The sequence below is a fragment of the Ochotona princeps genome, chromosome 13 (assembly GCF_030435755.1).
Source record: "Ochotona princeps isolate mOchPri1 chromosome 13, mOchPri1.hap1, whole genome shotgun sequence".
Taxonomy (NCBI): Eukaryota; Metazoa; Chordata; class Mammalia; order Lagomorpha; family Ochotonidae; genus Ochotona; species Ochotona princeps.
In genome coordinates, this window is record NC_080844.1 from 5,113,622 (window position 1) to 5,184,273 (window position 70,652).

A 70,652-nucleotide genomic window follows, 5' to 3' on the forward strand; every position below is an offset into this window, starting at 1 on the left:
CCAGCCAGATCGGCAGAGAGCCATGTATGCCCTGCTGGGCTTCTTGCAGGGTGGCTCGGGAGATCGGGCTGCCTTGAGCCTGCCAGCCACCACTGCCCCACACCAGATGATCTTCTTCCTCTCTCTCTGTAACTCTGCCTTTCAAAGAAATTAACTTTTGAAAAGAGAGGATGAGGACACAGTCCCGCACAGAGAAAGGGGCTCCGTTTCCCTTCTCCTCCCCCAGCCATTCCTGACCTCTGACCTCTGGCCCATTGTTTGCTTTTGGTTTCCATGGAGATGAACTAAAACCACAAGGTGTTACCTTTGGCACCTAATGGTACCAGGAGTCAAGATTGAAGATGTGGCTCCAAAACAATGGCTCAATTGGCTAATCCTCCTCTTGCAAGTGCTGGGATCACATATGGTTGCTGCTCTGTGTACTGGTTGCTCCATTTGCCATCCAACTCCTATTGTGGCCTGGGAAAACACTAAAGGGTAGCCCAAAGCCTTGGGACTCTGTACCTGTATAGGAGACCCAGAGGAGGCTCCTGGCTTCTGATTTCAGATTGGCTTAGTTCAGGCCGTTGTGGCCATTTGGAAAGTGAACCAGCAAATAGGAGATCTTTCTCTCTGTCTCTCCTTCTCTCTATAAATCTACCTTTCCAATGAAAATAAGACAATCTTTACAAAAATATTATTGAAGATGGAAGCTCAGTTGTCAGCCTCCCTGTCATTAAACTGATCTTTGCTACTCTTCTCACAGGAAGGAACAGCAAAGATGCCACATCTTGGGCCCTACCCAGGAGGTGCCCACTGGGCCTCTGGGCCATTTCCACTCAAGGAAGCCCTACTGTCCCTTGATGGGGAGCACTCCAATGGTTCCTGCCTTGTGGCATCAACCATAGCAGACACTGCCCTACGACAGTGGCACAAACACAGATGCAAAGCAGAGGAGAGCAAGAGGTGGGGGCCCAGTCTGACTAGCAGATCAAGCTCTCACTGGTATTATTGCTGCTGGGGGGAACTGTCTCCATTTGTTTTTGGCCAAGACAGGTGAAAACTGTGGCAACAAGTGGGGAAAGTGGTCATGCCAGGGAAGGAAATAACTGGCTGGACAAGCGTCCAGGAAATCATTGGCTGGACAAGCGCCCAAGGCAAAGCCGATGACCACAGGAGACAACATTAATCCTAGTGCCCTAGGGAGTGGAGATCAGCCACACATGCTCATAATTGACTCAGCATCCACTGGGAAGGTTCTGTCTGCACTTCAACATGCCCCTCCTGGCTGTCAGACCACACATGCTGAGCTGTGTGTGGCTGATGTGTTTGATGCCCAGTTTGCTGACTGACCGAAGGTATTTTAAAATGCACATACTGAAGTCGCCAGCAATGTATGTTGCAAGGATTGGCAGGGACTAAGCGCTATGGGAGGTGGGGCAAGAGTTCAGGGGCCTCTAGTTCTCCTGCTCCCCATGGCACCCACTTCTGAGAGCCAGGTGTGCAGCTGGCTAAGAGCTGTGTCCTTCACTTGACAATCACTGCTATCCTGGGATCCTCAAGGGCCCCCCAGCACACACACGGAATAGTCCTTAAGTGCCAATAAGCTGATACAATCTCACATCCAGGAAGAACTGCCCATGTTCCACAGCAGAAAGACACACATGGTTGACCAATCTGTGCAACTAATGTGAGCACAAGAAGAAACGCTTGGCAAATTGGTTCTGCACTTCATTGGGAAGGACAGCTAAGAGCAGGAGGAAGTGGCGGTGCAGTCTGCAGCAGTGTGGGTGAGCAATCAGGGCTGGAGATGCGGGAGGGAGGGAGGCTGCTCCTAGAGGGCGGGGCCAGGGATGTAAGGGGATGTGAAAGTCAGAGCAGAGCCAGAACAGTGCTCTGCACTTGGAGCCAGGTGGGGAGGAGCAGGAGAGAGGAGGGATTCCGTCACAGCCTCCACTGTCCTCAGAAGCCTTTCCGTCTCTTCTTTCATTTCATCCTCCCACCACATCGGGATGCAGGGCAGGGCTTCCAAGCCCGTATGCGGGTGCATCGCCCAGCCCAGAGACATCATTTGTTCAAGATTATAAAGTCAATACTTCATGAATTGTTAAGCTCAACCCAGCTCTTTTTTTTTGGTAAGCATCTGATTTTTAAAATTTGTATTCTTGTTTATTTGAAAGACAGATTTACAGAGAAGAGAGACTGAAGAAAGACCTTGCATCTGCTGGTTCACTCCCCAAATGGCTGGAAGAGCAGAAGCTGAGCCAGTCTTAAGCCAGGAGCCTCTTCCTGGTCTCCCACATGGATGCAGGGGCCCAAACACTTGAGCCATCCTCCCTGCTTTTTTTGGTCCAGACCACAGTCAGGGAGCTGGATGGGAAGTGGAGCAGCCGGGAGGATACCAGCTGGTGCCCATGTAGGATACCAGCACTGTAGGCGGATAATTAGCCTGGTATGCCACTCTGAAGTCAAGTTTTGAGACTCTAAGACCCAAACCCCTGCCCATCTCAAAGAAGAAGGGACAGTTAAAGAGCCTGAGGACAATTATGGTGTCAACTTCCCCTTGATGTAATCAGTGCCTTACCCGTGCCTAGTTGCCCAGCACATGCATCTTGACTGAATGAATGAATGAGCAGTCCTGGTGAGGCCAACGGCAAGGTTGCTGACGACAGAAAAGTTGGCACATTTGCAGCATGCCAGAGCTCACCTTACTCAGTTTTTGACCATGTTCTTGTCCATGAAACCAATGTTGCAAAGGAGTTTTTGGAATAGCCATAGGCTGCAGTGGTAGCCAATGGGCCTTGCAAAGAGTCACAGAGGGAAGGTAAGAGGGGACACTGGAGCAAGCAATACATGGCACCCCGACTGTGAAATAGGAAGCCAAGCCTGAAACCCCACACCCAGGTCCTCAGCTGACACCCTGACTCCTCAACTATGTGGCCTGAATATTTGGATGTGTTTTCTCCTCTTTGAGGGAGTTGGTGTATAGAGTAAAAGAGCTGAGGGGTGTCACATCACTTGGTAAATAGTTATAAACACAGCTTCCCCACATCATGTACATGACCGTACGCCCTTCTCACTCCGCATGGTGCTCACGGCTGGAACTCTGTTTGATAGTAATATTCCTGTTTTCAAGAAAAAAATGGTAGTTCTCCCTGTGTGTACAGGAGGAGAATGTGGCAAAAAGTTCAACACTGTTACGTTTTAAAACTAAAATAAATCTATAGAAGTGTAAAATGAAATAAGAAAGAGAGAATGCTTTGCCAGTGAGCTCCACAGGAGATGCTGTGAAGGGTTTCTGCTCCCCTGTTCCCTTCTTGGGTCAGGCTGAAGCCAGACGCCTACAATTGCATCCCATCTTCCATGTGACCGTCAGGGGCCCAAAGCCTTGGGTCGTTTTCTACTGCTTCCCCAGGCACATTAGCAGGGAGCTGGGTCAGAAACGAGACTTGAACCAGCACTGCCATATGATGCTGGCATCATTGGCTGTTGCTTAACCCACTGCACGACCATGCCTGTCAGGCCTGAGTTCCTGCACCGGTAGGTCTGAGATGGAGTTGAGAATGCTCGGTGCCTGCAAGCTCTTGGATGAAACTGCTGCCTTGTGTCCAGGCCACACTGGGCGGAGCTCAGCTTCCCCTTTCACCTGCCTGGGTGTGTCTGTCTGGAACACCTGCACCCAACAGCCTATTCTCCCTGCATCCCCAATCTGGCTGGCACCCACAATCTCCAATGCATGTACACACACACACACACACAGAGAGAGAGAGAGAGAGAGAGAGAGCTTCCGGCCACTGATTCACTCCCCCAAATGGCTACAACAGTTGGAGCTGGGCCAGGCTGAAGCCAGGAACCAGGAGCCAGGAATTCTGTTTGGGTTTATCATGCGAGTGCAGATGCCCAAGCATTTGGGGGCATCACCACATCCCAAGCGTTTGGGAGCAGCCAGGACTTGAACCAGTACCTGTGTATGATGCTGGCATTGCAGGCAGTGGCTTAACCCACTAGACTGTAATGCCAGCCTGCCAAGCCTCAACCTAAGTTCCCTTCACTTAGCCTCTCAGAAGCCAGTGAATTCTCAAGAAACCAGTCCCTAGGGTGGATCTGGCGCAGCTCACAGAGAAATCCAATTATGTGCGTCCACTGGAATTTTTATTTGATAAATAACCAAGCTGAGGCTACACTGGTGGTTACACTCTTAAAAAAACAAACAAAAAAAAACATATCCTCATTACCAGGGTGGTGAGTGGTTCTATCTGTCTATAGGAGCTGTCTCAGGAATTTTATGAGTTAGCCTTGAGCGAGTGTGGAGCCCATGGTAATAAAAGGAATGAAAGGGGGCTGTGAACATCCACAAACAGTGAGGTTGCTCTGGGAGGAGTGTTTCTTTAGCAAGGATTGAGACAGAGAGAGAGAGAGACAGAGAGACAGAGAGAGATAGAGAGACAGAGAGAGGTGGGCTGTATCTCCAGGTCATGTTGCCCAGAGGGGTGGAAAGCACATTCATGTTGAGGGCAGGGAGGGGGAGCACAGAGCTGGGAAAGGTGGCCCTCCCAAGCTGCAGGAGGACTGTGGCTTCCTCCAGGCCCCTGCCTGTGAACTTCTTGCAGGAAAGGATGTTTGGGAAACACGGAGACTTCTGGGCAGTCACCAGCACCGCATCTTGCCCTGTTGGAGGCATGGATCTGGCAAGACTGCACAATCCCTTTCCCTACTCACTTCCTCCTTGATGGGGGATCCCAGGGCCTTCCATTCCTAATTCAAGCTCAGCACCTTAACAGAGACCTGGCAAAGATAGAGAAGGGGATAAGGCAAATAGTTGTGAACCATGTCCGGGGGCCACACGGTCTCTCTTGGCCCCTGAGGATAAGCACAAGAGCTACTAGGATGACGTTGGAGATGTTTGCTGGCTCTAAGTTCTCTGGTTTTGAACGTAAGTGTGTGTGGCTCGAAGGAGCTGCCAGTGCCTTGAATGCATAGCACTGTGATTTGGAATGAACTGGACCAATGAAGAGAAACGGACAGATCCTAACAGTGCTTGAAGGACTTCTCTGGGCTTGGTTATGCCTCACAAGCTTTGTGCAGGGCACGACTGGGCAACCTGGGGAGCCATGTTCTGCAGGCGCCCAGTCTGCCACAAGGAGGGGTGAGATTCGGGGGTGCATTAACCGCTGTAGTGCATCCACAGGCAGCCCTGCGTAGGCAGTGACGTGAGCCTCCAGCACTCTGGGGACGATGTGGGGCTGAGAATCCGGGAGGACCCCCGCCAACCCTTGGACCCCTACTCTGCTTGGGAGCAGCCAGATATAGCCTCCCAGCTGGACTTGCCTCATTCTCCTTGCTGCCATCGTGTAAGGAGGCAGATTCCTCCGATGTCAGGAAGCTTGTGGCGATTTGATGAGGAGTAGGTGGCCGTGGAGAAGGGCGGTTAGATGACAGGTTGGTGACAAGGGTGATCCATTGATAATGTGGCCTGGGGATCTTGAATGTCCAGGAGGTTCTCTTTTTCTGACGTATAACAGTCTGCCCCTTTGCAAATTCCACTTTCCAAGGTGTCCATTACTGTGGGTAGATGCGGGTCTGGAAATATCAGGTGGAAATCTGTAAAGTTTTGTCATTTATGCTTTGAATCCAACACCACTCTGAGTGGTATGAAGAAGTATCGCACTGTCCCACCCCCTCCCACCTGGGTTGGGAATCGTTGCTCTGTCCAGCGCATCCACGCCGAATGTGCTGCCGCCGCTGTATCAGCGTGGGTGCCTTCAACTAACCCTCATTTCACCTACATGATGGGCACAGGCTTAGTGATGCTGGTGATTTTGTTCCAGTCTGTTTTGTTCGGGTTGTTCTGTTATTAACTACTCTTGCTCAGCTCTTTGCCTAATTTGGAAATTAAATTTTCTTTCCCAGAGATGCATACGTGGGAAGAAACACATGTTGAGTTGAGCACAATTCTTGGTTCCAGGCCTGTACCAGGGGCTTGGAACGTATACCCCCAGTGGCTGTGGGGGCCCATACATAAAGGCGCCTCTCCAACAGGGGTCTGAGCACCTGCTGTGGGGACAGGCTTAGAGGGAAGGTTAACTTGAACTCTGCCCTCCTGCTGCTGTTCCCTGGAATGTCAAAGTGCCACGTTAAGGGCCAGTGTGCCCTGCGCCCCATCCACTACCTCAGGGCGTAGCTCTCCCTGCATTTAATTTTCTGTGCTTTCCTCCAAGGTAGGGCTTGGAAGTATTAAACTAGTACAGGCTCTTCTGAATATTCTGTGCATTAAGTGGTCCCTGAGGCTCTTTGAGAGAAGAATCTTGTGCCTGTTTTTGTATGGGGAGGAGGCTAGGGAACTCTCAGTGGTTAACAACAATGCCTGTCCTGTACTTTTAAACATTAATCCATGTGCTCTCGCAGTCACATCCACGCTGACCCCTGGTTCTGCCCGGGAGGAGGGTTTCTAACGCAGAGTCACCTGGAACCTGACAGAACACAGCACAGATATGCTTTTGAATTTCAATAAACCAGAGAAAGAGTGAACTGGGTCTCGGGGAGCTACAGGAAGTGGTGGCCTGAGCCCTCTTGGTGTTTTACACTGAATATGGATACTCTTAAGTGAATAATGGGGGCCAAGAAGTCCAGCGTAAAAACAGCAGAGTTGTTGAACTGGGGAGGGGCCATGGTACAAGTGCTTACAAAAGAGCCCAGGTGCCTCGTCCTTCCCTGAGACGCAGAGCGCTGGGGACTTCTTTCCAAGCAAGTCTCGTCTTGGACTCCGATGAGTGACCTCCTCTTTAGTTGATCCTTGAATAGATGCTGGTGGAACACACCAGGTTCGAACAGCTGGGAGAGCCCTGTAGTTTGTGATCCTGACAGTGGATCTCTTCCTGCTCCAAGACCTGGGAAGCTACTATCCTCACCGAAGGGACAAGTGTGCAACACATGGAAACGAGATGGGAAATATTTCCAGAAGAGAGGTCCAATATTCCTATCAGCCCTCAATGCTGGATGGGGTTTGAACATCTTAGGAAATGCCCCCTTGGGTCAGGCAGGGTGGTGCTGTGGGTTAAACCACTGCCTGCTTGAAGGCATCCCATATGAGTGCTGGTTTGAGTCCTAGCTGTTCTACTTCCAATCCAGTTCTCTGTTAACGTTCTTGGGAAAGCAGCAGAGGATGGTCCAAGTGCTTGGGCCCCTGAATCCATGTGGGAGACCTGGGCAGGGCCAGATAACTAACAGGCATTCTGAACTGGCTTAATCCTGGCGAAGTCTCTGCTGCCTGTAAGTGCTGGCTAGTCCCAGGCTAGACAGTCTTTTCCAGTCAGGAAGGCTTTAAGAGATCAAAGCAGCATGATCTATAGATTATGCAAACTGTATACAGTACAGAGTCCACGGGAACAGTGTGCCAAACAGCAGCTGAGATATGTGAGGCCTGGTTCAAGGTGAGGCACCCGACATGGATGCATGCCTACATGCCAAATAACATTGTCAGTGAGAGAAAGATTAGCCAGCAATGTGATGGGTGTGGCCAACATAAAGATCTCGATGCTCTATGACTTATAATGGGACTATAACTCTGATGAAGCCATCATAGCTAGGAATACCAAAGTCCTCACCTTGAATGCTCCAGGATCCCATATGGGCACCGGTTCTAATCCTGGCAGCTCCACTTCCCATCCAGCTCCCTGCTTGTGGCCTGGGATATTTGGGACCCTGCACCCGTGTGGGAGACCTGGGGGAAGTTCCTGGCTCCTGGCTCCGGATTGGCACAGCACCGGCCGTTGCACTCACTTGGGGAGTGAATCATCGGAGGGAAGATCTTCCTCTCTATTTCTCCTCCTCTCTGTATATCTGACTTTGCAATAAAAATAAATACATCTTTAAAAAAAAAAGAAAAAAAGAAAAGTTTTTAAAAAACGCATGTGATCCAGCATGGGAGCTCAATGACATAGCACATTATACAACATTATACAGAATTATACGACATTACACAACAGGGATGTCCCCCTATCTCCATGGGATCCATCATCGCCAGACAGGATCAGAAGTTAAGAGACCACATCAGCTTCTCTCTGCTCCTCTTCCTCTTAATTTCTTTCCTTTCTGGTTTTTTTTTTTTCCTCTCCTTAATCCAGTACCTCCTCTTAGGCCAAGACCCCCAGTTTGGCTGCCTGCGTGTGTGGACAGTGCCACACTCTGCACAGATCACATTTTTCCTCCACAAACAAACCTGTGATAACAGAATTAGGGCAGCACCTAAATGCCTTCTAGGACCTGGTGACACAGATGGATCAAGGCACAGCCCGTGGGCTTACATGTTGGCTGAGTTCCTGCATAAAACAGCAGACGACACAAGTGTTGGAGTATTGGCCAGAGGTGGGGGTGGCGAGACAGCCTCAAGCCCTCTGGGTGCCGGGGCAGGGAAAGGGGGACTTTCAAAGGAGCTTTGGAATTGACACCTGGGGAATGAGGGGCGTCCAAGGGTAGGTACAAGAGCAGCATTGCTAACAAAGGCCACAGGAAGTGTAAATGTCCTGCGGGATGAGCAAGCCTGGAGCAGGGCAGGGTTCACAGCACAAGCGAGTGAACCAGCCAAGTCTGGGGGCAGGAGGGGTTGGAGTGGCAGAATCCTGGGAGTCACCTGATGAAGCCCACTGGACCTCTGGGTTTTTGGATTTCCTCTGGGTTTTATTTTAACATGAAAAAGTCACTGGAGAGCATCCCCTGAGGGAAGGCATGTGATCCAGTTCATGTTTCAAAGGCCCAACTGGCAGACAAGAGCCACGAGGCATGTCGTTGGCCCTTGCACCACAGAGAATGTCAAAGCAACGATGGCTTGGGGCTGGGCCCCATCAGCCATGGCTGCAGAGCGGACCTTGTTGCAGGGCCGTCTCCTCGTGATAACTCAGCTTGGATCTCTCCCTGGGACACCACATGTCTACACTGTTCAAGTGAGCCAGCGCACAGCCCTTGGGATAAGCTTCCCCAGCACTGGGGATCTCTTTCTGTCTCTCTTTGTCTTCTCTCTAAGCCCAGGACATTTGACTATTGGGGTTGGGACAGAGCGAAAGGAGTGGGAAGAAATCTCAGACAACCCACTGCCAGGAGCAGCTGTGGGACTGCAGCTGGGTGTCAGTAGCCCCTCCCGGGCCCAGGAGACGGCAGACTCCCAGGCCCACTGAGGGATGAGCTTTGGGGAGTGTGGGCTATATTCCACTTGCCCTGAGTCCTTTCAAGAGAGGAAAAAGCTGAAAGGAGGCCTTGGGTGGGGATGGTGGGCAGGGCAAACACAGGTACAGTTTCCATTCCTGTAGAAGGCGCTTGCTGCACACACACACACACACACACACACACACACACACACACACACACACAGATCCATTTGCTATTTCATTACCCAAATGGCCTCAATGGCTGGAGCTAGGCTGGTCTGAAGCTAGGAGCCAGGAGCTTCTTTGGGGTCTCCCATGCGGGTGCAGGATGCCAAGGCTTTGGGCCATCCCCTCCTGCTTTTTACAGGCCATTAACAGGGAGCCTGGTCAGAAATGGAACAGCTGGGACTCAAACCTATGCCCGTATGGGTGGCTGACATCACAATTGGTGGCTGTACCTGCTACACACATTGCTTGCCCCAAAGTAAGCGACTTTTCCCCTTTTCATTTACAGGGATTACCTTGTTTGTGGTGCCTCTTAACTGCTGCACCACTGTTCATGAACTTGGCAGCCACTGTAGGGTAAAAATGGGATTCTCAGCCTGGTGTGATGGCTTCATGGCTAAATCCTCACCTTGCAAGCATTGGGATCCCTTATGGGAATGGGCCCGAGTCTCAGCTGCTCCACTTCCCATCCAGCTCCCTTCTTGTGGCCTGGGAAAGCAGCAGAGGATGGCCCAAAGCCTCATGATCCTGCACCTGCTTGGGAGACCCAGAAGCTCCTGGCTCCTGGTTCAGATCAGCTCAGCTCTGACCATTGAACCATTTTGGGGAGTGAATCAGCAAATGGAAGGCCTTTCTCTCTGTCTCTCTTTCTCTCTGTAAATCTCCCTTTCCAATATAAATAAATAAGTTTTTAAAATACATACAAAAGATAAGGCTTCTGCAAGCCCCAGGTACAGCCGAGTCCCGTCTAATCATGGAGGCAGAGACTCAGTGAAGGAGAGGCCGGTAACATACACAGCGTGTATCCGCTGCAAAAGGGGGTGGATGAGTAAGATCTCTAGCAGGATGCAGTAGGTCGGCACAGGATTCCCTCAGGCCACTCGTGATGGCACACTATTTAACACTTAGAAATCATGTCTTTCCGGAATGTTCCATCCAGTGTTTCCAGGCTTCAGTTGATCTCTAGTAACTGGAACCACAGAAAACAACAATGTGTGTGAGGATGAACTATGGCCATCAGACCTGGAAGAAAGACCTGGGGATGAATTCAGACACGCTGGATGCAGAATCCTCATGGTGCCCTTGGCTCACAGTGGGAACAGGGGATGAAGCTGCTGCCTTCCTTGTCAGGTTTAGTAAGTTGGGCTCCGAGCAGAGAGAAGGGGCTGGAACTTGGCCTTGGCCATGTGAAGAGGAACTAAGACTTCTGAAAGGTTGGCCAGCACAAGGGCTAGCTGGCCCCCAGCGTGTCTGCCTCATGCAGATTACTTTGGTGGGAGGCAGACCAGGAGCAACTGGGCAAGGAGGGGGAGGTGGGGGCAGGGACAAGGTTCCAGTCTGCATTGCCTTAGCAGGGAGCAGAGAGCTCTGGGTTGGAGGTGGGGACTAAAAAAGCCTGGACAGAGAGGGGTGGAGGCCACTTCCCTGAACGTGGAGCCTTGTGGCTCTTGAACCCCAGAGTTAAACACCCAGCTGCCTCTAAGTTGCCTTGATAACCTTTTGGGAGGGAAGAATGAGAACCTGATGGGCTCCCGAATTCTAGAATGTTCAATTCGGCCAACGGCCTCCTCCCTCTGCCTAACGATTTAATCCAATTTTGTTAGTGAGTGACCTTGGCAGACCTCATCCAAGGGATCACTCAGGCAGCCTCTGCGATTCTATTTCTGCAGTCCACTTCCTGCCTTGTGCTCAGCCAGTCCCGGGGGAGCATTCCTGAGTCATCTTCCAATGAGCCGACTGTCCCCAAGGCCGGCAGCACCCCCTGGCCCAAGTCAGGGTTTGGATTTGGCCGTGCCCTTGACAACAGGTCTGCTACATCATCATTCCCTGCCTCTAGGCCACACCCAAAGCATCCAAGGATGTGTCTTCAGTTGCAATTGTTTGTGTTGAATTCATGAATTAGTTTGAGAGGTAGAGAGAGAGAGAGAGAGAGAGATCCTATCCAGTGGTTCACTCTCTAACTGCCTGTAGTGGTGGGGGCTGGGACAAGGTTGAAGCCTGGAACCAGGAACTCTCACCATGGCCTCCCAAGGTGCACACTGGCAGGAAGCCAGAGCTCCGATATGAAATGCGGACATGTAGGTGGCTGTACTGAGCGCTTGTCTCACATTGCACCTGTTTGGATGTGGGCTAGGCCCTCTGAAACTTCTGTTAAAAGTTGGATTTGAGGGTGTGACATCTGTGACGATCTTATCATTGTGAGCTATTGCTATCTATGGTTCTTACCAACTTGGGTGGGGATCATGTTGAGGGGTGGATGTGGAGACTCTGATTAGGAGTTTCTGTTTATTGGTCTTACATTCCAGGTGGGGGACTCCGGTTATGCAGAGAAGCCACTGTCTTTGCTACTCTGGCATGAGGAGGCACTGGGACCTCTGGCAGGGCACCAGGTGCAGTGAGCTTGCTGGGGCTGTAATCATCCAGAGTGGAAAATGACTGTTAGGAGTCTGAGGTCCTCAAGACATGCAGGTTCAAACCCTTGCAGGTCTGGAACTTGTGTACCCTCAGGGAAACCAAGGAAAGGTGACATTCAGGGACAGTTGTTCTATGCGCAAGTGAAGGAGCAGAAATGACCTGCAACCATGACCTTGGACCCAGAATCTCCCAGGTCCAACATATATAAGGAGCCCCAGACCAGAGCCCAGAGGCACAGCTGCCCCAGCCCTTACAGTGCTGCCAGTTACAGCAGGTGGCAGTTTACAAATATCCCTGCCTGTTGGTTTCAAGATTCTTGTGTCCTGGAGGCTGTATGTGATTGCAAGAAGTGGGCAGTGAGGAGGGGGTGGAGCCAGGAGCTGGGAAGGTACCCCCTTGCAAGCACATGACTACGAAGAGCCTGGATGACCTCCACCAGCCAGCCCTGAGAGGGGAGCAACCTCAGCACAGAAGGCCAGGTGCACCTGCCATTTCTGGAGACCAGCTTTGATTACAGATGGAATCACTGGCATGCCCTTGGAAGTGAGGCAAGGACCAACGCTTGCAGGATGTGAAAGACACAACCAGGAAGGGGCTCCAGTTGAACCTGCAATCCCCAGCCACGGCAGCCCACATGGCCTCAAACACCTAACGTTCACCCCCACTACCCTCCAACGAATCACACAGAGATGTTAGGAAAAGACACAGTGAATGGTCCAGATGGTCACAGCCCAAGTCCCTGCCTTTCTGTTGGGCGTGACAGATTCAACGGCGCTGTGGGTTCAGTGTCCTGGCCCCACCTCTGACACACAGCTAATTCTCATCGCTGCTACTCTTCCTACTCCCTGTCGGCTCTTGTCCTGTGCCTCCTTTCAAGTGGGTTTGTACTCTAGGTCCAACTCCGTTTCTGGAATGCAGAAACCATTTCTGGAATGCATTGTTGTCAGACATCTTGAATGCTCATGGCTGTTCACGACCCAGGAGGACATGTGGTCTTCCAACAGCCCCTCACCTAGGACGAGCCTGTGTATCCCACAGTCCATGAAGAGTCACCGTCACAGCAACCCTGGGCCCCAGGACAAGCCACAGCCCGCCAGAAGGCCATGAAGAGTCTGAAGGCCTTTCAGCTCAAGAACACTTCCTCCCCTGCTTCCTCTGAGATCTTCATGTAACTGGGAAATGTCTGGTGTAAGAAGGGAGGACTTGCAGGTGAACAGACGCCTCCGGGAACAGTGTGGAGGCTCACCGCTGTGCTATTTTTTATGCATGGCTTAGCAGAGCACTTGACTTGCCTGCAGAAATATTTATTCCTTTGCAGGAAGGGCACATCAGTCGGTTGGTAGCTGTCAGGCAGCTGGCACACAGGTGCCCTGAGCATGAGGCTCCAGCCCGGCCCCAGATTGTCTGAGTGGCAGAGCTCTTGCCTATCAGGCCTAGACTGAGGAACAACAGAGCAGTCAGAGCTCAATCTCAGAGACTCTGGGGGGCTCCAGTATGGTTCATGGGGGTTGGGGACTGACAACCTTCAGAATTTATAGCATCTCTCCCTGGGCTGGCCTCTCTGTCTTGTCTCTGACTCCAGGGGGTTTCAGGAGACTAAGGAAACCTGTGGATTTAGATACACCATGCGAAGCAGCTTCAGGTTGGGGCCCTGAGGATCAAGGCATAGTCAACACCTGTGGCTCACCCAGCCTTCCCTGGAGGAGGAAGAGGGACGGCAATGGACAAGGGCGCTGGGAGTGGGAGGCTCTGCCTTTCCAGGAGCAGGCCCAGCACAACCCACAAGCTTGCCGAGTAACGTGTGTCAGACCAGAACACATACTATCAGACTAGGATGCTCTGAAAGGGAAAGGAGACGCAGCAGGCCTTTATAGTAGAGATTATAGGTGAAAATGGGGCTGTGCCCGACACACCAGGAGGACTTTGCAAGAGCATCTGGGTAGTTTCCCAGGGACCCTTGACTTCCTCTGTAGGAATCCCAAAGCCCCTCTTCTCCTTCTATGATTGCATGCTCCACATCCTATTGCTCCCGACCTCATGGATGCAGAGACAAGGTCCAGGCGCGCGGTGACCAGGCTTGGTCCTGCTCAGTTGACACTGGCCTCTTGCTGTATAGGTTCCCTGCTGGGGTTCCTTCAGCCCCCTGCCTTCCTGCCAGCTGAGAACAGGTAGCAGCTGTAGGGACCCGGCATCTCCTTCCTCACCCTAGAAAAGCAGAATGGGCACTAGAGCTGTCCTGGAGTGGCCTGACCCCCCAGGGAAGGTACAGGATGGACACTTGGATGGGGCCAAGTGGGGAGTGTTGTGTGCCCCCTACGGGACCTGTCTGTGACGTGGTTTCTTCATTCTGTGGCCTCTGTCAGCGGCAGGTTCCTAACATGGATCAGTCTCCAGATTTGGCATCAAGGACTCAGTGAGGCGGGAGGGAGAGGAGCATGACAAGGGAGCTACCTGGTTCTGGTTCTGAGGTGTTACTGGTTTCCTGCAAGACCAACACCTTTGCATGTCACCAGTTTCAGGGCTCTAGGAGTGCTAGGGGCTGAGTGCGCTTTAGGAGAGAGAATCAGGCAGCTACCAGATGCGCACTGTAATCGTAAAAGAGGTTCTAGTCTTTAAAAATAAGAGTGATTTTCTTTTTTCAAAAATTTTTATTTCAGAAAGACAGGCAAAACCCCATCCACTGGTTCACTCCTCACATGCCCTCCATCAGCTGCCAGGACTAGGGCAAGGCCAAGGTTGGGGGCTGCAAACGCAATCCAGGGCTCCCCTCAGGGAGCAGGGACCCATGGAGCCATTACCACTGCCTGCTGGGCAGGTGGGTGTCTCAGCCAAACATGCAGGCACCAAACTAAATGCACCCAGCCTTTTAATGCTTTTTTTTCCTTTAGGATTTATTTGTGGGGAGAGCAAGAGGGGTGGGGAGACCAGAGCTTCCATCCTCTGGCTCACTCCCGAAATGACTTCAGTAGACAGGGCTGGGCCAGGCTGAAGCCATGAACAGGAGCTTCCCCATGAGTGCAGAAACCCAAGGGTTTGGGCTGTCTTCGCTGCTTTCTCAGGTGCGTTAGTAAGGAGCAGGATAAGAAGTGAACAGCCAGGACTCAAACTGGTGCCCACATGGAATGCTGACATGCAGGCAGCAGGTTAACCCAATCCACCGCAGCACCAGATCCCCTATTAAGTGCTTGTGAGGTCAATTAGACCCAATGTGACCCTGTAACATTTTTCCCCCTCTCAAGGAGGTTAGTTGTACTTTACATCAATTCTACCTGCATACAAGCAGTCAAATTTCTGCCTATAATTTAAAAAATGACATTTTCCATCGTAGTACCAGTAGGTACACACACACACACACAGTCTTTCTTCCTCTTCATAGGTGTGACATAGGTTAGAATTTCTTGGGGCCCGGCGGTGTGGCCTAGTGGCTAAAGTCCTCGCCTTGAACGCCCCGGGATCCCATATGGGCGCCGGTTCTAATCCCGGCAGCTCCACTTCCCATCCAGCTCCCTGCTTGTGGCCTGGGAAAGCAGTTGAGGACGGCCCAAAGCCTTGGGACCCTGCACCCATGTGGGAGACCCGGAAGAGGTTCCAGGTTCCCGGCTTCGGATCGGCGCGCATCGGCCCGTTGCGGCTCACTTGGGGAGTGAATCATCGGACGGAAGATCTTCCTCTCTGTCTCTCCTCCTCTCTGTATATCCGGCTTTCCAATAATAATAAATCTTTAAAAAAAAAAAAAGAATTTCTCGTCTAATTCCTATTCTCCATCTTGTCTGTTGTTTGCAGCTGTGGTGTCTGCATGAACGTCACAGCTCGAGCTGTCCCAGCCTTTCTTTTCCACCAGCTCTCTCTTAAACCCTGGAAGTGTCCTTGAGACGTGCTGAGCAGACCCTAGCCCTGAGCCCACAGCCTCTGTTGCCTGGGATACTGTTTTGCAGACCATGGGAAGACCCTGGCATGTGACTCTCCCAGGCTGAGCCCTGCCTTCGCTTGTGCAAGCTCTCAGGGACTCCCTCTCAGAGCCCACCACACGGCCCAGTGCCAGAGGTCTGGTGCGTTTGTTGGGATGATACAAGGCAGTACGTGTGAGTGCCTGGAAGAAAATACCTAACCAAAAATGTTCCTTATCCTGCCTGCTGGGGACACGCACCATGAATGTGTGAGCCTCCTGTCCCCTGGCCTCACATGCAGGAAGAACTGGCATGAGCTGGTCCCCAGCAGGCCTCACGGCACTGGGGCATTCCCATGGTGGCCAGAGGGACAGCAGCTGCCCGTGAGGCTCAGGAATGCCCAGAATGTCTGTTTCCTCACGGCCTGCCCGCCCATGTGACTGGGGCTGGGACTCAAGCTCCAGCAAGGACGTCTGGGAAGAGAGAAGTTCAAGGTTTGTGGGCGGCTGCTCCTGGGGCTCTCCAGGGCTGACCGGCACTGGCTGCCACTTCTGCCCCTGCCCAGTGTCTCTGGCTGGGCTTGATGCGTGGTTGCTACCTAGAGAAGCTGAGTAAAGCTCCAGCTACCGGAGCTGCTGCCCACAGGGTGGTCATCTCTCCAGACCTGGCTGTAAATGCCCAGCAGGAGCCAGGCTGGGCGAAGGCCTCCACCAGGGCAAGGGCACCAGGGCAACGGCACATACAAGGCAAGCGGTTTCAAGCTCACAACCCGAGCCAAACAGCCCCGTCTGAAAGCCAGCTCTGCATGTGGGTGCTGGTGTAAAGACACAGCCTTGACTTCTGGCAGCTGGTTCTGCACAGAGCTCCTTTCCCATGGCTTGCTAATCACTGCTGGGTGTTGTCTGTGCAGTCACGGTCCCCTGGATCCTGTCTGTGTCCTAACTGCTGGCCACACACGCTGCCCTCAGACTGGCCTGTGCTGAAGTCTGGGCCCAGAGCCCCAGCCCTGCAGACTTGCACTGGCTGTGCCTGTCCCCCCGTGATGTGTCTGACCACCAACTACACGGACTAGGCCCCACACTGAGGTGTGCACAAGCAGCAGCAGGCAAAGTGCCCCATTGGAGGAAGGCGCCCTCAGGAGGTGGTGCTCCTGGAAAAAGGGCCACGGCTGTAGTCTTAGGCTGCAGAAAACCAACCAGACTAGCTGGTCCTAGGCTGGGACTCGTCCAGGGGGATTCTGGAGGAGGGACCTTCAGGGCCCGGATTAGCACAATCAGCAATCACTCTCAAGTCACCCAGTGGCTTCTGTGTTCCACAGCACCTATCAGCAGGATAGTGCCATTGCTCCTGGGTACTGGGACATGAAGAAGAGAGGATAAAGGAGGGAGCCTGGCCAGAGAGACAGCAGGAAGAGGCAGGGGATGCTGGTGTGTGTGTGTGGGTACACGCGTGTGTGCGTGTGTTCGATTCTAAGTAGGGGTGATTGATCTGCAAGGGCTTTGCTGATAAGGCCGTGGTGAGGGTGGAGTAACCCATGGGCTTCAGGCAGAGACCACCCAGTTCCAACGACCTCCACAGGGTCCTCCTGTGTGGCTGCAGCAGGAAGGGGCCAGGATGGAGAGGTGGCAGTGCAGCTGGGGTAGACTGGGAAATATATACTGTGAGCTGAGGAGGAAAAGAGGTGACAGCGCTGCTTCGGATGTCTGCGTCCTGGACTGGGGGGCCCTTGTGGAAGGCCCAGCTCTGCTTCTGATTCCAGCTTCCTGTTAGTGCTTGCCCTGAGAGGCAGCAGGTGATGACGGCTCGAGCACCTGGGTCTCTTCCGCCCATGTGGCTCCTGGCTTCAGCCTGACAGAGCCCTGGTTTACTGTGAGCTTTTGGAGAGTGCCCCAGCACATGGGAATGCTCTTTCTCTCTCCTGCCTTGAAAATAAAACACACAAATACAAGTGAGGAGGTGCAGGTGGGGGAGAGGTCTGTTCAGCTTCATCCTGCACCACAGCCATTTCTGAGCAATGGCTGAATACCAGAGGGGAGGTCAGACTGGAGCTGGCCCCTGTGGGGGCTTCATGTTTACTGGGCGTTCACAGCCAAGCAGGTACTTGAGTTCAAGCCCTGGGTGTCTCTGCGTTGGGTGTGGAGCCAGAGGAGGAAGCAGCCAAGAGGAGGAAGGCGTGTCCCTACAGACCTCTGGGAGACAACCAGAAGACACGACCTCGGCAGGTGACTGGGGGGATCCACTGAGGCTGTGGGAGGCACATCACAACTCTGGAGTCCTCAGGGTGGGGTTTGCCAGTGACCTTGGCAGAGAGTGGTTTGAGTGGCATATGTGGCCAGGTTATAATCCAGACCACAAGGGTGCAAAGAAGGTAAGAAATGGGGTACAGATGGGGGTCCAGCGAACCTGGAGTAGGCTTTTGAGGCTGTTTGAGTAATCAGAAGCAGAGATAGGGCAGAGGCTGCAGCAAACATGCGCTTAGAAGGCTTCCTCCTGCTTCTGATGTGATTTGGTTTTGAAGCGGATATTTCAGCACAGGGCAATGCTGATATACAGAGTGAAAGCTGAACGAATGGTGCAGCAGAAACTAAGACCCGAGACACGTCATTGCCCAGTGGGCAGTGCTGGGCTGTAGTTCCTGGGGCCAGGGTGGCTGGGGAGCAGTGACATTGAGGTGGCCAGGAGGTGAAGTCTGTAGAGATGGCCTCCTTCCTGTGCCTTTGTGTTCTGTGAAGGTAGATGGTCAACCAGGAGGGAAGGGGGGGAAAAAGTTGACAGAGAGGGAAAAAAATGCAGAAGAAAAATGCAATAGTGGCTTTCGACCTGGTTGTTGATATTTCAGTCAAGGTGCTTTGCCTCCTACCTTGGAGAAGCTGAGTCCGGCACCCTACTCCAGCTTACCCTAAGAGGAGTTGGGGTCCTGACCGCTGTTGGGGAGACCCAGGCTGAGTTCCCGTGTCTTGGCTCCCAGATCCAGCTCTCACCGGTCTTTGAGGGCATTTGGAGAGTGAGTCGGTGAGTGGAGTCTCTTTCTCTCTCTCAAATTAATAATAGTTATAAAAGCCAGGGGAAGGAAGCAAAGTGGGATTGCCCATAGCTCTGAGCATGCACTGCTGGTTGGGTTCATGAATTTCAAGTTACCAGGCAGGAGGAGTGATGCATTTCTTCCCAAGCTCCAATCAGTTTCAAAGGTGCAGGTACAATACAGGCCAAGTTAGCCTACAGCTGGACCATGTGGGTGGTGATTAACAGTGCCACACGCCCTAGATGCCAGCCCAGGGAACCTCCCATCCAGTTCCTCTGTCCCCCTCGCCCAACAGCCCCTGCCACGTTGAGGGTAGTGACGTTGTAAGGGTGGGGGCACAGAGGGCTGAATGGCGCTGTGTATCTCACACTCCACAGAGCAACATACCGGACATTGACCATTTGACTTCTCCTGGTGCAGCTCAGGGTGGGGTCTGAGCTGTGTGCATGGGCTGAGCGGAGGCGGATGTGAGTTTTGGCCTGGGTCTGAGGGATCCAGGGCACAGGGGCAGAGGGAGGAGCAAAGTGGGCTGCAGTCCCCACACCTTCCAGTCTGCTCCTCACTGCTGGGTGGGCAGTGGCAAAGCTTCATCCTGGAGCCCCAGGGGGTTGAGTGGCTTGTCCCAGATCACACAGTCTGCATAGCAAGAGGCTTCTAGCCTCAGCCCACACAGTCCCATGCTTCCTCACCATCACCTCTCCTGAACCTTCGTCTAACTCTCCCTCCTTCTTCTAGCACACCTGTCAGTTGGCATCCATGTGGTAGCTCCCACAGGGAGGCTCTTGGACTCTCTCCCACCTGGCTGACTGCGGACGGGAGAGGCTGCCATAGGAAATGGCAAAGATAGCCGATGGCCCTGAGGACCACAGCCCGGTCTGTGGACCTCCTGTCCCTGCTGTTTGGTGTGTGGGATAGCGCTGGTGGGCAGCAGGTGTGTGTATGGGCACTGGGCTCCAAGCAGGTAATGAAGGGCAGGAAATACACAGCAATGCCTTCAGAGTTGGACCTCTGCCGCCTCCCTCCAAGACAGACAGGTAAATGCTTGGGACCTTTGTGTGCAAGCAGCCCTCGGGGGGCAGGGGTAAAGGGCAAGTTCACCTGTAGGAAGGGACCCCAGGCACCTCTGGACACTGCAAGCCACAGATCAGTAACCACAAGAGGTCCCCCGCATTCTTACTGTGGCCTCTGTCAGCAGCTGGAATCTCCAACCCCCTCAGTGTTTGCTTTGAAGGAAAAAAACTTGGGGGAGAAAAAAAAAAAAAAGAAATTCCACATGTCACACTAATTTCAACGCAGGCTATGTTTGAATACAGATCTTTATTAAGAAAATTATAAGTGCATATACAACTTTTCATCGATATGTCTTTGAAGTAGCAACTGCTGGTCCTCAGAGAGTTGTTAATTCAGAACAAAACAACAGGAAAGCACACTGCATAGAGGGAGCTGCCTTCTCCTGGGCCATTTTCACATTATCTGGGAGACGCAACTTCAACAATACAAATACAGTATTTATCACATTGAACACTGAATCCATCGCTTCCAGAGACCGAGAGCCCAGCGAGGCTACAGAATCACAGGTCTTCGATGTGATCACCCCTGGTGTGTGCTCTGGTGGGGTGGGGGAGGGTTGCAGGGAACGGAACCCGGTGAGAGTGAGGGGTGGGTGGGCTGCAGAGGCCCTCAGCATAGGCCAGGGAAACCCTTGCAGGTGCAGGTGCCAGGGCCCCCAAGTTCCCCTAAGTCAGGGAAAAGATGCAATGGATTCTCCATGTCAGTGAGAGAATCCCATGGTGGGAGGGTCAAACAGCTTCCAATGGGTAGGCCCAGAGGCTTCTGACCTGCCCCCAGGCTGCAACCTTTGGCTGCCCAGACACTTGGCTAGGGGCCAAACCTGCTCTCAAAGACCTGGGAACAGGCCCACCTCGCTGGCGTCTCGGTGCCCGGGAGGAATGACAAGTGCAAAAACCAACACAAGAGAGGCACAGAATCAGATTCCAACACTCAGCCCGTGTCCCAGTCCAGATGCAAAGGCTGCAGTGGAGGGCTGCCTCGGGGAGGTGAGGGTGGGGGTGGGCAGGAGACACACAAAGCCCCAGGGAGCTTAGGGGAGGCGGCAGCAGGACCTGGGGTGCCCTTGACTTGTGTTTTGGAAGCTAAAAAGGGGAGTTAGGATCCCCGAGAGACTTTTCATTTGCAAACGAAGGGTGATGGACATGTAGATTTGCTGCAGCCAGGCAGTCGCCACTTAGGAGCCAGAGGGCAGCAGGGGAATTGTCATACAACTGATTTCCCTGGCAAGTTTCTAACCTTACCTAGCCCTCCCTGGAGAACCAGAAAGGAGCTTCTCCTAAGCCTAGGAGATTGGGGGCCTCCCCCCCCCATCAAGACTCAGAGGTCCTAGTTGGTAGGTTTTCAGGGAAGACTCTTCCAAACTTGCCGTGAGGAATCAAACTCAGCCGTGTAGGGATAAGTGGTTTCAAAGAGAGAGTTCTGAAAACAGGGCTGGGTCTTTACCACTGATGCCCTGGGTTCTAAAAGCACCTGCACCGCTTTCTGTCTCAACAAAGGAAAAATTGGAGGTTTGCCCTCTGCCATAAAGAGCCCACTGACAGACGTATGGTAAGGAGGACCCTTTAGAGCACGAAAAGGAAAATCACCCACAATCCAAGATGGTCTCACTTTCGGAACTTCCTGCATAGTATTCTTTTGATTGTTAAAGTCTGTTCACTTTCCCTTCCTTCCCCCAGCTTTCTTAATTTTATTGGGGGAGTGGGGAGAGGACAGAGAGTCTTTAAGCAAAAGGAAAAAAAGGAGCAAGTGAGAACAAAAACCAAAATGAATAAAACTCTGACCTGCTAATCTTCTTAAAAAGTCAAACTTTAACACAGCCTTTTAACACAGCCCTATAAGTTGCCCTCCAGCCTACTTCCTGGACAGTCCACCCCAAGGGTCTGGGATGGTGGGATTAATTGTTTGAATCAACCAGTCTCTTCTGGTGTAGGATAGCCTCCTGAATGGGTGGGGTTTTAAAATGTGACATTTTTCTCCAAGCAAGGCTGGGCTCAGCATGAGGAAGACATGACCTTGGTTTAAACTAGCAGTGACTAAGGAAGAGAGGACGGCCTCAGAGGTCCACGCTGCTGCCAACCATATTCCCTTGGACTCTGCCTGTCCAGCCACCACAGTCCTGGGGCCAGTGGGAAAATCAAGGCTGATCACTCCAGCCCTAATCAGGACCAGGGGCCCCAGCGACACCTCCTCTCTCAGCCTTTGCATGCAAGGAGGGAAGGACGCAGACCAGGAGGAGGACGTAGGCTGGGACCACAGACAAGGGCTTGGACAATGGACAGTATCCCAAACAAGACACGGGTGTGCACAATGCTTTCAACTAACATAAGTGCCTTCCTTCGTTCTCGGTGCTGGGCTCACAGGAAAGCTTTGGTCTTGAGTGAGTTGGTTTTCGAGGTCATGGAGACAGTCTGCAGACACATGACGATGGATGGATGGATGGGACAGAGAATGATGAGATGGGGTGTGGAGGAGGGGTGGGTCTCGCTCTGCTCTGGCCTCACTCTGTACTCACTGCTGCACTCAGCTCAGGGAAGACCCTCCCGCAGGAGGCAGACAAGGGAACTTTGAAGACCTGCTCTCCACCCTCTAGCCATCAGTGTGGCTTGCTCATACCAACACCCCCAAGCCCCTCCTGCACCGGCCGTGACGCCGGGCGAGACTCCCACCTGGGCAGCTCAGCAAGATACAAACCTTGGGAGCCCTCATCCTGGGGAGGGTCCCACGGAAGAGATATAACAAAGACAGTAACATAATGACTTAACCTAGGTCCCTATCTGTCACCAGTGACATTGGGTAATCAAACTACAGGAAACATAAACACCATGTACGTATTCTGCTACATAATCAAATGGTGAGAGTAAGGCAAACTGTGCAAACCAAAACGAAAGAGAAACCAAGGCCCTGGTGAGTGCACTTGGCCCTGCCCTAGCTCTGGCTTCAGACCCGGGCTCATACTGTAAGGTCTCCTGGGGCGTCTGACCCGCCTCTCACATCTTGAACCTCCTGTTGGCAAGAACAGAAGGAGAGACGCGGTTAAGGCACGTTGCCGCCGAGCCCGCAGCACCGTTGGGCAAGTTGCCACACCTGTGTCTCCCTGCAGAGGCCTGACAGAGCGGGGTGGGAAAGGACGGAAGGTGGGCAGCAGGGCTAAGCGGAGGGATGTAGCAAGCACGGGCATGGCAGACACAAGACAGCATGGATGGAAACCTGCACAGTGGGCACAACGGCATACGATGACAGGACACACGGTCACAACCTGGCGAAGCCAGGAGGCCTAATGGCACACTGGCTCAAGGGCAGCCAGACTCACACCTCAGCCTGCCACTTATCCATCAGGCAGCGAGTCCCAGGGAAGCCCAAGGACACTTCCCACACTTGGCCTCGGGGCCTCTCAACCAGCACCATGCCACTCCCAGTGGCCCCAAGTGGCCAGAGCAGGATGCACAGGTGGAACAGGTGCTTGGCAGTGCATCGCAACCACACACCTCTCACCTGGCCCGGCAGAGAAACCAGGTCAAGCTCTTCAGTCCTTCTGGTGTGAGCGTCTTCAGCAGGCTGGAGCTCTGCCCGCTGGGAAGAAGCTGTGAAGCCTGGCAAAGTCACGTACAAGCTGGACAGAGCTTGCTTGTATTCCTCGAGGTGGGAGCCCCCCCTCGCCCCTCCCTTACCCACAGCCCAGGCGTAGGATGAGCAGAAGGGAGTGTACGCTGCACACTGAAGATGGTAGCAAGGATGCTGAAGGGCCACGGCTCCCCATGCTGCCCCAGCCGACCTTGTAGACACAGGAAGCACTGTGCAGACGGGACAGCCTCTGCAAGTGCTGAGGAAGACAACACAGCAAGGCCCCCCTGAGCCAACCTGGCTACTTCCAGCCAGCTGGACAACCGCCCAGGGCAGGCATCTGCCGTGGCAGCAAGGGCAGGACAATGGCCCACAGTGCATGTCCACAGGCTGTGGTTCCTGGTGTGTAGGAAGCTCTAGGTTCCTTTCCAGTGAGGGACACAGACAGTGGGCCTCACCAGGGGCGCCTGGCACAGGGAGCGCGAGATAGAGCACACAGGCTATAGGGACAGGAACCTCAAGGGTGCTTCTGACAGCCCCCCCGCTCAGCCCCGGGGCGAAGGTGCAGCGCTTGGGGGGTTGTTTATAGGAGATGGGGGAAAAGGATGGAGAAATCCCAGGTGTCCTTGTTCAAAGCATTGCTAAGACAACAGCCTCTCTCTCCGTCTCTCTCTCTCTTAAACCTTGTAGCCCCTATCCTCCTAGCTCAATCAGAGAAACTTGGCAAAATAATAATAATAATCAGAATAATCTCAGACATACATGTGCATGGTGGGGAGGTGGGGAGGAAAGTTCTGGAACTTACACCATATTCCCTGCAGGCAGGTCTCTCCCCTGAGGACTGAGGCAGCTGTATCCCAGAGCCAGAGGGTATACTGTCAGAGGTCCCTCCCCAGCGGCAGCTGGGAGTGTGTGTGTGTGTGTGTGATGGGGGGTGCAGAGGTCAGGGGTTCTCAGAGCTGCAGGCCCCCGGTACATCTGCGCACCACGTGGGGACCCGTTTGAGATGGCAGGAGGCTTCCAGAGAGACGTGTTTCTACATCCATCGGCAGCAGCCCCTCCAGCTCACCCCACGCAGTCTGCAGAAACTCACCCAGCCTTGGAGGGGAAGCCACAGCCAGGGAGGCAAGGCCAGGCAGTGGGCACCCGGGGCAAGGTAGAGCACCAGACGAGGGTACCTGGCCTGGGCTGGCTGCAGGAACTGGGAGGGTGGGTCGGGGAGTGGAAGGGATACAGTTTTTCCTGCTCAGGCAGCCCCCTCTGCTGGGCCAGCAAACAGGCTGCCCCGTGCATTAGCCAGGCAGCTGCCCGCTCGTGGCCTTGACCAGCATGCAGACTGCATCTGCCAGCCCCAGGACGAGTGGCTGAAGGGCCTTACCAGCCAGGGAGATGCCTCATGCTAGAGACAGTCCTGAGCCCGCAGGCTCCGTGTGCCTGGCCTCACCCAGTCCCCGCACAACTACTTTCTTCATCACCAAGCCCAGTAAGAGGAGCCTCAGAAAGCATATAAATATGGGGTGACCGCCAGGGAGGATAGTCAGTCCAGGAGGTCTGCCTGGAGGAGGGAGAGCGGATTTACAAAGCGCCGAGAAGAGCTGAAGGCACTGTGGTCCATCTCCAGGAGGCAGATAACTAGTTTTTCCTTTTCTGGGCCGCCTTCCTCCTCTTCTGTCGCTTCTTTTTTCCTATCTTTTCTTTTTTCCCCACTTTTTCTTCTCTGCGCCCCCTTTGATAAAATTAGCAGAACCGTTAATCACATGGAAGAGAACAGGAATTCATCTCAGCCTGTACGACAGTTCACATCACTTCTAACTCTGTCTTTGGTTTCAGGCCCCTGGGCACAGTCCTGGTCATGAGCCATCCATTCAAATAAAAATGGATGTTTGCTCTTCCGACCACCCTCCCCCCCCCCCGACCCTGCCACATTCAAATTAAAGCTCCCACAATGGCCATGACCAGTGAGAGAGGTGGCCAATCTGCCAGGCTGATCCCAGTGGCTACACGTCACTGGACAGCACACCCGAGGGCCACACTAAACCTGTATCTAATCTCACCCCATCTCTTTGCTTCCTAACACAGCATAGGAATCCACTGAGGTCTCTCAAACAATCTCCGCCTCCTACATCCGGTAACATGGAGGCGGCTGGAGGGCCTGGGTTCCTCGGAGCATCAGGGAGAGGATGGAGTCCAGGGCCTCATCCCATCTCTCCTTGGGATGCCTGTGAATGCCCTTGGCAAAGACTGGGGTTGTTCTGGAGTCCAAGGGACAGCACTGGTTAGCGGGATTTCATTAGAGCGACTGGCTCAGGGTTGTCACATTAAAATGATTCAAGCTGGATGGTATTTAATGATTTATGGGGTGAGGCCACCTGCTCCTGAGAAAGCTCAATATTAACCATGGGGCTCGAGTCATCGGAGTTTTTACATGGGAAATGGCAAAGCTGGGTATTATTACTTGGGGGTTCAGTTATCTGGAGATTACATGGGGGTGTTAGGAGCACCAAGGAGGAGAAGGAGGAGGAAGGAGGGAGATGAGGAGGAGCAATTAGTGAGTCAAATGGCGTCCTTAAAAAAACAAAGCAGCAACAACAACAAAAATAAACTAAACAGCACGGCTGCTTCCACTGGCTTTAAAAAAAAAAGAGAGAGAGAGACATCAAAACAGAAACGGCAGATAAGATCTGCTTGGGAGAACAGCCCCCAGCATGGTTCCTCATGCGTGGGTGCTGTAGGGGGCTCCATCGCAACACCTGACCGGCTCAGGTTCCCCGGCTCACCACAAGCCGGAGCTTTCTCGCAGGTCAACAAAAACCCCCCACGTACCGGAGCATACCAGGAAACAAGTAGCGTCTTTATTGCTAGTGCATATAATGTCACATTTGATACAGTCTTCGAACAAGTGAAAAAATACACTGAGGCTAACATCGTAAAGCTGTGTTCACATTTGTAGATCCTATACGTATCTCTTTACAAACTGCCAGTAGCTGCGGAGACTGGGGGTAGTACCGACTACGGGCATTCATATGGCTCCACGGCAAGTATAGGAATTGTTGGGCTACAAATATATTTGCAAATACATTTGTTTTCTAAAGAAATGTAAAAATGTGCATGAAAAAAATATATATATATAAAAAGGCTTTGCCAAGAGTTACCAACACCACCAGGACCATCTGTGGACCATATCCAGGCGTGGGGACTTTATGTTGGCTGGCGGGCCAACATGTCTGATTGGAACCCGAGAACCTCTTGTGGCTTCAGGAGGACGGGTAAGTGGCAAGACGAGGGGTTCGTCATTGATTGGTTCATTTCTGATTTCAAAAACCTCAGAGGGTAGAGCTGCCGAGGCGTCCGTAGGTTTCGGACGCAATCACAGAAACCATAGAGGTCAAAGCAAGCTCTAAGGTTTAAGGTTGCAACGGACCCTGCAAAGATGCAATTCCACGGCCCCTTGGGAGAGGTGGGGGGAAGCTCCAATCTGGGGGAGGCCATGGACAGATCTCACAGAGGGTCCAGGATTGGGGGATGGGGAGGCGGTGGAAGGGGGGGAGGTAGGGCAGGAGCCCCAGGCATCTCCCTCTTCCTAGCTGGTCAGGCAAGGATCAGGAAAGGGGCGCAGGGGGGAGGTGAAGCATGCTCTTGGAGGCAGGAAGGAAGCAGGCTGGTCTGGGAAAGGGGGGGTCTCTGAGCACAGCACCTGTGGCTTCTGCATGGATCCCTCCGGTCTGACGGTTGAATTTGGCATAGGCAGCAACAAGAGCAACACAGGGCCAGCGCCCTGGGAGAGGTGCCTCTGGCTGGGGCTTACCCCCACAAGTCTTACTCCACCAGCCTCCACGTCTTGGAAGCAGGGGGCATTTTTTCCAGGTTCTCTGTCAAGAAGCCACCACCGGACTGTGCGCAGACACACCCTCCAGGGGAGGAAAGAAGCAGCTCCAAAACAAATCCAAATACAGATCTGGAAGTCATTGTTGATTTGGGAATAAAAAAAAATAAATGAGAATGAGAAATGAGGTTGGATAATGATGATGATGATGGTGATGACTGGGAGAGAACTGACTGGCTGGAATAATACAATTGCTTAGAAAAACCCCAGTTCTCCGTGCTCCGATGTGGAGGGGCGTCTGGGGCCAGGATACACATAAGCTGCAGTATTGACATCGTACCGTATGCTATATATGCAGAGTCTATACGCTGCTGGCAGGCTGCGGGCTCTCGCCCAGCCCAGCACGCTGGCCCCATGCAGGCCAGGCCCTCCTCCCCACAACCTTGCCCTTCCTCTCTCCCAAGGTGTGAGCCTTCCTCAACGGGCTAGCAGACAGTCCTCCGTGTGCTTGTGCTTACTTGTTTAAGGCCTTCTCCAGGTACTCCTGGATCCATTTCAGTTTCGGGTCAATGCACACTTGCCGGTTGTTGCTCTTCAGCCGGGCCCTGCCGGGGGAGGGGGGGACAAGAGAGGGACAGTGTACAACGGATGGCCGACGGGCACAGCTGTTGATCTACTCACTCCAGCACCCTGGCTGGGATCCCTGAACAGAGCACACTGGGAGAAGCTCCACAGCTGAGTCAATGTGGACAGTTTATTAAGGGGACAAGGAGGAATTTGGCAAGGGAGGGCACAGTGGGGAAGGGAAGAAAGCCAGAAAGAAGAGGCACTCCCAAGCGCATGTTGTGGGGGCTGTGAGGAAAAGTGGGGGACAGGATGGGGATGGTGGGTGGAAAGGGCTGCAGGGTATGCACTTGTACTTGAGAGAATGGTGAGGAGTTGGTGCAGTCGCAGGCGGCCACAGATAGTTATTTTTGCTGGATCATTGCTGTGGCACATGGATGGAACTTCCCGGAGGAGGCGTGGCACAAGTGACGGCTGGGGACACCGCAGGTGCAGTTGTGACCAGACAATGTCGCCCCTCACCACCCCACACCCCAGAGAAAAAGCTGACGAGTTCACATCCTGTTTCATGGTCCCACACTCCTTTCCTTCCCCCCTCTGCTCCAGGATGCCCCATGAGACAAACCAGACTTGTCTTGGTGGATCGCTCCTCAGTAGGCCAATCCTATCCAGCCCTTGAGGGGGTCTCCAAGGACAGGCCCGAGACAGCCTTCAGGGGGGCTTCCTGCAGCCTGTCCAGGAAGTGATCCAGCTATGCTGAGAAGGTGGAGAAGGAGGAGGAGGAGGGGTGTGGCTGCTTGCCATGCACCCTCAGGTGCCAATCTGGACTCCACCATTGATTCGTTGAGTGTTTGCCAGACCCGAGAGTGGCGTTTGGTACATTCAGCCTCCAGCTACTATCCCAGGCATGTAATTTCACTAATGCACGTAGATAAATAGATAAGTGGATAAATTCGGGATACACATCGTCTAGAAACACACATCGTCTAGAAAATATTCTAAATGGCAAGCCCTTTCGAGGCAGCCAAGACCAGAAACCAAGAAAGAGTTTCAGCTCCCACTGCTGACTGGCACCTGTTCCGAGCACTAAGGAATTCTTAGAAAGCAACTCTTCCCAGGAGACTGGGAGTCCCGTAGCTCACACGTGCAGACCTGCGGTGGGGAGGCACAGGACCAGTGGCCAGACAACAGCAGCTGGCATGTGGCTTTCCCCCTACACCTCTGCCAACCGCCTGCACCCGGGCACAAGAACCCCTCATCATCTGCACGTGTGAATTTGGGGGTTGGCTTTCCTGCCTCCCCTCTCCTCTCCACCAGTTGTTCTCAACACCAAAGCCCCGGTGTTGTGCTTGAGAACATACAAGTCAGGAAGCTCATATTTTGGGGTGTTATCAGATGGAGATTTAAGCTGAATCTGCATCTTGTAGCATGCAAAAAGTCACTGAGCACACCACAGGCCAGCAACCAGCTGGACAGCAAAGGGCTGGCTCCTTGGCTGTGTTTTGTTGGAAAAGCCTGGTGAAACCCAGGGCTGTCTCTAGGCTGGGGACCGTCCAGCTGTCCTGTGCTCAAGACGAGACCACAGTGCATGAAGCCCAAGCTGGCTGCCCAACTCCAGAGCTGGCTGGCTTCTGAAATCCAATCCTGGCTGTACACCCCAGGTGCCCAGTTACGGCAGCTGCCACCAACCACGCCAAGTTCAAGGCTAGGTACTTGGCATATGATGCCTCTGTGCATCGTGAATAGCCCCTCACTGAAGAGATGGTGATGTGCTTCCCACCCCCCCGAGTAGGCACAGCCCTGCAGGGCGTGCTCAGGACTTACACAATCTGAAGGGCGCAGTTGGGAGTGTTGAGGATCTTAAGATGCTTGACGTTGGCTCTGGCCACGTGGCTCTCGAAGAATCGACAGGGGCACCTGTAACTCAGGCTGACGGGTTTCCCTAGAAGAGGGAGGAACAGCAAGAGCCTGCGTTACACCCTGCCAGGCCTTGAGGACGCACAGGTGTGCCTGGGTCTGCAGGGAACAGTTAGGAGATGGACAGAGAGGGCAGTTCAGGAGGAGGAAGAGGATGGTTGAAGTCACAGGTTCACTCCACAGAGAGTTCTGGCCTCGGCTCAGACTCTGTCTCCGCAGGGCAGGGCCCTGGGGGCCCCAGGGGTCTGGGTCACGCAGGCATCCAGACTCAGGCTCAGGTGTCTGGACAGAATGGCTTCAGTCCAAGGCACTGAGGGGGTCAGCTTTTCTTGGGAAAAGTAAACAGCAGGTCCAGCTGGGAAAAGGCCTCAGGCCGCAAGGAGGGGCAGCTGGCAGCTCTGGGGGCCCTCTCCCCACCAGGGCACGTTCCACTTCAGGTCTGCTTGAAGGCCCTGGAAACCACAAGGAGCCTCAGCTGGGCTCTTACCTGGGCATCCAGGTAGGATGGGCATTCTGATGAGCACCCCCAGAGAAAGCAGAGGTACCAGCAACCAAGGCTTCCCTCCTCCCTCCCTCCCTCCCTTGAAGATTGCATTGCATTTCCAGCCTGGCTGGCTGGCTAGCTCACCAATTTGCAAAATGCCATAATTGTGGCTCATTAGTGTCAATTAGCAAGGGGGCTCCAAGGTACTCCTTCAAGACCCAGGTCCTGTGGGGGAGGGCTGGGGTGTGTGTGTGTGTGTGTGTGTGTGTGTTTCTCCCTGCAGACTGTATCCAAAGCCCCAATGGAATACCCCGGATTATTCGAATTTGTCCTTTCATCAGGGATTAAATGAATGAGCACATTTAATACCGAGATTTTTTTTTGAATTTGTCTGTTTGCAGAGTCCCAGGCCTCAACACCTTTGGAAAAGTATTGTTAAGGGGGTCTTCTTTTTCTGCTGGGTTGGGAGCGGCAGAGGATTTGGCCCCAAGAGGGGGGAACAGAAGCCCCTGGCCCATCACACACCAGGACTGTAAACCTGGCTCTGGAAATCTCCAGGAGGAAGCTGGGGGTCCACAGCAGCCTTCAATTTCTGGCCAGGGCTTCAGTCCCTGGCAAAAGAAATCGCGGCTGTCCCAGGGGAGCCAAGAAACTGGGGGATTTCACCATGGGGATGGTGGAGGGGTTGGGGGGCTGGCAGCCAGGAATCCCAGGAGCCAAAGTCCCCTGTGAATCCCAACCTGCAGGTGTCCCCAGGTCTGGGTCCTCCTGAGCTGAGACGCCCCCCCGCCCCTCCAGCAACATGAGCTAGGTGGTCCCTGCGCTGAGCTGTGAAAGTGAGGATGGGGTGCTCTCGGCTCCTATCTTCCAAAAAGCTGCACTCACCAAGTAGCCATCAGAGCAGAAATTAGAGCCCAAAACACAGGTTGGCTCTCTCCCTCCAGCCTCCTCCACCTCCTGGGATTAGCCCTTTCCTTCAAAGGCATTTCTTAACCCTACTCCCCTCCACCCCCCCAGGACCCCAAAGCCTTCTTCAGGCCCAGGGCTTCAGCAGGTTTTTAAAGGGACAGAGTCCCAGGTGCTGTAAACAGAGAGAACTCAGCATTCTGCCTGCTCCAGCTTACTGTCCAAGGGACCAACTCTAACCAAGGACCAAGAGACCTGGACAGCTTGGCCGCAGGAGAGGTCTCCAGGAAGCCGACTCCCAGCCACTCTGAGTGCACAGTCTGGGGCACCAGCCTCCTCCAGGCAACCCTGTGGGACCCACTGTTGAGTTCGACTGCATAAAACCCAGGACACCCGGGTTGCTCCATGCACAAGAGTGGGACTCTCTCTCCTTTTGTGGTGCAGCGTGCACCCCCATGTCAGGAGGCTTTACAAGAACAAAGCATTTTGAGACAGAAGAAGCAGACTGGGCACAGGAGCCGGGCCCATTAGCTGCACCCAGGACTCTGCATCATCCGGGCACAGCAACCATGCCACTGAGAGGTGTAACAGAATGCGGCTGCCCCCATCCTCACCATGCACAAACTAGTCCACCCTTAACATTTCCTGGGGAAGGGGCCGCAGCTCTCACTAAACATTTGCTGAACCCAGCAAAAATACTTCCCAGATGCCACCCATGCCTGGCTCGTAACGACCTGGATAGATTCAAACCCGAATCCCCATTGCCCCGGGCCCTCCAGGAAGTGGTAGCGCTGGTGGGTTGAACAGAACCCCACTAAGCCCTGGGGCGCCTTAGCCGTCTCCCCTCCCCCAGCAGAAGGCTCAAGTTGTTCTGCGACCCCTGGCAGGAAACTCAGCAGTCAGGGAAGCGCCAGGGACTGGCTAGCTTGGCTTTGTTTGGTGCGCTTTTGGAAGCATCGGTGGTTTATTTTGTTTCACAGCCGCGGTGTCCTGTAACAGCGAAGCGAGTTGCTCTTCAGCGTCAGAAAAAGAAAGGAACAAGCCCTTTCCCAGTGAAACGGGACACCGAGGTTCCCAGCGGCGCAAGGCTTTGGCAATGGAACTTTGCCACAACTCTCATTCCGCGGCTGGCCCGTGGCAAACGCCCGCGTCTGCAGGTGCGTTCCGGAGGGCTGGGGAGCGACGTGCTCGGCCCTCGGAGCCTCTCCAGTGACCCTCGGCAGAAGCAGTGGCTGGACGAACGCCCGGGGCCGCGTCGCTGCGGGCCACGGAGCCCTGCACAAGAGCGGCCTTGGCGGATCGCTCTCTCCCGACAGCTGCGCCTGGGCCCAGAGTCCCGCCGGCTTGCGGGAGCAAGAACCGCTTCCCGCGGAGAGGACACCGCGCTGCAAGCAGCTTCCCCCTGACCTCACTGCTCCTAGCATGCACGCGCCACGCGGGAATACTCCGGCTTTGCAAAGCGCTCGCTCCCTTCCTCCCACTCGCTCCGTGGCTCTGCAGCACTGTAGCGCACAGCTGGGCCTCAGAATCTGAGCCCTGAGCCAGAAGGCACTTGCCCAGGGGGTGGGGGTGAGCGGCAGGGAATTGGGGGGATGGGGCTCTGGTCTCTAAATGCGGCTCCCCCCAAGATCACACTTTCCCGCACCAGCTCTGCACGCGCCATCGGTGCGCTCCTGTTCAATTCTTCTGTCCAATCTCACTCCATAGAGTCGGCTCTTGGAGGTCCCGCGGGCGCTCTATGCAGAGTACAAGCCTCGGAGCCACGCGTGGGACGTCGGACGCGCACCAACCCCCCGCTCTGGCTCCCCTGCCCTAGGCGGCGCGAACTGCGTTGGCGCGGGGCGGACCGGGGTGCGGGTAGGGAACTCGCGACCCCGCGCCAAGTCCGGAGCCCTGCTCCGGCCTCCGCCGCCGCCGCCGCCGGGCGCACTCACCATCGCTGAGGCAGAGCGCGGCCAGCACAAGGGCCAGCACGGCGACGACCTTGGCGTCCATGGCGCTGCAGGAGGGCGCGCGGGCGGTGGACGGACAGCGGCCGGGCCACGAGCGGGTGAGGCGAGTGGAGAGTGAAAGTGCGGCGGCTGCAGGCGCGAGCCGAGTGCTTTAGAGGCGCGAGCCAGGCGGGGCGGGGCGCGCAGCAAGGGGCGGGCCCGGATCCCAATCCGGACGACCAGGGGGTCTCTGACGCGCGTCCCCTTTCTGTCCCCTCCCTCGCGCCCCTCCCCCCACGCCCGTGGAGCTCCCGGGGCCCTCCGGCGCTCCGCCCTTTGATCTTATCCAGGCCGGGCTGGTCCCTGCTCTGCTGGTGGGGCTGGCAACCTGGGGCCCAGCTGTGCCCGTCTCACTCCCAAAATACAGACGGGGAGACTGAGGCCCCGGTGCGCAAAGTGAGAGACTGTGGGGGAAGGCTGCATAGAGGGGATTTTCCGGGGTGCGTAGTGGGGGGGGGCTGAACAATCATCAAGCAAGGGCCAGCACTTTGCCTCCAGGGTAGTCGTGGTCCGAGGCTCCTATGACAGCCAAGTCCTCCAACTGTGCAGGGAAAGCTGGGTCTATGAGAAGGAGACGGGTCTTTGTAATGGAAAACCGATTCCACTCCAGACCTTAGGCAGCCTAGCCTGAGAGGAATGAAGCGTCCCCCGACTTGAAGGCTCCGAGCCGCGAGAACCTGTACGGTCCCCTGCGCCTCTGCGCCCTCGGCTGTGAGCCGGGCAGTGCGGTTTGCATTCGCAGAGTGGAGCTGCGGGGGAGTGCGGGAGTCTCCAGGTTCAGAATCCCTTTGCCTGCGACGTTGTTGGTCGGCGTCGCCACATTCGGCTCCGGATTCAAAGGAAGTGGACGGCTGTGGGGCAAGGCCTCGTGGGCGACCCCCTCTTATTTTACCTCTCCAGGTGATGCGACTGGGGTCAGCCGTGTGTGTGTGTGTGTGTGTGTGTGTGTGTGTGTGTGTGTTGTAGCGACGTGGACATGCATGACCATCCTTAGGTGCTGTCCAGCCAGCCGCCCATCCCCGCCCCCACCCAGGCCGAGCATGTCTTGGCTTGGGCCACCTCACTAGTGCAGTGCACTCAAAGTCTTTTAGCGGCCTGGCTGGGTTAGTCCCCGAAGACACGCGCAGTGGGGACAGGCTCCCGTTCCTGAGGCGTCCTGGCCATCAGGGAGAGCAGCGACAGCCTAGGCTTAGCGGCTGCCTCCGGAGGGCCCTGGTAATGGATGTGGGTGTGGGGAGGGGGAAGTAGCCCGACTATGGGCTCCAGCCGTAGGCGTGGGGGTCTTGCGTGGTCTTCCTCATCCCGCATCCCGAGATGTTCTGTCACCAGCTGAATGCGTTCTAGGCCTGCCCTCGTTCGTTCATCAGTTCACTCTAGGCCGAGCTCCTCTCTGGGTGCGGGGCTGAGCGCTGAGGTCCCCGGGCCGGAGATGGCCATTGCCCTGAGCGCAGTGGCTAGCAGGCGGCGCGTGGACCACCGCGGAGGCTGGGCTCGGGCGCCCTCTGCTGGCATCGCCTCCTCTCCCGCCACTCGGGGGACTTGGTGGCCTCTGGAGCTGGCCACTGAGCCAGGTGCCTGTGCAGCAGCCAGGTCAAACCCTGGCGACCCCGGAGTGGGGAGGGAGCAGGGAATCCCTCTCCTAGGCCCGGCCGGGCCGAGCCAAAATGGGGTGCCAGAACCTCTGGCTGCTTCTTTTTGCCACAAAATCGGGATGCAGGGGCCGATTTGTGTCCCTGCACCCCTCACGGACCGTGGGATGGGCCCACATGGTGGTGGATGGGGATCCAGTGGGGGACGCAAGCCTAGGTAGTTTGATATGGGTGGCAAGGGGGGGGTCCCCAGAGGTGTCTTCCCCAAGTCCTGGCTCCACCCCCCAGTTCCAGCTTCCTGCTGCTGTGCGCCCTTGGGAGGCACCAGGTGTGGCTCTGGTGGTTGGGATCCCGATGGGAGACTTGGACTGAATTCTTGGTTCCTGAGTTTTGCCTGGCCCAGCCCCAGATTTTGTGGGTGTTTGGGGGAGTGGAATCCACAGAGGAGTGCTGCCATTCTGTCTGAGTAAAATAAGATTTTTGAATTCCCTGTATGTCAGATAAAAACGATCCAATCTCAAACTACCTTGGGTCTAGCTTCAGCCACAGAGGCACCTTCTCCTCCCCCCACCCAAATTCAGGGCAGCACTTTCGCTGCTGTCCCTTGCTGACCCCACCATTTCTGCTCAGACTGGCTCCACTAGTTTGTCCCTGCCAGTGGCCTCCTATTCCCCCTCCAGGTCACCTTGCTGCCTCCCTCACCACTGGGCAGAGAGCAGAGGATTGCTAGTCCCCAGGGCTGCCTTCATATGCATCCTTCCCAGTGGGAGGCAGGAGCCTGGCTGCTGAGAGACAGGGCAGGTGCAGCTCCACTCCCTGTGGCTGCTGTAGGTGCATATGTCTGTGGGTGAGCATGTGTGTACGTGTGTGTATTGTATGCATGTGGGTGGGTGCCCATGCATGTGTTGATGTGCACATGTGTAGTATGTACGTGCTTGTGTGTGTGTGTGTGCACCTGCTGTGGTCTTCACGACCCTGACACAGCCATCTGTACATCTCCCCTGCCGCTTTGCTAGAAAAGGACTCAGGGAGCCCGAGCTGATCTCTGCAGTCTTAGAGGCAGATGGGCAATAAAACTTCCAGTCAGGGCACGCAGAAGCCAGCAAGCCAGAGCTTTCTCAGGTGGCCTGGTCCTTGCCAGTCTCTCTCAAGGCAGGGCAGGGGTTTCCCAGGTTACCACCTCCCACCTCCACTAAACATAAGGTCTCCTTGTAGGACAGCCTGAGCCCCAGCTCAGCTCTGCCTGTGCCCCAACGCCAGAATAAGACAGTCACATCTGGGTTTGGCAAACAGCTCCAGTTTTGGCCACACCCCTCCTTCTATGCTCTGGGTAGACTGGATTGAGTAGCCAGGACCCTATGGAAAGTTCTGAAAGTGGACAGTGGTTTCCCTTTATTCGCAGCTTCATTTTTCCAACGTTCCAGTTATTTTCGATAACCTATGTTTGAAAATATTACAAGGAAAATCCCCCAAATCTGCCATTTGTAAGTTTTTGATTGTGTGCTGTTCTGAGTAGCATGATAAAATATTGTGTCTAGCCCGCTCCAGCCCTCCCAGAATGCCAGTCATCCCTTTTGTCCAGCATATCCACAGTGTATATCCTCTCCACCTGTTAAGTCACTTAGTAGCTATATGGATTACCAGGTAAAAGAAACATTGTGTACACATAGGGTTTGCATGTGGATGTAAAATATCCATGGTTTCAAGCATCCACTGGCGGTCATAGACCACATCCTCTGTGGACAAGGACCTACCACTGTATGCACCAGCCTTTACATATTGTGAGTATCCACTGTCACCACGTAAATGACAGGTGGTGTGAGCCACACAGTGTACTCATTTCCACTGGATGACTCAGCATTGTACATCTACTGCCTCTTCCACCCTCACGCCCACCCCTTGAGGTGGGTGGGTTGAATGTTGACTCTGCTCCCCAGATGGAGGGGGGATTGAGAATTCACAGCTATCTATTTAGTAGAAGTGGGGCGAAATACTCTCGGAGGAGGGCTGTTCCTGCGGAAGGAAGAAGAGAGAGTGAGTTTAGCAAATAAAATACAGGATGCCTAAAACATTGGGATTTCAGACAGAAAGGGAGTTGGGCTTTTGAAGTCTAAGTGTGTCCCAGATATTGCATTTACTGTAATATTGATACCACGAAAAATTGTTGGCTATCTATCTGAAATTCAGGTTGAGTGGGCATCCTGTGTCTTTATATGATCAATCTGGCAAACTCCACTCCAAAGTGTTCCTCCTCTTATCACAATAGACTCCACTGTCGGCCCTGGGACACGAGGGTAGAGGCCGGGAAGGCTAGTTCTGCAATCACCTACTCTCTCACTGAAGCGCGTTCCTGAGTTTCAAACAAAGATGCTGCCAAACAGTGTATTAAAGCAACAAGGGCAGATCTTTCTTTGTTCTGCTTGGAACAGGTGATCAAGGTTCCAGCTAGACCTTGGAGTAATAATTTGAGGCTAGCCTGATGCTAAGGCAGACAGGGGACCCTCCTCAGCACCCTTAGCTCTATGAAGCCTGGCAACTGAGACCCACTGAATCTGCTTGTCAGTGGCATGAGCTGGGAGGTAGGAGGAGTGACATCCAAGTCTCTTGATCTGGTGGAATTCTGCCATGAAAGCAGTCGAGAGCTGCTGTGGGCCATGGAGGGGGAGCTGGGCCTGCCACCTTCACCGAATGTTTCCCCTGAGGTCGGAGAAGCTGGACCTCTTTGTTCAGGAGAGGAACTCGTAGTTCTTTCTCTACCTGTATCCAGTGTCTGGAGTCTTTCTGCACTGATTCAGTGGACCAAGCTGTACACATGACACCCAGAGAGAGGCTTTCCAGAGGCAGACTCCACTGATGACTTGTCCCAGAGAGGTAGATGTAAGATGAACTCATGGAAGGAAGATCGCTACCACATCAGAGGTATCCATGAATCAACCCATAGATCTACCCATTCATCTCTTTATTAATGTCTCTCCATCTGTCCATCAGGTCATGTATCATATATCCACCAATTCATCCATCCATCTCTCCAGCCACACAGCAATCCATCCATCCACCTATACATCCATCCAGCCATCTCTTTATCCATCCATCCTTCCATCTATCTATCCATTCACATATTGATTCATCCACCTCTAGCCATCAAGGCACCCACTCATCTACCCACCCATCCTTCCACCCACCTCTCCAACCACCCATCTGTCTCTCCAGCCATCAAACCAGAAGTCAATTCTTCCATCCCTCTATCCAATCACCTATCCATCCACCCACCTACCTGTCCACCTACCCACCTATCTATCTATCCATCCATCCATCCATCTACCCACCTATCTATCTATCCATCCATCCATCCATCCATCTATCCATCTGGCTTTCTCCCTTCATCACCAGTGCTCTAACTTTGAAAGACCTTTGTGTGAGGAACATAAAGATGTGCCTACCACTTCCTAGACCGCAGGGAACGGAGTCAAGTGGTAAGGGCCCGGGGATTGGGCAGCCAGCCACAGCCTGCAAGCACTTTCAGACCTTTCTCTTCCCCAGAGACACTGTCCTTTCTGAAAGTCAGGGTGGGCTTCCTGGGGGAATGCCCACCCAGGTGGGAACTGGGAGGAATAGCATCAGAACACGCCTCAACCCACCAATGTCTGTCCCATGAGTTTCCTCCATAAATTACCAAAAAAAGGTGGGGAGGCAAGAATAGCAAAGAAACAAACCTTTATTTCCCTGTTTACTCCTCTGTATTTAATGGGCAGTTGTTAACATGACTGAAACCATCTGATGATTTTTACCAAATGGAAAAATCTCCCTACAGGGGCAATAAAACAAATATTCGGGATAGAGAGAGGTGGTCGGAAAAGGCATTACCCGGCTGTAAACAGAGGCGGGGGGTGGTGATCTATTACCTTGGCCTCTCTGGCTGGCTTTCAACACAGCGCTGGGATTCCAGGGGAGGGGGCTCTGATGCAGGCACTGTTTGCTTCTGCGGCTTCTTGGAGAGGTCAGTGTGGGCCTAATTCTGTCTACCAGTTACTTGGAGTTGAGATCTCCAACAGGAAGCTCAAACCTGAGGCCCTGATAACTTGGGAGAAGTTAGACACCAGGAACCCACCTGAACCTACCTGGGCTGGAGGGGGTGAGGGCTGCTGTACACCCAGCTTGTTACCATGGTGGAGTCATGACCTCAATTGCTACCAGGGGTACATTCTGCCTCAGTGGTCTCAGAGGGGCTGTCCTAGTCAGAGAACCCAGCCACCCTACTGCTGGTGGTCATGGCTAGATGCCAAGAGCTCACATACTTGCTAGAGGCAAGCAAAAGCCTTAGAGGCGAAGGGACATGGAAGATGGAATGCATATGAAGACAGGCTTTCCTTCCCCAAGAACTAGGCCACAGACCCTGGGGACAAGGTCATAGCATGTCCCAATGTCAGACCCAGGTGCTGCCACAGCCTGGCCGCAGACCAGCTCTTCCAGCTTTCCAATGGCATTGCCAAGTAAGCATGCTTGGCCTACATCACAGAGAAAGCACCCGGGCTCCCAGAGGAAGGCCAGCAGGACACAACCAGGGTCATCGAGTTGGGCTTGTGACATATGGGCCTGCCGTGTTGTGTCTCCTTCCGTGTCCTCTGATCTGGCTATGGAATCCTATCAAGCTTTGAGGATGGAATGCTTTGAGGAGCTGCGAGTGGACACGGCCACCTGCTCGTCCCCTGTGGTGGCACCAGAAGCTCCGGGGGGGGGGTGACACTTTTCTGTCCTGCAGAAGTACTGGTAATGCCAACACTCGTTATCACCCCTGGCAACTGTATCCTCCCTGTTGACAAAGCCCCTCACTCTCTGGGTATTCATCTCTCTCCCCACCTGCATTGAGGCAGTGGTATCTTTTCCGTTCTGGATCTGAGGAATTCAGGATTGAAGACCCCAGGAATGTCACTGGCGATGGCAGAGGGGTGCAGAGACAAAGGGTCCTGGAGGTGCCTGCAGGTGTCTATAGGCAGCTCTGAACCCAGCAAGCTGTTGAGCAAAGCAATCCTCTTCCAACATCACTGCTACTTCCTTCAGGGTCCTGAGGATCTTAGCCAAGATCTGCACTTAGCTAGGTCCTGGATCTGACCTGAGGATCAAGGAAAAGTGGCTCCAAGCCCTCGCCTCCCCTCTGTCTGCAGTGTGGCCCTCTTAACAGATGCTTGAGCTTGTTTTCTGCACATGCCAACCCCTAAAGTTTGTACAACAATAGTTACAGTGAGAAGCAGCCAAGGAACCCACAGGAGGAGTTGGAGTGAAGATAAATTGGTCCCCTTACTGAGGGGCCAATGGATAGAGAGGGCAGGGCCAGCAAGAGATAAGGAAGAAGGGTTGGGGAGGGGAGAGGTACTGGGATCTGTGGCCTGGGGGGGGGGGTGTGAGTCGGGGGGCACCTTGCACAGACGTGCTTGTTGTCCAGGAACAGGCCCTTGGGAAGAAGAGGGTAGTTCTTATGTGCACCTGTGCCTAACAGCATTCATAGGTAACTGCCGATCCCAGGGCCCCCAGGGAGAGAGGCTGAGATCAGGGCCAGGCTGGGGAGAGCTGCCACCTGTTCCTCCCTCATCAGCAGGGACATCTCCCTGCTGGGCCCCAGAGCTGGGATACCTCCACTACCCTCCCCCACCCTGCCAGCCCAGGTGTGTGCAGCTCCCTGCCCTGGAGTACATCTGGGGGCAAAACAAAGCCAGCTGGGCTGTAAATAGCTGGACAAGTCCCTGGAATGGCAGAGGGGGAGGGAGGACAAAGAAGAAAAAGGGGACTTATTTATTCAGGCGGAAATGCTTCGTGTGTGTGCAGCATTTGACCTCCATCTGCCCAGGTTGCCAGATGGCGACCGGCGTTTAGTTTGTAAATACCAAAGAAGAAAGATGTTGGCTGGCAGTCAGGCCTCCTTCTGACCTGCTACCCACTTGGGGCTCAGGTGATACCACTGGGCCCTGTGGAAGAGCCTCCCCACACAGCCTGGCCACAGGAGGCTGCACATGATGTATCACCAGCTTGGAGAACGCCTCCTGATCCCCAGGTATGTAGGACAGACTTGGGGTGCAGCAATTGGCGAGCTCCACATTCCCATGCCTGCCAAGGCTGTAGCAAGCCCAGCCAGCCAGCGGGTGCAGCTCAAGGCCCCAGGAAACACCTGCCTCTCTGGATGTGTTTGGGACAAGGTCTGGAGCTGCACACACGGGGGTGTTCCAAGCCACCTCACACCCATGCATGACTTTGCCCGAGGGACAGACCCACCTAGGGGCATTTCAGTAATGTCCTTATGGTCCCTGTATGGAGCAGGACTTCTTGCCCTACTCCCACAGCTCCAGCTCCCCAGTGCTGTCTGGGGAGTGTGGTCTGTGCCCCTTGACTCCACCTGCAGGCCCCCTGAGCTTCTGGCTCATCCTCTGCTCTGTCATGGCAGTAACAGGATGTCCTGGGGGTCGGGGGAGCTGACCCCTGACTAGAACTTTCACACAACGTCTGGGTGGGCAGCCCTGGAGGAGTGGTCTCCAGAGTTCCCACCATCACCGGGAGGCTAGTACGTGGTGCTGAGGTAACTGCAGATGGGCAAGAAAAAGTTTGAGTTCACAGCCAAGTCCAGCTTCCCCCATGCTTCTTCAGGGAATGGGGGTAACTGGTTCTCACCTGGGTCTGGGATTTCAGCTGCTGTAGTCACAGGAGTGCCAGGAACGGGGGGGGGGGTGGCTGGCAGAGGGAGTGTCACCCCTCAGGCGTGCTTTGAAGGCTTGATGCCGGTTTAACAGACATAGGTCTTGGGGGTAGCACATGGTGGCTAGGTCCCAGAGAGCACATATCAGACCAGGGTGAAGGTGTGACTCTTCAGGCCTCAGTGCCCCTGCCCTGCCCCGTGCCTATCCATGGACACAGCAAGTCTGTACCTGCTGGAAACAGTAACCAACACTCTAATTCCCCATTTCACTAGAGTCCTACTCCCAGAGTGAGGGGTGCCTATTCAGTGCTCAGGGATGCTTGCTGTGTGCAGCCTGCAGAGTTGTGGGAAGACAGGTTGACATTCGCGTCACTTCCTGGGTCAGCCCCAACGCCACCCTTTGGTGCCCTGGCCTTAGTCCCAGGTATTGGTAGCTGTCGAGAAGCTGGGGCTGTGCTCCGTGCACAGCAGAAAGTGTGCGGAACTGGGGAGGTGGCCCCACAGGACCTTCATCTGTCTTCATCTCCCGTCCTTGCGCTCTCATGCTGATGCAGTAGGGTCTAGCCGGGTACCAGAAGGCCTCCCACACATTGTCCTCCGCCACCAAAGGCCCAGTGCCACCTCGCTTTCTCTGAAGACATCATCAGGCCTGGTGAGACAGGCACAGGATGGCCCAGGCCATCTCTGTCCAAGTTAGCTTCATTGAATGAGGCAAGGGTAGCTGCTGAGTGCTGGAGGCAAGAGGGAGTGATGGCAAGCAGGCTTGCAGGGCAGGGCACTGGGGAGCACAGGCTGGGGCTTGGTTTGCATGGGTGTTTGCCGCAGATGGACTTGGGAGAACTTTCTGGACCACCTGTGGGGAGGGAGGGAAGGGAAGTAGAACTGGAAAAGTTCCCTCCATTCATCTACAGGGGAGCCTGCAACGGAGCAGAACTTACATGGGCTGACCTCACTGTTCAGCACAAAGGCAGGCTCCCTACAGTACATGCCTGCTTCAGAAGACAGGACATTTACACCTTCTGGCCAGTTGGTGGCCACTAGCATCAGCCAGGGTAATGAACCAAGTCCTTTGGGCCTGGAGGGATTGCTGGTGGCTCTCACAGCGTTCTCTTCAGGTCCACCCTCTGCATGCCTGGAGCTCATCTTGGAAGGTGCTCTGTGTTGGAGAGGACCCAGCCAGCGAGGGCACTGGATGCAGACATGGAGGGGTCCTTGGGAGTCGAGGAGAGGGGCTCCAGGTTCTGCGATGCCACGTGCATAGGGCCTCTGTGCTGTTTCCAGGTCCCAAGCGGGGCCACTTTTAGAAGGGCACGTAGGCTGGTTTTCAGGTGCAATGTGGCTTTAAGACGCCCCTGAGGTAGAACAAGTAGGGCTTTCCAGGGATTTTGTGTCCAGGTGAATGTATGTATATATGCATGTGTATATGTATGTATGTATGTATGTATGTATTTACAGTCACATTGCCCAAGCCCTACTGAATTAACTTGGTCCAAGTGATTTGCCGTTTTCAAGGACCAAACTAGGAAAGCAGACACTGGCTCCCAGGGAAGATGGAATGGCGGGCTAGCTACCCCCTCCTCATGTTTTTGTTTTTTTTTAAAGATTTTATTTATTTTGATTGGAAAGGCAGATTTACAGAGAAAAGGAGAGACAGAGAGAAAAATCTTCCATCCACTGATTCACTCCCCACGTGGCCACAATAGCTGGAGTTGAACCAATCTAAAGCCAGGAGCCAGGAGCTTCCTCTCAGTCTCCCACACAGGTGCAGGGTCCCGAGACTTTGGGTCATCCTCGACTGCTTTTCTTTGTCACGAGCAGGGAACTGGATGGGAAGTGGGACAGCCTATGCGGCATGCCAGTGCATGCAAAGTGAGGATTTAACACTGCGCCACAGCAGTGGGCCCACCCCTCCACCTGTCTTTGAGGTAGGTGGGTGATGGGCAGTGGGGCGAAGGGTGAGTCCCAGCAGTGGGCAGCACAGTCCCAGCACCCAAGGGAAGAAGGACAGCAAAGGACAGGCCACTGGCTCAGTGAGGTGCAGTAGATTAGGATCCAATAAATTAGGAACCGCTGCCCTGGTCCTAGAGTGGGGGCTTGCACCCCCCCCTTGCTAATTGAGATTCCTAAGAGAAAGACATGGAGCTGACATCTGGGTTCCCCTGGCTGGCTGGCTGGCTTTCTCCAGTGCAATCTTTTCTCACTTCAGAAGCTACAAGCTTCAAAGACAAAGTACTCAAGGGCAAGGGAAAAGTCAGTTTCATAACAGGAAAAATTCTTTTTGGTTTGTATGAAGAAGCCCACAAAATACAAAACAGAGATTCCCCACTACGAGACACTTAAAACCTTTCAAAGTGTTTGTGGGAGACGGGTATGGTGGTTGTGTAAGGAGCTAAGTTGCCACCTGCAACTTATAGTGCTGATTTGAGTCCAAGCGGCTCCACTTCTGAGTTAGCTTGGGTCTCTGCTATCCACATGGGAGACCCTGGTGATGTTGCAGGCTCCTGGCTTCAGGCTGGACCAATCTATGCCATTATAACCGTTTGGGGAGTGAACCAGCAGACAGAAGATCCCCCTCTCTGTGTGTATTTCTGGAATCAGTCAATTTTCAATAAAGATAATGCTCTCAAATCTCCTGTTTGCAGTTAGAAGAAAACACGTAGGACTAGGCAAAAGCGGGAGGTGAGGTCTAGAATCTACGACAGGCTCATGCACAGCTCTTGGGGCAAGCACAGTTCCGTGGGTCCTTCCTGCTGGCTTTGGTCAGCCCTAGTAGGGTGCATGGGCCACTTGCACGGAGATAGCAAGGACCTGCTTGTGGACCAGGTCCCGGTGAGCCCCAGCATGCTTGGACAGGCTTTGGATGATCACACAACTGCCTTGTGGGTTCTGGGGATCCAAACCATCATGAGTTGTGGATGTGACTCACAGTACAAGCAGCACCAGATTTTGAGTCGCCATGGGTGGCTCTGGCCTCCAGTGACACAGCAGCCAGTCCTGGGTGAGATAGGCATGCATGTGAATGTACCAGCAAGTGAGTGGTAGAGCGTTCTGTTCCTCAGCATTGTTGATATCTGTGCATACGACACAGTGGTGGACAGACTGATAGCCGAACTTGGACTTTCCATGAGACACACTTATGCTCACCGACACATGAGTGAGAAACAGGGGACACCAACACTGCTAAACTTAGGAAGATGAGAGGTTGACAGTCATTACGTGTCCAGCCCTTGATGGAGACGGCCAACAGCTCACGGCCTTTGTTTCGGCCACACTACCTGTACCTTTTAGGCAGCTGCAGCTCTTCCTGCCATGATTTGGGAACATTCTTTGAGCAGCAGACAGGCACTTCTGTTGGCTGGGACTCTGGACCTGAAGCCCAGAGTGTGTGCTTGACTCCATGCCCCCTGTCCAGGCCTCTGCTTTCCGGTGCCCAGCTGTGCAAAGAGTGGAAGACTCTCGAAGCCAGCAGGAAGTGGTCCCTAAGTGAGCTGAGGTGTGGATGTGAGCAGAGGTTGCTGAGCTGGGCTGGAGAAGGGCGCCCAAGTAGTCACATCTGACCAGGAGAACTGTGAAAAGCAAGGGAACCCATGGCCCTGATCTTCAAAGTATTTATTTGAGAGAGAGAGGAGACAAACACACACACATACATACACACACAGAGAAATGTTTTTAATCAATTCTGGTTAGCCTGGTGAGAAAAGGACCCATTTCCTGTTACAAAGCCTCAGCAATCTTGTCCCTTTCTTTCCTTTTCTTCTCTGGACCTGTAAAACACCAGCAGTCCAGAGATGTGGCAGGTGTCAGACACTTCCCGCCCCCCCCGGCCGCAGGAGGCTGGGGAGGCTGGGGAGGCAGGCCCCAGATGATGGACAGCTCTTTCAAAGGAAGCACTTCAAGGGTGCTATTTATATTTGCTTCCTCCCCAAGCAAAACACCAAGGCAGGCTCAAAATATTCCATTAACTCCTTCCCAGGCCCATTAATAATGAGCCTGGAGTCAGAGCACAAACCTGGCCAGCTCCACGCCCAGCCAAGGCCGGTGGAGCAGTAGTGAGAGCCCCATGCAACAAGGGGGGATTTTAGCAAGATGCCACGTGGTTCCTAAATTCATACCAGATGAGTTCCAGGAGATTAAAGTTATTACAATAAAGCCCCAGGGATTCAATCATGCACTGCTGAGTAACCTTCTTGGTTTATGGCTTCATTCACACAAATCACTCTCTACAGGGCCGTGAGGAGGACACGGAATCCAATGGAGTGCAATGAGAGTGCAGCTTCCATGGGTCCCGGCCACTTGGGATGGACCCCCCCAGGACCCTGAGACAGCCCCCCTCCCCAGGCCGGAAAGCCCCGACTTGAGGACAGACTTGGGAGGTTTCTAGACATAATGAAGATGTGGGAGCCCTTATCCCACATCTTGCCTGGGCCATATCCCTTGGGGAGGGGTGAGTCATGGTACCAAGCTAGGTTTTTTTTTTAAGATAGGCAAAACTGGAAAGTAGAAGTGACTTTTTTCACATTAAAAAGATCGTGATTTATTTTCTTTCCATTTGTTTTATCTTAAAACGTATTTATTTTTTATTGGAAAGGCAGATTTACAGAAGCAAGGAGAGACCGAGATCTTCTCTATCTGCTGTTTCACTCCCCAAACAACCGCATTGACCAGAACTGAGCCAATCTGAAGCCAGGAGCCGGGAGCTTCATCCACGCCTCCACATGAGAGCAGAGGCCCAAAGACCTGGCTTATCCTCTGCTGCTTCCCCAGAGCACAAGCACGGGTCTGTATTAGAAGTGGAGAAACCTGGATACGAACCAGTGTCCATATAGGATGCTGGTGTTTGCAGGTGAAGTAGTAGCTAACTAAGCCATCATGCCATCACTATTTTTATTCCATTTGTAAAGCAGAGAGACAGAAATTAAATGATGAAAGAGCAAGAGAAAGAGGGAGAGAGAGAGACCCAACCACTCATTCATGCCCACTCTCCAAATGGCTGCAACAGCAGGGTCTCCTGTGTGGGTGCAAGAGCCCCAGGACTTAGTCCATCTTCTGCTGCTCTCTCAGGTACGTTATTAGGTGGCTGGGTCAGAGATGGAGCAGCCGGGACACTAACCAGCACCCAAAGTGTCAGCATTGCATTGTTTTGTCCATTACTACTTCCCATGTTTCCATTCTTTTAAAAAATTTTATATATTTATTTTTATTGGAAGGTCAGATATACAGAGAAGAGGAGAGACAGAGAGGAAGATCTTCATCCATTGATTCATTCCCCAAGTGGCTGCAATGGCCAGAGCTGAGTTTATGCGAAGCCAGGAGCCTCTTCTGGGTCTCCCACGTGGGTGTAAGGCCCCAAGGATTTGGACTGTCCTCGATTGCTTTCCCAGGCCACAAGCAGGAAGCTGGATGGGAAATGGGGCTGCCAGGATTAGAACCGGTGCCCATACAGGATCCTGGCATGTGCAAGGTGAGGACTTTAGCAGCTAGGGGCCTCATGTTTCCACTCTTTAGATCTTAGCACCAAGGTGCAATGGGCTCACAGTGCAGAGAACATGCAGGAAGTCACCACCAGGCTCTCCCCAGAACTGCAGCAGGATCCCCGGGCAGAAGGCTCCTCAGTTCCTGAAATAAACAAAGGAGGCAAGGAAGGCAAGATTGGGCCTCTAGGGCTGGCAGTGCCAGTCCTGAGAGCTCTCAGCTACTCAGCAGTGAGTGGGTCCCATGTCTTAGGTCTCTTCCCTCTTTCTCATGTTCTTGAGTAGCTTTAAAATCCAGGCACCAGCGCCTAGGCTGGATGCCTGAGGCTCGCTGTGCTATTGCGGTTTACACGTCAGAGTTGTATTAGCCCTACAAAAGACAAACAGAAACGCCCTGTAGCTGTGTGTGCTCCGGATCTGTTTCCACGGAATCCTGTGGTCGCTGGCAGCAGGTGCTTGCTGGGCGTGTGGCGTGGGTACCCTAGCAGCTGTTTGGGTCGCTTCAAGGGTCCTTTTTGATCAGTTACAGATTTCTACAAAACAGGAGGTCTCATTCACGGTTTCATCTTGCTGTCTCTGAGCTTGGACAACTGGGTTTTCCCAGACTCTGCTTGTTCCCTCCCTCCCCTTTCTCTTCCCTCCCTTTCCCGCCCCCTAATTTTTCTCCTTTTCCTTCTCCTTCTTTCTCTTTCTCTCTCCCTCCCTCTCCCCATTTCCGTTCTCTTTCTTGAAGTGGATTAGTATTTCATTTCACTCTATCTCGTTCCATTCCGTTCATTCCTCCCCCGTCACCCGGACACTCCTTTGGGTTCCAGGATCAAGTGCGTGCTGTGTCCCTGTCCCCCCTTCTGAATGTATTTTTGGTTCTACTGTAAATACACACATATTAAATGGCTTCGTTGTGAAATAGTCAGTCAATGGAAGTCTTAATTGATTTGTTTTTGTTATTTCATAGCTGTTCCTGAACATATGAGTGCCTCTGGGTGTTTCTACAAACACGGTTTTAAAATATCCCTACGAATTTGATGATGAACACCGTTTTCTAGAAGATTCCACGATCAATGTTCAACTTCTCTTTGACCAAAGTATTGCTTTGTTTAAATTCCAAAACTGTTCTTTGTGATTACTGCAAATCTAAATTTTTCTTATATGTGTGTAGCTGAAGGCAATTTCTGCTGGTTTTGTTGTTGGTTTTTGAATTTGAGGTTTACTTTGGGACAAAAGAGTTTAAGCATTCTGTGCACAAGGGGCACATATTCATGTACAAATGCCTATCCTTATAGAAATGTATGTACATTATAGAAATATATACGATCAATCTAATGAGCCATAGTCTAGACTCTCTGAATTTCACTCTTCCTCAATTTCTTGACGTACAAGATAGTGTGAGATGATTTTGTGCTTTGGCAAACTTTCCCTAGCTTTTGCTTCATCTTTAATGCTAGGCTGCTGGTCAGTGAAGTTTCTTACTGGTTAGACCTTTAAATCGACTGAGCTACATTGTAAAATACTGTGCATTTTAAGTATATTTATATTGAATACAATCATTTTATGTTGAGTAAAAGTAAATATCGTTGTGTAACGAAGCCTTAGTTGTTTGTTTTGGCTCCCACTGTACCTGCGCATGGCATTGACACTCAGCTAGCTGTCTATCTATGTGGAACAGAAATATTTTTTGATGTTCATTTCACTCTCCAGCTACGTTTTTCAACTGCATCTCTTGCAAGGCGCGTGTCCCTGCATTTGGATTCTATTGCTTTGGTTCTCTTTTCTAGGTGGGCATCTGTTTAGATTTGTGGTCAGACACGCTCTAGGACACAGCTTGGGTGCCTCAGAAATCCACCTCATTGAAAGGCGTAGGGCTGGCAACTGTGGATGGTTGTGGTTGATCCACCATAATGTGCAGCATTGGAAACACGAGTTCCGAAACCGTTTGGATAACTTTCTGCCTCTCAGGTCCCTCTTGTGGTGGGACTTCAGGGTCTTTCATTACCTCAGCACCCCAACCGTGGAACATGTTCCTAGTGAAGAGAGACACAAGGTCCTGAGTTAACCTCTGCCCACCCTGAGGAGAGAGAGCAGTCCTCACCCAGCGGTGGCCTCACTTCCCCTCCCGGGAGGATCTGGGCCTCAGGCCCACACCTGCTGCTCTGGCTGTGACCACTTCACCCAGCTGGCCCCAGTGCACGTGAAGTGAGTCCTCAGACCCTGTGACCTGGGACCTTCCCTTTTGACCATATGGTGAGCAGAGAGGCTGCTGGGTTGGAAGTGATCAACCTTTTCTGGAGACAGGATGGAAGCAGGACTCATTCAACTTTCCTGACAGGTGCACTTGCCTAGAACACTCCAATGGGATCAATAAATGACCTCCCCATGATGGCGGTGGTGAACAACACCAACATGCTTTGTGTGTCTCTTGCCAAAAACAAAACAAAACAAAAAAATCCTACTCATGTGCAGAAGGTCGAGTGGAGTGCGGCCTTCGGAGGCAGGCTCGCTTCTCCCCACCCCACTGGAAACCCCTGTCCAGCTGCTTTCATTGAGGCAGCACCATGCTGTCTGCTGTGGGTTGTGTGTCCCTGTTCGTCACCACTGTCACGCCGTCATAAAGTACAGATGAAGCCACGAAGGGCCTGCACACGTGACTTTGTCATTTCACCTTCTAACGGCGCAGCCCCTTTGAAATAGGACTACAGTAGTCCACCCTTAGCTGCAGATTCTCTCCCAGTGATTATCTGGGGTCAACCACGAGCTGGAGATAGGAAGATTCTAGAAATAACTCCCAAGTGCGAAATCGTGAGGAAACCTCACAGCCTCCTGCTATGTCCTTCTTTGTCATGTGCGCTCCTGCTGTGTGCCACACCTGCTTGATGATGAGCTAGAACCCGTCTCACGGATGGCATCCACCGTCGTGGTGTCTGCTTTTGCTTATTGCATGTTACTTCACAGCCTTGCATGGCTCACAGTTGCATCACTCACCTCGCTGCATCTCATCCCACAGGCTTCTCTTGTCCTTGCAAGGATCTGCCTACAGTCCACAAAGGCTCATGGAAACCCGATCACATCACCTCCATCCCAGTGTGTGCATCCCTCTTACTATCTCACTGTCAGGCATTCTTAGTGTGCCCAATCTACAAATCAAATGCTATCCTATCAATATCCCTATGTGAAAAACATGGTATTACACAATGGCTTTAGTCATCCACTGGGGACTCCAAGAGACTCTTGGACTGTATCTGTCATCCATGCCTGGAAGGGTACAATTTCGTTTTCTTGGAGTGCCCAGGGTATGCTTGTGGAGACCGTACACGCTGGTGTGGGGCTGGGTTAGGGACTGAAAGGACACCTGTGCTGTGCAGGCATTGGTGGTAGGTTGTGATCTCACAGCCCATGGCAGCCAGCCAGCCTGGCCACTGGCTCTTGTGTAGCTGTGTGCACCAAAGTGTGGTTCATGTCCTAAGTACCAGCCTTGCCCACAGTGGCCCCTTGTGCCACCTTCCTCTTCATCTTATCTCATGCCACTTCTTGTTTTTGACGTATAAAAGCTTGCTTTCTTTTCTTCTTCTTCTTCTTCTTCTTCTTCTTCTTCTTCTTCTTCTTCTTCTTCTTCTTCTTCTTCTAAGGAAAGTGTGCTTCTTGAAAAGAGTATCTTAAATACTCCGGGTGTATCATGCTATGAGATCTTGATTTTATTAGGAAAACAGCGCTTGTGGAAATTCCTGGGGTGGAGTAATTGATGGCCCGTGTTGGGCGTGAAAGATTTAGCAGCCATGGAAGAAGCACCGGTTTCCAGGTCATGCGTAGAGTAGGGTGGCCTCTGCGGCAGAGGCTCTGAGCGCTGAGCTGCGGCCATCTGGAGGCACTTGCCAGGGGGAGATTTACAGTTGTGCGATGGAGCGCCAGTGCTCTGGGTCGGCTTTCTCATGAGAAATTCTCTTCCTTCTGTGAGTTTGGCCTGGATTCCGAATTCTTGCTGTTAAAGGAGTCTATCTTGATAAATAGGTGATCATTAGTTTTCTAATGGAGATTATTGTTCTAAATTCGATAAAAACCATAGCTGGTTTCAATAGCCCTGACAACTCTGGTGGGAGGATCGGTTTCTTTTCTTCTCCCCACCCCCCCTTTTTTCTTTTTGATAGTGTAGCTTAATGAATGAATGAAGACATACGAAGGCATTAGTAAGAGGAAAATCTCATATATGTCTATTTCCCCATCTGGTAAAATTTTCAAAATTTCAAATTAATTCATTACTGTTTGGAAGTAAAAGGCCCAATGCAGTGGCTCAGTGGCTAAATCCTTGACTTGCAAACAACAGCATCTCTTATGGGAGCTGGTTTGTGTACCAGCTGCTCCGCTCCTGATCCAGCTCATTGCTTGTGGTCTGGGAAAGCAGTAGAGGATGACCTAAAGGCTTGGGGCCACGCATCCACATGGGAGACCCAGAGGAAGCTCCTGGCTTCTGGCTTTAGATCAGCTCAACTCCTGCCATTACAGCCTTTTGAGGAGTGAAGAAGTGATCGAAGATCTTCCCTTCTCTTCTCTCTGAAGATCTGCCTTTCAAACAAACAAAAAGATAAATCCTTAAAAAGATGCGTTAAGAAGTTTAAAACAGTGATTGTAATACACCACAGGAAGTGCTTACAGTTTGACACTACCAAATATTCCCCAGGTAGGTTTGTTTCGATCAACAAAGTCTTATTAAATGTCTCTAATTTTGTTGTTGCTGAAGTAATGCGGACACTTTTCACTTACAGGCTTAATGACAGAACTAAACTCAATTTATGAGCAGACAACTTCTCTAGTAGTAAAAGTGAGAACTGGCTTTGTATGAGCTGAAGAAAAACAGGGCAGTTGTGGGCACTGGTTCATGGTGACCCCCTTGGATCCACTGGCTTTTCCCCATCCTGGCCGCTCCTCCTCCCTCTTCCCAAGTATCCCTAGACACCAGTACAAGCAGTCTTGTCCCTGCCTATTTCATCTCTGCCGCTCACTTGCTTTTTACACCTCTGAGTTCCGTAGTCTCCAGATTCAGCCAAGTATGGATTGAAAGTGTTTGACAAAAAACATTGTGTCGGCACAAAAATGCGCAGACATGCTTTCTTATCATTATTACATAAATATCATCTGAAACTATTTATACTCAAGTAACATGATGTTCACAGAGCTGAGTGAAAGCACACAGGTGGATATAAGTAGTTTTATAGGAATACGACAGTATTATAAGTATGAGGGACTTGAGTGTTGGTATGAGTGCAAGAACCTGGACCTACTCCCTCACCATCCTAACAGTTGACTGTATATTCAGGGGTTGTCCTAGGATTAATATCTGCATGTTGAGAAAGCCTGATTTTATCTCTAAATGCCATTATGCCAATTCACATCTAATGCATGGGCACTTGCTTCAACATTTTCCCTCTTGTCTTCTGTGCTACAGATCTTCATGCATAAGCAATGGGTGCATTATTATGTTTCTACAGTTTCTGGCTTAGATATTCATCTATTGTTTACAGAACTTAAAGGCAAAGGCAAAAGCTATTTTAGCTTCACTTGCCCCATTTCTAATGCTCTCCATTTCTTGGTATCAATCCAGTTTTCCAACATGTCATATTTCTTCTTCCTAAATAACTCTTTTAAAGTTTCTCAAGGATTAAGTCTGCTGGGACGAAATATAGCAGTTTTTATTTATATGATAGCTTTACTTTTTCCTTCATTTTCAAAGGATATCTTCCCTCTTTGGAGGCTTATTTGGTCATTGTTCAGGATTTTTCAATATACCACTGCATTGTTGTGGCTCCTGATAGGATGTCTCTTTGCTATCCCTGTAGCCTCATAGAAAATGAGCCTTGTTTCCTCTGGTTGCAAAGATTTTCTCTTTTATTGCACTTATCAATGGTTTTGATATAAGTGAGGGGTGTGTGTGTGTGTGTGTGTGTGTGTGTCTGTCTGTCCGTGTATTTGTTTGTGTGTGTGTGCGTATTTGTGTGCGTATCTGTGATTTTCATGTTTATCCTGTTTGGAGTTTGGTTGAGTTTCTTAGATTTGTGATTTTTGCATCTGTCTTTAACTTAGGGAAATTTTTACATGCTATTTTTCTCAAATATTTCTCCTACTTTGTTGTCTTCCCCTTCTGGAATTCTAACTACATGTGTGTAGTAGTTCCAGAACTCTTAGAGCTACCGTATTCTTTAGCTTTCCATCCTTTCACTAAACATACGAGGCAGTCACTTTTGTCAAGGAAAGACACATATGTTGGTTTCCAATTCTGGAATATAGTTCTTGATTCAGTAGCTGCCAGTGGCCTCCTTGCTAGCATAGCACCAGCTGGTGCAGGGCATCCCAGGAGAAAGACAAGGGTGAGCATATGTATGTCCAGCTGGACATACACCTTCCTCCTCCACTGCCATACATACAACCACTCATTCCATTCTGATCATCTCCCGCAGGTCTCACATCCAGCACCATAACTGAATTTGACGAGCAAATATCCACAGCGCTGCTTTTTGAAAAAAAGTCTTTCATCTTTTTGTATTTATGTTGAACAAATTTCTTTAGATGTATCTTCAACCTCACTGTTTCTTCAGCAGCATCGTATCTACTGATACACAGCTTGAAGGTATTCTTTGTGTAGGTTGCCATGTTTCCCATGTTTAAATTTCTAATGGATCATTCTGGTGATTTCTACTTCTCAGCAAACATTTTGTCCTCTGTTCTTCCGTCACGTACCTTTTCCACTAAACCCACTAACATGACAATGATAGTTATGGTGCATTGCTTCCCTGACACCACGGCCACTATGCTTGTTCTTTCTCCTGCAGTAGTCTCTTCCTGTCTTGTGTACCTCCTCTTTCTGTTATTGTTGCTGATGTTGACAGATTGGGCATCTTAGTTATGGGCAGCTATCAAGGAAGATATTATTTTGTAGCTGTATGTGAGCTTGCCGTTTCTTCTGCAAGACCTCGGAGTTCATACAGTCCAGGGCTTGACTGCACTTGAATTTTGGTTCAACACACCATAGACTTCAGAAGGCTCTGATTTGGAGCTTGGGGTATGCACCCATTCATCTAGTTGTGTGCACTCTGTCGGCTTGGGAACTCCTTGACTGGTTTTAGTGTTTCTCCAGCGGGAATCAGTCTCCCAGATGCACGTTCCTGCTGAGTTCTGTCCCTTGCTTTTGCTCATGTTTGCAGCCTCAAGTTGGGGGTAGGGGTGGATGGTCCTCTCAGCTGCTCTGATTGAGCCGCCATCTCAGGAAGGCTGGCTTTCCTGAGTCTTCCATCCATCCAGAGGCCACGGTGTTGGTTCTAGTGTGTTGTCCTGGGCTCTTCAGGCATGCACCGCCAATGCTGCTCCTTATAGGTGCCCAAGGGTGCCTAGGGGGAATGGTCCTTGTTTTCTCTCTCTCTGAACATTAAGGTTTATGTTTCCCTGCCCTGTCCAACACCAGGCTTTTCTCCTTTCTTTTTTCTTTTTTCTTTCTTTCTTTCTTTCTTTTTTTTTTTTTTTTTTTTTGCTGTGTATACCTTTTGGAATTCACAGAGAGCCTGTGAGAGAGGCTTGTGAGAAGTCTGTCTTCTACAGGGGTTCCACGTTGTTAACCCACCTGGAACTCATTCATTAAAATCTTATAGCTGAAAAAGTGGGTATTTGGCTTAGCTTTTAAGATACTGTTTAGGCCTGCTCTTCATGTCAGAGTACATGGGTTCAAGTCCCAGCTCCCCTCCCAGTTCCAGCTTCCTTTCTCCCAATGTATGTCCTTGAAGGCAGCAGGTGATGGCTCAAGCAGTGGGTCTCTGCCACCCCTGAGGGAGCTGTGAGAGGCTCGGATTGAGTTTCTACCTCTCAGGTTCACCCTAGTCTAGCCTCGGCTACAGTGTATTTGAAAACTCAACTAATGGGTGGGAGCTCACTATCCTTTCTGACTTTTTAGTAAAATAAAGTAAGTAAATAGATGAAGGAGAAAATAATAAAATAAGGGACTGTGGCACTGCGGCACAGTGGGTGATGTTGGAATCCTTCTGAGCACTGGATCAAGTCTTGGCTGTTCAACTTCCAGCGCAGCTTCCCTGCCAATGCACCTGGGGAGGCAGCAGAGGAAGGCCCATGTACTTGGGCCACTGACAACCTCGTGGAAGACCTGGGGAGAGTTCTAGGCTCCTGGGTTTGGCTAGGCCCTGCTCTGACTCTTTAGTGGCCACCTGGGGAGTGAACCAATGGCTGAAAGATTTCTCTCTCCCCTGCTACATACGTTGCCTTTCAAAGAAATCATTATGTGTGTGTGTGTGTGTGTGTGTGTGTGTGTGTGTATGTATATATATATATGTATATATATGTATATGTGTATATATATATATAACAACAAAAATTGCAGCTGATTTTTCTTGTCAGCTTGTGTGGCACCTATTGGTATCTGGTGAGCAAACACTCAAATTCTATTTTCCCTGCCTGTACCTGCCTCTCTCCCTAGAGATCTAGTTGACCTCAGTCCCTCTGAAACCTTTAAGAGAAGCCTGGCTTTTCTTCTTTGGCCATAAGTGAGACACTTTGTTATGCTCCCTAGCTATCCAGGACAGCATAGGAAGTCCTTTCTACAGGTGCAGGCAAGTGCAAAGTGAGCCAAGTTGTTTGCGGCAAACATGCGGGGAGATTGGGACTCTGTCTAGACAAGAAATTTGATCTCACCTGGATGAAATGACTGTGTCCAGGTGCTGAAGAATGTTCAACGCACCAGCTCAGAAAGGGCTCCAAGGCTGTTTGCCAGGCCCTCTCGCCAAGAGAGTGAGGAGAGGGTCCCGCTGCACTCCTCAGTGAGACAAGCATCTGTTCCAGCCAATCTGTCTTTAAGACAGTGTCAAACCTCTCCTCCCACCATCCTTCCTCTGTGTGATAAGTTCTGGGTTCAAATATCTCCCTTTGATGAGACCCGTGTTTCCTCCCCATCCAATCCAGCATGACTTCCTGGTACCGACCCAATGACATCCGCACACCGCATTTCCATCTAGGGTCATGGATGGAGGCACTGGGGCTCTGGGGTTTTACAAGGCTGTTTGGGGAGGGGACACAGTTCACCCTGTAGGCAGGCACATGGGTTCTGCTTGCCTGGGGTGTGGGCACAGCACCAGGCTCAGGGTGAGCTGAGCAGAGGGGCATGTCACTCACTCACCTGTCAAGGAGGCAGTTCTTTAAAGAGACAGCCTCTGGACAGAGAGCTTAGGCGGGGCAGAGGGATGTAGAAGGGTGTAGAAAGAGGCAGAGGGCTCTCCCTGCCGAAGCAGTGCACACCTGATCCCATGTGTCCACTCCTTTGACCCAGGGTCCCTTTTCTGCAGGTCCTGGCCCTGTTTGAGGCTACTATTCAAGGTCCACTTTTCTGGGGTCTCCTTTGACATATGTTTGATTGTCCCTGGAGTCATATGTGTGTGTGTGTGTGTGCATGACTGTATGTGCATGAGTGTATCAATATTAGTGTGTGAGTGTGAATGTAAGTGTCAGTGTATGTGAGTGTGAGAGCATGTGACTGTGAGAGTATCAGAGTGTGAGTGTGTGTGTGAGTGTGAATAGGTGTGTCGCAGGCATCAAAGGTGCGTGCTGTAGTACTGCAAGAACTTGCTGAGATCTCTTCACATGGTAAGGACTAGGCCAGTATTGGGTGGAAGAGAAAGGGAGGAGGAAGGCAGGAAAATGAGGGAGGGAGGGAGGAAGGAAAAGCAACGTTGATGAATCAGCTCCTGTGGCCACAATATAGATTTCAGTTGGCATAGCAAGTGTGTAGACTGTGTGTATGTGTGTGGTCTTTGAAATGAGCATCTCCCTGCCCATGTATGTGTGCATTTTCATGTGAGATGAGTATCTGTGTGTGCACCTGTTCACGCTTACGTGGTGAGGAGGACAGCCTCAGTCGCAGCATTTGGGTTGAAATGGGCCTGTTCCCTGCCACTCCTGCCATCTACACCTTCTTGGCTGCAAACCCTGCCTGTCACCCCCTTCTCCAGACTTGCTTGCAACCTCTCCTGGAGTAATTCTTCCTCCTCCCTCGTTACTCCTTGCTAGAGCTTACACACAAATAGCTGCAGTGGCCCAGGTCCCACGGACTCAAAGCCGTCTGAAGCCAGGGAGTCTTCCTGGTGGAGTAGGTTGAGTAAAATCAAGCCAGTGACCACAGAAGAGGGCACTGGAGCCTGGAGGCAAGCGATGCATGCTTTCCCAGTGTGCAAGGAGTTGTTGTGTGTGTGCATGTGTGCCTGCACGCGTGTGCCTGTGGAGTGAGGTAACACCACTCACAGAAGCAGGGGAGACATCTAGGCTCTGGCCAAGGCTCCAGTCCAGTCCATCTGCAGTTTGCTCTCTGTGTGTCTCCAAGCAGTCGTAGAAACTCCACCTCCTCCAGCTAAGTGGTTCTTGACTGAGTTTCAAAACCAAAATCATTATCAAGTTTCATAAAGGGATGTTTTCCCCTCCCAACGAGCCAATCTCCCAACCGCTGCTGTGGCCCTGTGTCTGGGGCTGCGAGCAAGTGTCACTGCACAGGGATTTATGTTGGGAAATGGCATAGGTTGCAGCCGGTTGTGCATAGGTGGGTGTGTGTGTGAGGAGAGACAGGTTGGGATGATGTCCTGTGCCAGTGGTCCCACTGAGAGCCCCGCACATCCTGTGTCCGGTGGGGGAACACTGAGCCTGCTCTCTTGTTCAGAACTTTATGAGAGCAGCTGAGAACAGGTTTACACTGCCTGGAAGTCTTTTGAAGCATTTACTGATTAAGGCAAAACAAGACACCTACATACACACAAAGAAAAAGAGATAGATAGATAGATAGATAGATAGATAGATAGATAGATAGATAGATAGATAGCATCTTTTTTCCATCCGCTGGTTTACTACTCAAACAACTACAGTGGTCGGGAATGTTCCAGGGCAGTCAAGAGCCAAGAACTCCATCTGGGTCTCCCATGGAGGTCCTGGCATTGAAGCACTCAGTCCATCTTCAGCTGCTTTCCCGGGCTCACCAGCAGGGAGATGTGTGGGAAGCAGAGCAGCTGGGACTCAAACTGGTGCCCATTTGGGATGTTGGCATCACAGGCATTAGCTTAAACCACTGCGTTCCAATGCCAGCCCCTATTTTTTCTCTTACCTATAAATGATGAGTCAGACTTTGGAGATACGGGCAGGGTGCCAGTGGAGCTGGTACCTACATCAAAGACTGTCTCATCTAAGCCACAGGGCCAGCTCACAGTACTTCTCTCTTCTCATTCAAGCACTCACACATTATCCATCCATTCATCATCTTACAAGCATCCCTGGGGGACTAGGCAGGCACCCCTGTTCTACTCCACAGTAGCTCCTGTTGGCACAACCCCTCCTCCTCCCCAGGAGACATGGAAGGCTGCTGTGTTCTCTCCAGGCGCCAGGACAGCCCACCACTTATCCCCTTCTGGGTTCCCCGTCTTTGGCTTCCCATATCCTGGCTCCTGGGTTTTCCTTCCAGTCTTTGGCGCTTTCCCTGCTCTGATGGGTGCGCCTTCTTGGGTGTCTTTCTCTTGGCCAGCAGCTGGGGCAATAAGAGGGCTGAGGGATGGGCAGGGGTAAGGGTGGGGTGCTTTCCAGTTCACTGCTATGCCTGGCCCAAGCCCTGGTGTTGCTGCTGCCCACACTCTGCCTGCAGAGAGGAGAATGTCTCTGCTCTGGCTCAGCTACCTTTCAGAGGGTTCTGGAAGGGTCTACATGCTGCTCGTGCAAGAACAGCCCTTGTGCTTTTTTTTGGATTTTGATAATAAGGACCCTAGAGATGTCTGACCCTAATGCTCACCCAGAGACCTACCAGTATGACCTCGCTGCTTGGGAAAACAAGATGAAGTGTAGCCCTAGAGGCTGGACAGGCACCCACAGTGAGCACCCACAGTGAGCACCCACAGTGAGCCTGGGTGCTGACAGACACACAAATTGGCTGAGTATGGAGTCTGGGGAACTTGCTCCCCTCTGTCAGGGTCAGGCTGCAGAAAGACAGGCTGCTGTGGCCTTTGGCACAGCGACACATGTGGCTTTGGTCCAGTTCCAACACCCCCAGACAGAGGCGTGTGATTTCTGCTCCTCCCCCATCCAGAGTCTGGGCTTGAGAAAGTAGGTGCTGGGGACCTCACAGATCCCTCAGATGCAAGGGCTCCTGGTCTCTGGCTTGTGGCAAAGGTGCCACCAGCGCTGGGGGCAGAGATGACAGGGTTACTTATGGGCTGCTATGCCAGGCTCCTGGGCTGCCCCTGCAGGGATGCTCGTGGGAGTGAGCATGAGCTTCACAGCTGACAGTCCCCCTGTGTCCTTTGCATGGGTGCCCGCTCAAGCTCCAGGAGGCCGTTCTCTCCTGTGTGACCAGGCTGAAGACATCGCCCACCTTATGGCCGTCACAGGGACGGACACTTCAAGTGATGTGGTTCCAGGGTCCCTTGCCTCCTCCACTCCTCCCTGAACCTGTCTGCAGTCCCTCACTCCTTCTTCTGGGAGGGCACAGAATCCTACTTGCTGATTCCTGTGGGAGCCCCTGCCTCCAGCTCACCCCGCAGAGGGACCATCTGCATCCCAGAGCCGGGGTGGGCAGGAGTTGTGAGCAGTCAGTGAGATCCCGGCCTGGGGAAGGGCTGGCCTGGGGAAGGTGCCACAGCATGTGTCCAGGGGCATCTTGCCTGAGGCTACAGGAGGAGCTGTCCTGCCCAGTACCACTGGCCCTCCTCTACACTCCCAGCCCCTTCTTGGACACCCAGATGGGGACAGCCCTACTCCTTTAGGCTCCAGACTCAGAAACTGACATCATATTGGTCCAGGGATGCTGGAGCTGACAGAAAAGGGGACAGTTTTCCGGAGCAAGAACATGGCACTTAGCCCGCCTTAGCACCAAATTTTGCTGGACCAATCAGGGGACCTGGACTGTAGCCTAGCTTAGTATGAAAATTCACTGAACACACAACACAGAGCCTCCCTCACCATCAGGCAGCCACTGACTTGGATACTGCAAACCCATCCACTGAGCCATCTCTGTACCTTGCGTTGGCTTTTTCCTCTGATACTGCCTTGCCAGAGTGCTGGCTCGTGTCTGTGAACCTGTTGGTTCTTCCTGATTCTAGTCTCATGAATAGAAGCCCAGCGAGACCTTCAAGCTAAGTTTGTCCTTTAGCACATCCATGGTCGTCCAATCCCACAAACCTTGACATTCCTGCAGCAGGAAGCCTTTCTCACTCCAGGACCCTTGAACAACCTTCATTCCTTTTGGTAGCTTCCCAGGCTGCCAGGGATGGTGGATCTTGGCAGACTGCACCCATCTTGCCCTTGCCCTTCTAGGGATCCTGTGCCCCAATGGGACTCTTATCCTCTGTGTTTGATCAATGAAGAATGTTTATGTGTGGTTATGGATAACACATTCCAGGTAGAAAAAATTCTCTGTACAGAGAAAAAGGAGATCTAGAAAGATCTCTGGCCCCCTTACGTTTTTATCACTTAACTGCTCATTACATACTTGTTTTTATACCAAAGCAACCGTTTATAAGATGTCATAATGGGAGCCAACTCGGGGGTGCAATGGATTAAGCCACAGTAGTATCCTATATTTAGAGTCCTGGCTGCTCCACTTTTGATCCAGTGCTCTGATAATGCTCCTGGGACAGCAATGGAAGATGAATGGGCCCCTGCACCCATGTGAGAGATGGGGAAGAAAGTCCTGGTTCCTAGCTTCAGCCTGACCTAGGCTGTTGCAGCCATTTGAGGGGTGAACCAGTAAATCGGGCATCTTGCTGTCCCTCTATCTTTCAAATAGATAAATTGAATCCCTGTTTCAAAGACTCTACAGTAGCTGCTTGAGTGACGTAGGAGCTAGGAGGGCAAAACCAGATCTTCCTGCCTGGGTCATGTTCCCATGGGAATTGATTTGTGTCGCTCGCTCCACACCCCAAGGTGTTGGGAGTCCTTGGGGTGCAGATTCTCAGCCCATTCAGCTGGCCCAGTCAGTTCCTAGCCCATTCACCTGGCCTGGCCCCCCTCATACTCCTCACATTCCTGCCCCACACTCCTCATACTCCTGCCCCACACTTCTCACACATCATGAGACACATGCCGAGCATCTGTTTAATGGCCCGTGCCAGGGTGACCACTTGGAATCTTGCAGCACACCAAGGCAATGACCAGTCTCCTGGGGGCAGGAAATGGAACTGTTTCACATGAACCAGAAAGTGGGAGAGGAGTTCCAGGAAGTCTGCAGTAGGGGGTGGCCTCTTGATGTAATGCTCTCAACTTATGTATGTGTCTGTAGGGGGAGTTACTCATGTCTCATTTTTTATCAGCTTTGAAACTGACAGTGATTTTTCAGAGGAGGACTTGTAATTCCCTTCTTTGCACTGAAAAAGAGGGTGTTCTTACAACACTGAGGAATGAATAACTACATTCACTCTGACACAGACTGAGAGTGCCCTGCAGGTCTGGCCTGGCCTTCCCTAGAAAGGGAGGCATGGCCTACTGTGGCTTGGCATCTGCAGCCTGCAGGGCTCAACTGGCTGGCGCACGGCCACATGCAGCCACTTGGCACAGCTGTTCTCCGGCTACTACATGCCAGGACAGTGCCTGCTCTCTAAGTCACTGTTTCTCTTCTGTCAGTGGATATGTGTTTCCCATCTGTTCCTGATGGGCAGCTTACTCCAATCCCAATGCACCACACATACACACACATATAGTGCAGATTCCCTCTGGGACCTCGGGGAGGGGGTAGGCTGCAGGGAGGCTATGTACAAGGCCAAGTGTAGGGTCAGTAGTCTTGCTGTCTCTTGGGGTACCTGCCTTGCAAGCTGAACCAGGAGTTCAACCCCAGGTCCCACTTCCCAGGCATGAGGAGTTGCTGGGCACAGTTCTGATCACAGCAAGGATGCCTGCGAACCTTACATACTGTCCCTCACTCTCCAAGGGTGGTCAGTGATGGAGAGGGAAGTGGGCACTGGGCAAGACTCTCACCAAGAGTGTCTGCGGGAAACTGGCCTCCCTGGTGAGGGGAGGGGAGTGCGCTTTTGATCAAAGCCCATGGATCTGGCTTTTCTTAAAGCCCCTGATACTGTACATTAAATATGCAGGACCCCTTGACGTTGGGCATCTGGGGCAGGACCATGGGGCCATGTGGGTGAATGGTCTACACCAGTGGTGCCCCACTGTTCCCTGCAGTCCTGGACATAGGTCTCCCTGACCCCACAGACATCGTTAGAGTGTAAGCATTGGGTTCTAATTCTGTGATCCCCCCACCTTTCCTATCCCACCCCCTCAAAGGCAGTGCCTCATCATGGGGAGGCTGTCTGGTCTGGACCAGGGAATCTCTGGAGAGCTCTGGGCTGGTGCAGGCTGCCAGGTGCAGTTGGCCGGAGGGCCTTGCTGGCAGGGCCTCGTGGGTGGTCCAACAAACCCTATAGCCTGTGCTTGGGCCACCTGCACCTGCCTGCCGCAGAGGTTTCTGGTAGAGGAGCACTGTGAGTCTCTGGATGTCATTAGCCCTCACGAAGAGACACACAGGACCATGTCAGGTGCCATTATGGGTACCTAGAGGATTGTTGCTGGGGTCTTGGGGCCGAGGGAACTCCGAAGGCTCTGGACCAGCATGGCTCTCTCTCCATCCCCTTGGAGGAAGGAGTATGGATATAATTATCTCAGGCGGAGGCAAAGGGAGCCAGGGAATGTGGTTTGGGATGTGGGCAGGCGAGGTGCAAGGCTCCTTCTTTCCATGTAGCTTGTGGCCTTGGACCAGACTTGTCTTCTGCTGTGCCTCAGTCTCCCCTCTGCAAGCACGCAAGAGCCTACGTCACTGAGTGACATATTGTAGTACTCAACCACTACAGTCGAATACTAAACAAATGAGAGCTACTAGGACCAGCAGTGACCAAGGGTAGTAAAGGCATGAACAATAGGTCAGGGGCCTAGCACTGTGGCAGAGCTGGTTCACATCCCAGCTGCTCCAGTTCCAACCCATCTTCCTGTGTTCTGAGCCAGCGGAATACAGTTCAAGTTAGTCCTTGGGTGTCTGCATCCACATGGGAGACCAGCAAGAAGCTCCTGGCTCCTGTCTGGCCTGGACCAGCTCTGGACCTTGTGGCCGTTTGGAAAATGAATCAGCAGACAGAAGATCTTTCTCTCTCTCTCTCTCTGTCTCTCTCCCCCAACCCCCCGACCCCTGCCTTCCTCTCTGGAGCCCTACCTTTCAAATAAATACTTTTTTTGTAAAAAAGAAAACAGATATTTTTGTTAATTTGAGAGTAATTTTTAAAAGATGTATTTTATTCATTTGAAAAATAGAGTTACAGAAAGAGAGGGGGAGACAGAGAGAGATCTTCCATCCTCCGGTTCACTCTGCAAAGGGCTACAATGGCTAAGTCTGGGCTGGTCCGAAGCCAGGAACCAGGAGCTTCTTCCTTGTCTCCCAGGTGGGTGCAGGGGCCTAAGGAACTTGAACTATTCTTTATGCTTTTTCAGGACATTAACAGGAATCTGGGTCAGAAGTGAAGCAGCTGGGACTAGAACCATAGCCCTTACAGGTACTGATGTTGTAGGCGGCAGCTTCACGCACTATACCACAACATGGCCCTCAGTGTGCATCTCTCTGTCTTTCTCTTTTTAAAGATTTACTCCCCCCCACCCCGAAAGGCAGTGTTCCAGAAAAAAAAAGGAGAGACAGAGAGAAAGATCTTCTGTCCACTGGTTCACTCCCCAAGTAACCACAATGCTTGGAGCTGAGCCGCTCCAAAGCCAGGAGCTTCTTCTAGTCTCCCAGGTGGGTGCAGGGTCCCAAGGCTTTGGGCCATTCTTGATTGCTTTCCCAGCTCATAAGCAGGGAGCTGGATGGGAAGTGGAGCAGCCAGGACACGAACCAGCACCCGTATGAGAGCCTGGCATGTACAAGGCAAGGATTTTGTGACTGAGCTATTGTGCCAGGCCAGTGCTTCTTTCTTATAAACTGGCTCCACATCCGCATGCTCCTTCATGTGCATGTAGGTAGCTTTGAACAGGAAGCTTCCAACACCTTCCTTGCATCCTGCATTCTTCCCTCCCTCTCCCTGAGGGCCAGCCCTGAATCAAGTGTCATGCAATGTGCTGTCTGCTTCCTCTCTGTAACTCTGCCTTCCAAATAAATAAATAAATAAATTCTTAAGGAAAAACAAAACAAAACAAAACAGAGATATGCACCTGACAGCTCTGAGGCGATCGCCAATTGCTTCAAGCTGTCTGTGGTATGCTAACAGAGGGTTTTAAATGGACACATGTAAATATGCAGCTAAAAACAGGCAGAGAAAAAAACAGAAAATAGAAAGCAAATGTAGAAACTACAACCGTTCCAAATAGGGTATTGTCCCACAGTAACCACACAGACCATCACTTTGAATGTGAATGTCCTAGGGCCAGGTTGTCAACACCTGCGAAGCTGGCATCCCATAGGTGCAGATGAGCAGGTTGTGGCTGCTCCACCTCCGATACAGCTCCCTGCCAGTATATCTGGCAAGGCAGCAGAGGATGGTCCACATACTTTGAGCTCAGACATCTGATTGCACGTGCGAGAATCAGATAGGGTTCCAAGTTCCTGGATTTGGCCTGGCCCAGCCCTGGTTATTATGAACATCTGCGGAGTGAACCAGTGGATGGAAGATCTCATTCTGTGTCTATTTCAGTAATTCTGCTTTTCAAATAAATAATGATTTAAAAAAAATGCTGAGGCCAGATAATCCTCCACTCTGTGGTGCTGGCATCCTGTATGTAAGCCAGTTCCAGTCCTGGTGGCTTCATTTCTGATCCAGCTCCCTGCTTGTGGCCCTGGAAAGCAATGGAGGTTTACCTTGGATATTTGCATCTGTTGGGAGATACGGAAAAGGTTCCCTGATCCTGATTTCAGATTGGCTCAGCTCTGGCCATTGTGGCCATTTAGAGAGTGAATTAGCAAGTGGAAGATCTTCTCTCTGTCCTTCCTTCTCTCTTTGTAAATCTGTCTCTCAGATTTTAAAAAATAAATCTTTTAAAAAGCAAAAAAAAAAAATACTCAAAACAAAACATGAGCAGTCTAGATAATAAACTAAACGACAGATTAATGCATGAAGTGCATTAACTCAATGCATAAAAATGTCACCAACCACAGCTGGGCAAGAGAAACTCACTTTGGAAATACTCACCCAGATCAGCTAAGAGTAAAGGATGGGAAAAGTATGGCATGCTGACGCTCATGAAATGAAATCCATTTCAGACAAACAGCACAAGGAAGATTCCCGAGAGTAAACTGGGCACTCTCAACAAATCATGAACTGGTCAATTTTCCAAGGCGAAACAGCCCTACAGGTCCACCCGCTTTACAGGAAAACATCAAAATACGGGGGGCAAATTCATTATTAACAGATGAAGGCTTCGAGGCCCCTCTGTCAATCACTGACAAATCAGACCCACAGAGAAGTAAGGACACAGGTTACAACGGCTGAGTTGACATTTTCCTTCTCATGGACAAAATCTGTTTGAGTGATAGAGTAACAGGCAGATACAAGGAGAGGTCTTCCATCCGCTGGGTCACTCTCCCAAGGCCTGCCACACCTGGAGCTGGGCCAGGCAGAAGCCAGAGGTTGGAAGCCAGGAACTCAGTTCAGGAGCCCTGTGTGGGGGATAGCGAATCAAGCACTGCAGGCATCATCTATTACCTTCCTGGGTGCATTCGTAGAAAGCTGTGGCGAGGTGCTAAGTCCTGTGCCCATCACAATGGCTCCATCGGTTAATCCTCCTCCTTGAGGCGCTGGGATCCCATGTGGCAACCAGTTCATGTCCTGGCTGCTCTGCTTCCCATTCAACTCCCTGCTTGTGGCTTGGGAAAGCAGTAGGGAGTAGCCCAGAGCCTTGGGATCCTGCACCTGCCTGCATGGGAGACCCAGAAGAAGCTCCTGGTTTCTGGCTTCAGATCAGCTCAGCTTCAGCCATTGCGGCCACCAGGGCAGTGGATCAGTGAATTGAAGATCTTTCTCTCCGTCTCTCTTTCCTTCTGAACATCTGCCTTTCCAATAAGAATATATACATTTTAAATTGCTGAGGACCAGGGCTTGAACTTGTCACTCTAATATGGGATGGTTAACCCATGGTGCCAACATGTCTGCTCCCTGAGAGGAGAATTTACAGCATTGTAGGCCTATAGTTAAGGAAAAAAATATGTAAATTTTATGACATAAGTATGTTTCCAGCTTGGGAAACTTGATGAATACAAACAAATTAGCGCTGAAGAAGAAACTTATAAAATGACAGCAAATATCAATGGGCTTGAAGAGAAGAACACGAACATGCTGGAGCCAAAAAATTAAAAGCTAGTTTTTTTTTTTAAAGATAGTTATTTGTTGTCATTTATTTGGAAGGCATAGCTACAGAGGAGGGGAGAGAGAGAGAGGACGAACGAGCGAGTGAGCGAGAGAGCTCTTCCACCCACTGGTTCCCTCCCCAAATTGCCTCAATAGCAAGGGCTGAGCCAGGTAAAAACCAGGAACTTGGAGTTTCTTCCAGACTTCTCGTGTGGATGCCAGAGCCCAAGGACTTTGGCAAACTTTCAGTGACTTCCAAGGTGCTTTAACAGGGAGCTAGACTGGAAGTAGAGCAGCCAGGTCTGGAAGCAGCATTGAAATGGGATGGCAGCACTGCAGGCAGAGGGCTAACCTGCTTTGCCAGTCGCAGCTTAATGGATTGCTCCACCAGCCCCTCTGCGAGTTTTTGGAAAACCTCTTGTGTGTTTGTCTCATTCAATCATCCCAAAGCCGATTCAACAAAGCTTTGGCTCAAGGCCCATCAACTCGGCATTCCCCAACCTCATCACCTGAATCAACCAAGTAAGGGCAGACAGATTAGTTCTGTGTATAATCCAACCACAACCGCTCTCTCTCTCTCTTTCTTGCTGTCTGGATTTCTTTTTTTAAAAAAATTCTATTTATACGGTATTCTGAAAAAAGGCAAAATAATAGAATTGTAAACAGGCCAGTGATTGCCAGAATTCTGAGAAGCCCGAAGGATGGTAATGGAGAGCCCAGGGGAAATTACTAGGATGGCAAAATGATTCTCTATGATGCTGTAATGGTAGATGTGTGACTCTATGCACTTTTCGAAAGCTGTGCAACTACACAGAAGAAAAAAGTAAACTTTAAGCAAATGTTGAAAGTTAACACTGTGACAGGCCTCAAGGACACTAGAACGGTATGACGAGAAAAACGTGACTGATGTAGTTGTATTGCAGATGTATGGAACAGCCTCATCATGGGGATGCAGAGAAAGGGGCTGACCTCGGTCAGTCTGGAGCAGGGCGGAGGCTGCATAGTCCGAGGCAGAAGTGTCCGTCTCCTCACAGGCAGTGAGCTGGTGGGTGCGGGTGAGCCACGAAGAAACGACAGCACCTCTGTGCTGGAATCCAACAGTGACCGGACGGCAGGTGCACAGGCTCAAGGGAGAGGTCGGATAGTCCACAGAGACTGGAAGTAATCCAAGCTTAGCCTCATGCCACATAGTTCCAGAGGGGCACACACAGGTCTACTGACAGCTGGGTGACCATACACAGGTTGGTTTCCGCAGTTGTGTCTTTCAGGGGAGAGGCCCTAGAAAAATGACACCAGTCAGCACAACCACAAGCACCCCCATCACCTCGATCTAGATTTCTAACACCGTTCTCTGATGAGACAGCCCAGATGTCCTCAGCAAGATGGCTGATTCTGTTGCAGCATAGTTGGCTAAGCTGCTGTCTTGAAGTGTCCCAGCTGCTCCATTTCTGATCCAGCTCCCCGATAATGCACCCGAAGAAGGCAGCACCAAATGAGCCAGGTGCCTGGGCTTCTGCCACCCACATACCTTTCCTAGGAGAAACCCTTAGCTTCATCCTGGCCCTAATGCTGGCCATCGTGGCTTTCTGGGGAGTGAACCAGTGGGTAGAAGATCTTGCTCTCTGTGTCTCTCCCTCCTCCTACTGCCTCTCTCACTTTCAAAAATGAATCCATAAATCTTTCAAAACAAGGTAGAAATGTATGTGAGCAAATGTGTTCCAGATTTTGGAATATTTGCGTATGCATCATGGGACACCTTGGGAACAGAGAGCCAAGCCTAAATGAAAAAGTAACTTGTGTTTCATAGACACCTTCTATGCATAACCGTGAGCATTGTCTTATACAATGCATTGAATAATTTTGTGCATGAGATGACAGTGTCAGGCAGTGAAAAAAAATGGGGTTCCAAAGGCAGGGGCAGCCCCTGTGCAACGCTGAGACATCACCATCCTCACAGATCATGGGGCTTCAGAAACTTGAAAATTGGGGTGAATGCTGTGTATATATATTGTGCATTTGTGTATCTGTATGTGTGTGCATGTTTGTAAGTGTGAGTATATGTGTGTATGCATGCATAGGCGTGTCTGTGTGTATGTAGTATATGTGGGTGTGTGTGCACAGTCTGTGTGTATGTCTAAAAGTGTACTGTGTTTGTGCATTTTGTGCATGTGTGTTCATGCTTCTCGGTGTGCTTTATGTAGATTAGCATGGGTATCAACACATATATGTTTGTGTGTTTCTGGTTGTATACTTTGTGTATCTGTGTGTATGTATGAATGTTTCCATTTGTGCATATGCGTGTGTGTTTATGTGTGCTTATATGTAATATGCATATGTATATGTACTTGTGTTTGCGTGTACATGTTTATCTTACATAAGTGCGCGGATGTATAACTGCATGATGTGTGTGTGTGTATGCATGCTTGTGTGTATTTGTGCACATTGCAGGAAAAGGCAAGCATGTGAGCCATGATGCCAAAGTGCCATACACAGCCAGACAAGGACATTGTTGAGCTGCAGAGCCAGAGCTGCCACCTGATCTTGTAGACAGCATAGAAATGGACATCAGAATTAGTGACACTTTTTCTTCAGGTTTGAAAGATGCGCCTCACAAAGCCAACACATCCAAGGGCCATTTTTCTCTCTCTCTTTCTCTTGCATATGGATGCTCTGCCTTAGGACCCTGGCAACCCTCTCCAGCTGCACCTGCCCCTGGGCATGGCCACACCTCCTCCCTACAGGTTTCCCTCCATACACCTGTGCTTCTATCAGCTCTCATCACATGTCAGTGGCCAAGAACAGAGTTCTCCCTACAGCCCCTGACCTGAGTGGAGTTATGATCCCAGACCCCTGTGATGGGCACCTCTTTGAAAATAGTGTTCCTGAGATGTGACCAATCCAGATGAGGCCATGTTGGAGTGGACTGAGCCAACACTCAGAATGGCAGGTGTCTGTTTGTGAACAAGAGAGGAAGGAGACAGAAACAGAGACAATATATTCAGCGATCAAGCCAGAGCATACAGGGATTTCTGTCAACATCAGAAGGATAGAGATATTACACAAATTTCTACCCTAGGGCAGGCTAAGAGACTATCCCTGTCCAAGCTGGCCTTGTAACTGGGGGAAAATAATTTTCAGCTGTTTTAAGCCATTCTGTGGTCATTTGCATGTGAAAATTGCTAGGGGATCCTACCAAGTTGTGCATTTGTTGATGTCACACTAAAGAATGTGGTAGACCCCTTCTCCAAATCTGGCTCGAGGTGAAAGCCATAGGTCTTGTCCCAGTGACTGCCCCATACCCTTCACATCAAACATGGGTGCCAGAGGTATGTGCTGTGTGAAACATTGGGTTCTTTTCCTTTAATTTAAAAAATATGATTTAATTATTTTTATTCAACAGGCAGGCTTTACAGACAGAAGGAAAGATAGAGACACAATGGCCAGAACTGGGCCAATCTGACGACAGGAGCCAGAATCTTCTTCTTGGTCCCCCATGTAAGGGCTTAAGCACTTGGGCCGTCTTCTTCTAATTTCCCAGGGAGCTGGATCAAAAGTGGAGCAGTTGGGACTTAAACCAGTGCTCATACAGGATGCTGATACCACAGGTCGAGGCTTACGGCACACGTGCTTGGCATTCCTGCTCTTCTGTCTCCCTTTTGACTCTCTCCCAGTGGCTTGGCTCTGCCCCTGCCCAGCCCCTGTTCTGTAGCTGCACTTGCCTCTGCAGCTGCATGGATCCCAGTCTTCTGCCTGATCCCCCTGCTCAGCAGGATCCCGGACTGCCTCCCATCCATCTTCACAGAGCCTGTTGTCATGTCTGGAACAACAGAGGTGGAGGTAATGGCTTGTTGTCTGAGTGGCCCCGTGTATGTGTGGATGGCACCCGTCTGGGGACAGTCAGGGTCCTGTTGTCTGTCACAGTGCTGAGCTCAGGCAAGCATGGAGGGATGCGATGCCAGAGCTGAATACTGCTTCTTCCTCTTCTACGTATTGTCTGTGCAACTCTGGGCCACTTCCTCAATATCTGATGTTTGTCTGTAAAGAAAGACAAAACAGGGAGCCCTCACGGTAGGCCACAGCCTACGAAGCTAGCCTCTCACATGAGCATTGGTTCAAGTCTTGGCTTGCTCCATTTCCAAATCAGCTCCCGACTCATGCACACGAGAAAGCCATAGAAGAAGCGTGAAATGCTTGGGCCCCTGCTGCACATGTGGGATACCAGAATGGAGTTTCTGGCTTCTGGCTTTTCTTCAGCTCAGTCCTGGCTGTTGCAGTCATAAGAGGGTTGTGAACCAAAAGGTACAATATCTAGTGTGTGTGTGTGTGTGTGTGTGTGTGTGTATTTGTCTCTTACTGTTACTCTGCCTTTCAGATAAATAAAGTATTTTTCGTTCGTTTGCTTAAAACAAGAGGTATACATCATGGAATGGCTGAGAAAATTAAGTAGGACAGGGTGGTAGACGAAGGGCTGGTGCCATCCTGGGGACATGCTCGCAGGCTAAGCCTGAACCTGACAGCGGATGACAACTGTCGAAACGGAAACACATCGACGCCCAATAGAACTCGGTCTTTGCTTTTTCTTCCACAGGAAGGCCACGACAGGGCAAAG

The 70,652-nt window shown here is 51.9% G+C and overlaps 1 protein-coding gene across 2 annotated transcripts; it reads right to left on the reverse strand.

Annotated features, from left to right (window-relative positions):
- Window positions 1–21,599: 21,599 nt before the first annotated feature.
- Window positions 21,600–33,115, reverse strand: CXCL12 (C-X-C motif chemokine ligand 12). Of its 2 annotated transcripts, none has more exons than XM_004598661.2 (4): window positions 32,929–33,108; window positions 29,512–29,629; window positions 27,642–27,728; window positions 21,600–22,742 (listed from the first exon to the last, which is right to left on the reverse strand). In XM_004598661.2, the coding sequence occupies exons 1-4, from the start codon at window positions 32,987–32,989 to the stop codon at window positions 22,727–22,729; spliced, it is 282 nt and encodes a 93-aa protein (XP_004598718.1). In that variant the 5' UTR covers window positions 32,990–33,108; the 3' UTR covers window positions 21,600–22,726. The 2 variants fall into 2 exon arrangements, with proteins under 2 accessions (XP_004598718.1, XP_004598717.1); XM_004598660.2 differs by lacking the exon at window positions 21,600–22,742 and adding an exon at window positions 24,535–25,026 and having other exon boundaries at window positions 32,929–33,115.
- Between the last annotated feature and the right edge of the window lie 37,537 nt (window positions 33,116–70,652).

Excerpts from the sequence above, each read along its gene's own strand:
- CXCL12 (XM_004598660.2), bottom strand. The coding sequence starts at position 32,989 with ATGGACGCCAAGGTCGTCGCCGTGCTGGCCCTTGTGCTGGCCGCGCTC. Across the intron at positions 29,630-32,928 it reads CGCGCTCTGCCTCAGCGATG|GGAAACCCGTCAGCCTGAGT; the intron begins GTGAGTGCGCCC and ends TCCCTCTTCTAG. Across the intron at positions 25,027-27,641 it reads CTGGAGAAGGCCTTAAACAA|GGGGCGCAGAGAAGAAAAAG; the intron begins GTAAGCACAAGC and ends ATTTTATCAAAG.